The sequence below is a fragment of the Hordeum vulgare genome, chromosome 6H (genome assembly GCF_904849725.1).
Source record: "Hordeum vulgare subsp. vulgare chromosome 6H, MorexV3_pseudomolecules_assembly, whole genome shotgun sequence".
Taxonomy (NCBI): Eukaryota; Viridiplantae; Streptophyta; class Magnoliopsida; order Poales; family Poaceae; genus Hordeum; species Hordeum vulgare.
The window spans coordinates 542,220,236-542,292,324 of NC_058523.1; the positions used below are offsets into that span (position 1 = coordinate 542,220,236).

A 72,089-nucleotide genomic window follows, 5' to 3' on the forward strand; every position below is an offset into this window, starting at 1 on the left:
CAATTCCAAGATGATTTGGTAGATCATATGTGGGCTCACCTTGACAACCAATATATTTATTGGCTCTTTTTTCCTTTCAAATGTGTTTATGATTTTTTTTTTGTAAACTATGAAATTTTTATTTGGTGGTAAAAACTATGAAATTTTTATTTGGTTGTGATTTTTAACTTTGGGCAATGTTTGATATGTATGCAAAAGATATGACCATGTCGACCATGGGGATGAAAATGTGTTGATGCTGATCAGAAAAATACGGATAGGGCCGAAGCCCAAAACACCGACTCAAACACACAAAACGCTAAACAAAAGCGTGCCTATTTGCATTGGCGTGTTGAAGCTGCTCTAACAAAAAGATAACTCAATCTATCGAGGCTGGCATATGATGGAACCTTTCAACTCTGTGGTTGTGCTAAAACTGCACATCATTTACTCTTACAATGTTCGTGGCTAGATTGATCTGAAATATTCTGAAATGTGCTTTTAATTTAAAAACATCCCGGATATGTTCTTGTTCAGGCTCCCAACATTTACGAAGTAGGATAGTCGACAATTTTAGTAAGCGATCATAGCAAGTCCATTTTATTCTTTTTGCTAGAATCTTGTAAACGAAAAATGCCATCCTCACGACAATATAAATTGCCATTAAAACATTTGCAATTGGGATCCCTCACAACGAAGGTCAGCTGAATTGCATTGCCATAAATCTTTATGTTCATGACAATTTTCCTCGATGAGCATGGCAACTCCATTGCAGTTCTCTTTTCACAAGAAAAATACTGAGCTTGCAAACTAAAATTGGCATTCTTGTCATCCCCGCGACAACTAGAGCGCCACTAAAACATTCATAATTAACATCCCACCTAGTGAACCCTTGTTGATTATCATTACCAAAAATCTTCATTTGTGATTGGGATAGCTGCGAATTTCTAGACTATTTGGAAGATCAGAAATTGTGCATGCTTTGATAATAGGAAACTCAACGATCTATGTATGGTGGTGAATCTGCTAGTTGGATATTCGCTCATCTCTTGGTCAATTATGCTGACAAATAGACGAATCGTGAGGCATTGATCTACGAAGTAAGACTCATCGAACAAAATGGAAAGTGAGATCTTTTGCACAACTCATGACAAAGTTCGAAGAAGAGAAAGTTTGTTGTCGGTTCACATGCTTGGAACAGAGTTGATGATGTGACAAGTCAAAGTTTGTCTTTCCTCTCCTGTGCGACAGCGAAGGAGATGATGTGTATATGCCGGAGGAGGGTTTTTGGTCTCGTATAACAGTTTAGATGATTTCTAGTTGTTTCGTCCAGTTTACGATGTGTCATATAAGTTACATACCAAATTTACTTTCTGATTTTGTTAGGTGCCATACCAGTTTCACCTGATTTGTTATTTATTATGCTATGCTTTTATGTTTTTTGCTTTCATGACTTTAGTAGTTTAGGACTCGTTAAGAAAGACATCGGTTTCATTTTGAATGGAATCAGAGGGGGTGCTCTCTTTCCAAAACAAAGGAAAAACTATTTCCCTAAGTCGTCTCTTCACCGTGTATTCGTGTTGCATGCGCTCTAGTCCTTTCGTTTGTGGTTACCGTTGTTCACATCATTGTTGCTTGTTCGATACATACAATGCAATTACCGACTCATTGAATGCATTTGCCAATAATAAGGAACTAATGCTATTGAAAACACTCCCCTTGACGATATCCATGACACCCCGTTAATACAAAATGGTCAACATTTTCTACTCACTCTTATTTCATGTTCTTAACCTTTTTGCATGTAAACTTTTGATATAAGGACTCATCTATGCTTCATCACTGAACTTAAAATAGACCTCACCCTTCCCTTTGCGTCTTTTCTTCCTTGAGCCGCTTTCGCCCCCTTCACGTCCTCGCAAGTCGCACCGCCTCCGCTGATGCCTCCTTGCTACATCACATTCCTTTGGGTCTTCCACCCTTATTTTATTCCCAAAGTCTTACTCCACCACCGCCGCCATCAAACAGAGGAGTCAAATCGTGTCCTCGACAATCTAATTAGATACCCATCTAATCCCAAAGGGCGTCATACTACTACCGGTCCAATTGACCTCCAAGTATGGATGACCCTTTGTGGGCCGTCATTGCTATCTTGCTATGTTTACTTGTCATAACTGCTTGAAATCCACAAACCAACCACAGGGAACTGGCTTGGTAAAGGTTAACGGTCCTGTTCAAGCATTGCCGCATAACGGGAGGCTAGCTCGCTAGATTAGTTCTTCATTTTAGGAGTGAATGATTTGCTTTCTTTTCATCTACTCGTTCTTGAATTCCATCAAAATAGTAAATAGAAAGAACTTCAAATCATCGACATGCAATTCTTGTGAACGAAAAAGATATCCGATTTGAGAGTCACGACCTTAAAACTGTTTATGATGAATCCAGTGATAAGACTCGCAAAGCTCACTCCGGCCAATGGTCGGAACTTCTTTGAATAGACCCTTCTATTTATTCGAGCGTCACAGATCTCAAGCTCGATGAGCGACCGACATCACCTACCTCATGCGGCTCAGATCTGACGGTGGGGAACAGTTTGCATCTAGTATTAGGCGATTTTTCAGAAATTGAAAATTTAGGCCCAAAGATTTCAGGTTCGAAAACTGCCTTGCAACTTTCATTTGACCAGGTCAAACCCCGCAGCACCTCCACACGAAGAACCTCACCCAAAACCTCCACCGACTTCGGCTCGTCCAAATCAGCCGCCTCAAGCTCCAAAAAAAAAAAAAACAGCCGCCCTCGACCCCTCCACGCCTTTCCCTCACCAAATTCGAACACTCCCGACGTTTCCGGCCACCGCCGCCGCCCCTCCTCTCCGACGCGGCCGTCACTGGAGCCGCCCTCCACGCCTGCGCACGCACGTCGCCGCCCCCATGGTTCGCGGCTCCAAACCCTAAGCCCCCCTCCCCCTCGCGCCACCCGTTTCGCTCACCTCCCCCCCTCTTATCTCCCGCAGGATTCCTCCCCGGTCGCCACCACGCCGTCCGCGCCGACTGCGGCCTCCGCCCCGCCGCTCGAAGACTGCCTCCGCCTCCTCCGCGGCGAGCGCGACGAGCAGAAGCTGGCGGGCCTCCTCATCGCCGCCAACGTCTGCCGCGCCGGCGACGCCGCCGCCGTCGCCCAGGTCTACCGCGCAGTCGGGCCCCGGTTCCTCCGCCGCCTCCTCAACACCGGTAAGAAGCAATATTGGAACGCGTGGCTAGCTTGCGGTTCGTTTCGCCCGTGGGTTTGCGGCGCCCGTGTCGGTGTCTCATTGGGGATTTTTTGCTCCGTGCGCGCTGCAGGGCTGGGGAAGGTGGAGGGCGGGAAGGAGGAGGAGCGGGAGGCGTACCTGCGGCTCGCCGTGACCGTGCTTGCTGGGCTTGCGCGCGCCCCGGAGGTTGCGGCCGACGCCGGGGTCGTCTCTGCCGTGCCCCTCATCGCCGAGGTTGTTTCCAAATCGTAAGAACTTTTGCTCTCTGTCTCCTTCTAATACTGATGCAATTCAAGTGGTACGCGTTCAAACATTAATTTCTTAGTTTGGCGGTGCTCCCCACTCGAGCAGAGCAAACCTGTGCGATCCTCTCGAATCTAGATTAGGCCAGCTGTTTTACTGTCTGGATGCTCTGCTTTGCAAATCACATTTGCTTATGGACTGCCAAATCATCTGCAGGCCTGATCTTACAATCACTGAAGAATGTTTCGAACTTCTATCGCTGGTTGCCATAGCCTCTGAAGATGGAGCATATAAGTTTTGTGAGCCTGGAGTTATGGACATGCTCTTCAGTCAAATCTCCAACTTCCCAGAGGGTACTAAATTTTTCTGGCCAATCTCTTGTTTGCTTAATAATTCCATCTCCATCTTCCTTCATCCTGCCGAGGAATGTTAGCAGTGACACTTGGTCCAACGTTTCAAATTTGTGCGCCTGGATGTCTGATGGTTGATTGCGTACTCTGCTTTGCCTAGGACGATTTGCGTAGTATATTGAATCAGTGTCCAAATTAGAAGTATTTACATGGGTTGGTTGGTGGATTCCATTAGGTATTGCAGTCCAATAACACATTATATTTTCCATAGCTAGGTTGAATTCTTATACAATTGCTCGATTGTTTTATTTGTAGGTTCAAGGTGCTTAGAGCTTTCCACTCATCTATTGCAGTTACTTGTTCATAAGCTCAGAGCAGACAGCATGAGTGTGGAGAAATTGCAGGGCATGGCAAGCATGGTATGGCACACTGGACTGTTTTGCCGGAATATTTCTATGTTTCATCTGTCTGGTTGCTAATTTGATCTATAATTTCTATTATCATTCAGGTGACTTCTCTTGCTATGCTTTTCGGTGTACTTCATACGGCAGTTAAATTTGAATCGCTGCACATGCTTGCGACACTCCTTTCTCAAAAAGAATCTGTAAGAGTAACCCTTGCCCCAACCATTTGTTTAATTTGTACTTTGGGGATTTTAGTTTAACTACTTCTCTGTATTTTTGGAACACTAAAGCCACTTCATGATGCTTTGAGGTCAATGCCATCCACGATCTGGAAATCTCATATCCGTGGTGGGATTATAGACGTTCTCCAAAACCGTGTTGGTATGTCCATGCTTCATATTTTGAAATTACGTATTAATTGTTTCTGTTTCTACTGTCAAGTTGACAACATAGACCTTGCATTGAAGGTTTGACTGTTTGAGGATCGACTGTATTTGCCCAGGATGAAAGTGCTAATATGTGCAACTTTGATAAACTATTATTCTACCCAAATGCTAAGTGCCATACGTCAGGTGCGTGGCACTCCGGCGATGACGTTTTTCGGTGGCAAGTCCAGTCACGCAAGGATGGCAAATTCCATTGACACGGCAGTTTCTGTCAAAAATAAACTGAAGGACGAAAGTTGCCATGCTTGCCAACTAAAGTTGCCATCCTCGTGTAACTAAACTTGCCATCGAAAATGTTCGGAGTTGCCATGTGGTCATACCTGACGTTCGGCACTTAACAGGGTCCTTATTCTATACCAACGCAGTGATAGTCTATAAACTGAAATGTGCTTAGGTCTATCAGTAATTCAGTACCTTTTAAGTTTTCTTTCTATTCTAGTTGTCTCTTTTATCCTTGTACCCATAAGCCATAGATTTGGTTTAAATTTTCCTACAGCTGCAGGGCAGTTTGTGTAGATTGTACCCAACTACCCATAAGCCGTAGATTTGGTTTAAATTTTCCTACAGCTGCAGGGCAGTTTGTGTAGATTGTTTGGAGCAATAGAACTGTAGTATTTACTCACTAAAGGGAGGTACAATGTGTTGTAAGAAGGAATTTTGTAGGGCAGAAGAATGAATCCTAACTAGTGTTAGAATTCCCCTTCCTTTTTGACATGGTCATGACACTAACAGCGTGTTTGGCATCTTGAGGGATTGGGCATGGGAGTTTATGAGGGGGAGTTTGTGAAGAAATTAGACTTGGGAAGTAGATTATTAGTCCCAATCCCACGTTTGGTATGTGGTAGTATTTATCGGTGGGAATTCTAGAGGGAGTAATTTTCTGTTGTTTGGTTTATGGTCCTGCCTACAGAACTAAGAATTGTTGACGATACGGGAGTATGGATAAGAAAAATGAACGCTTCATCAGCCTTTAAACAACAGGACATGAGCGAACAATTTTATCTTGTTACACCAATTCCCACTCCCACGCTTAATTACCTGGTCCTTGCAGGGAAGAGATCGAAGGGAGTTGGACCTCTTAATTCCCCTTCCTCTTCCCATCTCAACTCCCATGTCCCTGAGACAATCGAAGGAATTTAACTCCCATATACCTTAAACTCCCATTCCCCATCTACAACTCCCCCCAAACAAACACGCTGTAAGTATTTTGCCTTTTTCAGTATCCTCTGAAAAGCTGCAAGCTCTTCTTTTGGCGGAGTGCATGATGTCCATACTGGGCGAGAATTGGTTGTCAGAAGATCATAAAATCCTGGATGACAAGAATGCGATCTCCGTTGACAAGTACGTTTCACACCATCTCTTGCATCTCTCCCTCTCCCTCCCTCCCTCCCTCTCTCTCAGAGATAAGCATCACTCTGGATGTACTTTTTTGTTTTGTTTTGTGTAACAATTTCTAATTTCTGTAGATTTGTCCTGCTAGTCCTACAATCTGCAAGAGTTGAAGTTGCTGTCCTTCTAAACGAACTTGCTTTTTCGAAATACGAGTCATCAAAAAGTTCTCAGACGGATGATGCCATCATCCAGAAACAGAGAAACCTGGCTATATTGTTTTCACTGATAGAAAGAATAATCAAAATGATATCAGATGCCAGTAGTGGTGAAGGTATGTATACCATTTGCTTCACTATTTTTGGTTCCACTGGCTACAACGTTCTGTAACATGTTGCCATTTCTTCTTTTATATTTTATAACTTTCAGTTCTCACCCTTTGTATCTTATGGAAGTTTGTCATCAGCTAATAGGAAGCTTTAACGAACTGATTAAAGTAGTCATCTTGCGTTCTCTTTTAAAATAAAATAAAACCATATGCAGGTGAACCAAGTCAGACCATCTGTGAAAGGACCATAATGCAGGTAATTACGGGACTAAATGAGACAATCGGTTTAGTGTTGGACTTCCTGCAGGATGCAAAGGTAAATATTCTGATGTTCTGAATTCTGATGATATGAAATTAGTACTGGAAGTTAATCTTACAGGATGAAATTTGACAGGACCATGGGCAAAGGAAAGGTGATGATCTTCTGGCAGCTGTGAGAATAGTAGGAAGGTGTGCTGCTCTTATTATTATTGTCTATTCTCTTTGCATTCTCCGTGCTAGTAGGAAGGTCCATTTTCTAATTACTAGTTCCACCTCATGCTTGTACTTATAGTGACGAACTGACTATTCAGTTTGATGGGAATGGTTATGTGAGTCACTACTTTTGACAATTACAAACAAATCATGTGTACTTTACCCACTTCATATTTTCCTATGCACATCATTCACATAATCTGTTAAACAAAATTATTGTACGAGTGAAGTGTTTCAAACATCCTGTAATCCCTCATAGAAGCTACATCTGTGTGTTACTCTGTTGCAGCTATCTGGCAGAGACACCATATGCCTGCCAGGAGAAGACTGGACATCTACTGGAGTTTATCTTTTCTATCGAAGGTCAAGATGAATCAAGGTAGTTTCTTGGCCATTTTGTGCTCAGAAGGTGTTGTGCATAACCGAGCATCTTCCTTTGTAATGCAATTTATTGATGATGGTACCACCTAACTTTCTTGCAAACAGCCCGTTCTATTCTGTTCGCTTCATGCTTCCAATGCTATCACAAATAACGACGACAGCTGATGGATGTAGAACTTTGGTGTCATTTGGAGGCTATAAAGCAGTAAGTAGGCATATTTTGTGTTAACTTTATAAGAACTGTGTCTTCCTTGCTTATTTTGTCCTCGGAATAATTTATAATGTTGATTATACTTGTTCGTTGCAACACCCATTTTCCAGTTTTAAAATTATAATGAAAACATTTACAATCTCTGGGTATCTCTCTGGTTTACTATTTTCTAGAAAAAAATTAGTTTACAAATATAAATGTATTTCTGAAGAATCTGTGGTGTCCAAAATTTCTAAATGGAATAATAGGTTCACCCCCCTCCCCTATGCACCCTGGCTTAGAGCTAGCAAGAGCTAATATTCAATGTTTATACAAATATTATTTTACCTTGGTGCAGGGGTGTTACATTATATAAGGTGTCGTGGCATAATTGTGGTAGTTCCTTCTAGATGTCAATCACATTAGATGCGAGGTTTACTATTTGAAGTGAATCCATGAAATGACTTCATTATGGTTCGCCAACTGTTAAAATAGAAATTTGGCATAACACAGTTGTCAAATTTTTGTTCAATTTTTTTCCTGTGCCTGTACAACTCATTTGGTTGTTCTGTGTTTACAGGTTATAGACTGCCTCATTAAAATGACCGAGGAGAATGGAATGATGATCGACGATGGTAGCATGTTTTTGGCATGTGATACTATCATAAACATTATGTCAAATGTGAGTAACTACATGGTTCAAATTCAAAACAATCTCTTACATAGCATGAGAAAATCTAATAGCATATTTGTACTTATGTAGGGGAAGAATTATCCTATTAAAATGGAGCCTTGTTTCATCCGCCTCTTGCAAGCACTTATTACATGGGCTGGTACATTCTGCTCCTAATTTCTTTACATTAGCTGAAAAGGATATATATACTTACATATTGTTTCTAGGGTGTCTCTCAGTTGTAGGCATTTCAAAATGTCTGATTCTTTCATTTATTTTACCTGAATTTAGTAAGCGTGACAAATCCTTGTGAAATCCTTGTGACCATGGGGTCACGGGTTTGAGTCCTGGAAACAGCCTCTTGCAGAAATGCAGGGAAAGGCTGCATACAAAAGACCCAAAGTGGTCGGAGCCTGTGCAAGTGGGAGCTACGTGCACCGGGCTGCCCCCTTAGTGAGCGTGACAAATTCTTTTACTAAAATCTGGGAAGAGACGATTGCCTCTGGATGTCTGCATCTTGTTATATACCCCCTCCGTCCCAAAATTCTTGTTTTAAATTTGTCTAGATATGAATGTATCTAGTCACGTTTTAGTATTTATATACATCCATTTCTAGACAAATGTAAGACGAGAATTTTGGGACGGAGGGAGTACTCAACATTGTAACTGGAATCAGACATACTTCAGAAATTACTTCCCTCTGTTGGTCTGTGCATAGTTGTCAAAGTGCACATTGGCTGTCCTGGCAAAGGTTCAAAAAACTCTTTTAATCTTAAAACTGCTGCTGGGTCAGTTTACGGCTGTTCTTTATTTTTCAAATTGTTACAGATGAGTTGTTGAAGTTTTGATGTCTAAGTAATACAAATACACATCACTGCAAACACTGACGGTCAAATGGTGTCATTAATGTCGTAAACCAGCACCCTTTTAGAAACACGTCAGATCATATATGGATCAATTTTGATTGAAACCTTGCACTGGTTTCTGAACCATGATCATGACAATAATTTCATAGCTGCTTGAATATCTGCCTGTTGTTATATCTGGCATATCTTACATGTAGTCCTATAGCAGGATACGAGGATCTATCATGCTAAATATTGATGCCCATTTTCCTGTTGATTCTCTTCACGAGCTGACCAGTAGCTCCTTTTTTTTTTCTTGAATGTGAGCTGATCATTAGGTATGAATGTGTGTGAGCTTATAGGAACAACAGATGCTTCATCAGTCATCATGACAGCCGCCAGCTTATGCACGATGGTGATGGAGTTGACATCAGAAGAGTTTCTCTTGAGCTGCTCAGGTTTTGACCCCAAGACCCTTGGGAGATTGTCTGACCTCATTGCCAGAAGCTTGCATCAGGTAATAATGACATCATCTCTTAAGTGAGATTTTTCTCCTGCCGCATGCATTTGCTTCCTTTTTCTAATTCTGGATGTGTTTGTTTGATGTTGGCTTTCTGAATTTGGCCTACAGGATATCCCTGACGACGATAGTGAACAGCTTAACCAAAAGCAAATCATTGCATCAGGTAAACACAGTAACCTGTCGAACTTACAAATGAAGAGGAAGAAAACACGGCACTCATTCGATGTGTGTGATCTGTGATGTGAAACATCATTATCTAACTTCCCTTTTGTACTGGTTGCAGGTTATAGGCGCTGGGCTGATCGATTCCCGAGTGTTAGAAATGTCGTACATGAGCATGTATCTGTCTGATCTTCTCTGCCCAAAGAGTTCTCTGTTGCGAATGTAGCCATACAGATGGGGAACCCAAAGTGCAAGCATCCTGTCGCATCAGGTGTAATCTCATGCGGGGTGCCGTAACCCGTTCCCCTCGCCGGCATCCACATGTAGCCGTCGGTGGATGACTCGTTATTCTGTGTAACGGCCGATGCCTTACATGAAGGTGCTGCTAGGGCAGGCAGGGTAGGGTTGCAAACATCACTTGAACCCTCAGTGGCTAGCTGGCATGGGTTTCTCACTACACTGGATTACATTAAGTGACAGGCTGGCTGAGATGTTAGACCACATCTGTTTTCTCTGCCATTTTGTGTAAAACTAACTATTTTAGTGTAACAATGACACATAAAACCACTAAATCTTACTGTAGGTTACACACGACAAAATCGAAATCAAACAGAACACCCAAAATTGGTGACCAATGTCCTTGCATGCATGTCTCACGAAATTTTATTACTGGACATCAATGTCCATTGTTTTCGCATGGTGCTAGAGTGCAGCTCTAGTGACAGACGACGCAAATGCAGTGACTGTGAAGAAGAGACTTGCCGGTGCAGTGGGCACTCCTGACGTTCTTCTTCCAAGTGCCCGAGCACCAGTACATGCATATAAAATCGTTGCAAAAAACGAAGTCCGGTACATCGTATGTTTTGCAATGCTCTGTAGACAACGCACACACACACACACACACACACACACATCAGTAAAGCAACCCCAAGTTGAAAGCGTCCGGAGAGATTCACGCGGTTGAGTTGACACAAATATTCATGGCGATTTTGTTCTACTTCAGTTGGAAGTTGGAAGGAAACGCATATATAAGAATAGGGAGATCGATTTTGTACGTACCAGCGTGAGTCGAATTTCCTAGCAGCACAAGCATCATAAGGCAAAGCAGAATAGTTTTCCTCTCCATGAGATCAGGCACAAACTTCTTTTTGTTCTCCTTTCTACTAGTATTTGGGCTTCAAGCAGCATACATGACGTGCTATATTTATATATAGGCTTATTGATAGAGAACATTTACTGCTAGTTCACTAATACGATCAACGAGATTTCTGACCGTACCATTGTCAGGGCAGTCCCAGTGCACTATGGCTTAACCTATATCTAATAGCATGGAATATATATTTGATATGCAGTAACATCTACATAAGAGGGGCCTAATAAACCCATGCAGAGGGAGCATATCTTAGTGTTGTCTCTCAAACAACTCTCATTTAATATCTTTTGTGAGAGAATTGAAGTCTTGGATTTTCTGCCAAGATCTATATGTGGATTAAGATATTGTTGCTCTATCTTTCCTCATCAAACGATGTGTCGCATTAGAGCATCTCTAGCAGACCCGTAAGACACCGACCCGCAAAACTCATTTACAGTTCGCGAAAAAACAGTTTTACGGGTCGAAGCAGGCGACACGTAGCCGACCCGTAAAACAACATATTCTACGATCGCTATGCGGGGTCTGCTTGGCCGCAGCCCGCTTCGGTTTGCGCCACCAGCAGTCGGTTCTCCAGCAGAGGCCACACCTCCAACACTGCCTGCAGTAGCTGCCCCTGGGACGGAGAGAGTACTGTATTGTAGTACTATTTAACATTGTAATTAGAATCAGGCATACTTGAGGAATTACTTTCATATGTTGGTCTGTGCATAGTTTGGAGGATACGGCGAGGTTACTTTTATCCAATATGGTTGGCGGGTTGATCTACGGATTGGTCCTCCGTAACCATAAGCGGTCTATAATCTCTTTATGATTACTACTTTTCGTGTTCTCCTGTTTTTTCCTTTTCCGAACCTGTTAGGGTTGTGCATTTTAATTATGTAAAAGTTAGGTGTAATGCTTAAATATATTAAATAATAAAAATGTGCTCTTTATCGAAAAAGCCTTGGAACCTTGCTGAGGAGTTGAAGTTAAAATTATGCAAAATAATAATGTGGGCATGCTTAATCGCAACTTGTTAATATATATTCTTGCTCTTGTGCAAAGCTTATACTCCCTCCGAAAAGAAGTACAAGAGTGTAGTGATCTAAACGTTTTTATATTTTTTTTAGAGAGGGAGTACGATAGAACCGGCCTAAACTATATCCAGTTGCAGTTTTGAAGATGCACTTTAATTAGGCAGGTTCAGAGCACAAGATTCTTGTAGCACCCAACGCGGATAGTGCACATCTTACGTGCAGACTGCAAAGGCTGATGGTGCCATCACGCACTTCAAAATTTTACTGTTAACACGAGTAGCAGCACTTTTTTGTTCAATAAAAAGAGGAGTATCATTTTGGTCCTAAGATCCATGGGTTGGAGTTAGTTTGAGCTAATTGAGGGTCAAATAGCCCTAAAGTATTCAAACATGAGGGTTAGATCGGAGCTAGTTACATCTTATCCATTCAAAAAAAAAAACTATCCCACCCAAAAGATGCTAATTGGAGCTAGTTCTCATGGGGACAATCAAAAAATCACTTTTCTCTCTATCCCACCAACAAGAGGTGCTAATTGGAGCTAGTTCTCGTGGGGTCCACTGAAAAATCACTTTTCTCTCTTCATCAAGTGCATCTATTATCAATCTAACCCTGTCATTCAAACATCTCTTTGGTTAGAGTTAGTTTAGGGTTAGTCATGAGCTAGCAACTAACTCTAACCTCTAGCTAATTATAGTATCCAAATAGGCCTTTGTTTGTGAAGAGGGGATTAGGCTCGTGTAATGAGAGTATCATACCTAGTATCATTCATGTCAATTAGACAATTTTAATGAGGTGTCATAGAATTAAATGATGAAAAAGAGGCTTGAGTATCATATCATGATACTAAAGTCATATATGATAATTAATAACATATAATTTTAATGAGTACCATGCATTATAAAGATATAGTATTATCTATTATGCACTATAAAGATAGTATTATCTATTAGTATCATATGCATGATGCTCTACTAAGTTATGATAGTACCCACTACGTGACATCATTATACGTGTAAGTAACATAATTTTAGGAGCAGCTGGAGTAGATAGTGTTTTCTATCTCAAATAGGCCACTAACGGAGTTTGAAGTAAATACCGATTTATATACCTCACCAATCTTACACTCCATACATTAATTTCGTCAGACAGTTAAAGGTGGCAAATTAATCAAAAAGAGATGTAGTCTTCTACCACCAGAGTTCACTTGACATGAGCATTACACATGCATGGCTGATCACCCTATATTAGCTAAATAACGTGCACACGCATTTAAAAAGAAAATCCTTGACAAATAAATAGTCAAAATAAATGAGGTGTATTTGACAAAAAGGAATGATATAATTAGAAAGTGTTTTTTTACCAAAAAATTCAAGTTATTGTTGTGCAATCTTTTTGTTAGATATTCATCTCGAGAGCATGTGTGCCTTAACATACGACAGGCAGGTAAGCCTTATTTTGATATTCTTATTCAGTAAGCACAGAGCAACCCCACGTCCACGAAAACGACACTGATCTCAAATAACAACAGTACACAAGTAAACTTAAAAAGAAGAACTACAACGAGGAGATCGATCGATGCGCAACGTCATGACCAACAGTATACTTTCAAACACGTACTTCTTCATCAGGGAACTGGCTTCATCGAATCATGAAGCACGAGTTAGAAATGCAGTTGCAGTTAGGGTTCGTGCATGGAGTCCACCTACATGACCCACAGTAGTACCGCTGCTGTTGCACTCCATCCTCGGTCACCATCACGATGGTGGTCTCGTTTGAAGCCCGCGGCAGGCGAGCCATGGCCGTCGGAGCTACCGCGAGCTGCAAGACCACCATTGCAGCCACCAGGGCGAGCACGGCGACCGCCTTGTTGCCAATCTTCATGCTATATGTATGATGTGCGAGCTACTAGACTGGAGTATTGTGATTTGGTAGGTTTGTTGGTGTCTGATCTGCTCAGCTCGTACCGTTCTCGGCCCTTTTATAGGCAGCAGCGGCGAGATAAGATCGGAGCCTGCTCTTGATCTTACTATATGCGAACCGGTTTACAGTAAAATAAAAGCCCCATAACAGAGATTGATGGCAGTACCAACGTCCAACGGATACAAAATATGGGAGTATGGGATGATGGGTGAGATTACCATGTGATTTTCTCTTGTCTTTTGACTCTTGGTATCATTGGGAAGGGTTACATGCACGTTAGAAGCACGTTTTGACCTGCCAGAGGCAGCGCCACCAACGATGCGCCGCAAGACGTGGATCTTGTGGCCCTGAACCGGGTAACAAATTAACGAATCTCAACGGGCACTAGTAAAAAAACTGACTCCACTTCACTCCAAATGAGCCAGACTAACATATTAACAACTGATGACTCCACTTCACTCCAAATGAGCCAGACTAACAGACTAACAACTGATGACTCCACTTCACTCCAAATGAGCCAGACTAACAACTGATGACTCCACTTCACTCCAAATGAGCCAGACTAACAACTGATGACTCCACTTCACTCCAAATGAGCTAGGCTAACATATTAACAACTGGCTCCACTTCACTCCACCGTCAGACAATTTGGCTTAGCCACTCATTTGGACTAATATCTAGTTATCAATAGATAACTTTATTACAACAAAAAAATCATCACACAATCACAATCAGCAATTTGACCCACTAGTACAGAAAAGCCTACTAATGACATGTCAAAAATGTTATTAGTAGCGTGGGGGCAAGACACTGATAACATGTTACTGCTGACACATGCCAGCCCCACGCCACTAGTCTAGTAAACAGACACGCCACTAATATTCCAAATAATAGTGGTGTGCCCTCAAATTGGCACGCCACATTATTCTAATTACTAGTGGCATGCCCCTTAAATTGACATGCCCCTAGTAACCATTTATGATTTTTTTAATGAATAGGGGGGGGGGGGCTACATGCACTGGGGACGGAACATGGATTGTGTGTGGTGATGATGATCACATCGTCGTTGGCGGAGCAGGGACAACCTTGATGTCATGGTCGTGATAGTGATGGTGGTCATGACGACGTGGCGGGGCTCAGGTCGGCAGTCGTCCTGGTCTGGTCGAGGGATTGTGGTGGTGCTAGCACTAGTGGAGAAACGGGCTATAGTCCCGATTCACCAACTGAGACTAATAAATAGAGACTAAAGGCCCCCCTTCTTTAGTCCCGATTGGTCATGAACTGGAACTAAAAGTCCCACCACGCAGCAGCTAACGTGAGATGATTGAGGCAACATGAAGTGGTCGAGATGGGTCGAAGTAGGAGGTGACCCGAGGACGCCAACCATGATTGAAAGGTGGCGTGTCATGATCTTGCTCGCCTGAATGAATCGACACTAGAAGGAGGCTGCGGAAGGTGTTGTGGTTGGCCGAGAACATCGCCAGGGAGAGAAGTGAGAAGAGTTAAGAGAGGTTGTCGGGGAGAGAAAAGAGAGAGGGAGAGAAGAGAAGAAGAGTGCCGTTAGTAGAATAGTCCTAAAGTTGAGAAGTGAGAAGAGTTAAGAAAGCGTCGTCGGGGACAAAAGGAGAGAGGGAGAGAAGAGAAGAAGAGTGTCGTTAGTAGAGTAGTCCTAAAGTTGAGAAGTAAGAAGAGTTATGGGAGCGTCGTCGGAGAGAGCAAAAAGAGAGGGAGAGAAGAGAAGAAGAGTGTCGTTAGGTGAATATATAGTCCTAAAGTTGAAACCCTTGGTGATATAAAGTCACTATTGGTGGAACCTTACTTGTGTCGGGCACTACTAACTGGTCCTTATTATTTACAGATTAAATTTAGTTTTTTCTAATAAACACAGAAATTTTTAGAAGTGCCAAAAAATACAATGCAATGTCCTTTATATGGATATTTCTTTGTAACTTCTCAAGAATTTTGACGCATACAAAATTAACTGTATTTAACCTTAAAGTTATAGCATAAATGAAGCATCTATTTATGTGAGGTAATATAACAATGTAAATTAATGAAGAAATAAAACTATTGCTTGAATAACATTTTAAAGCTATTTAAATTATTTTTTTTTAACTGAATCTAAATCATCTTAGGACTATTGGATGAACGACATATATAGTTGAAGTCATGTATTGAATGAGCTATAAATTACATTGTATTAATATGAGATATTTAAATTCTGTTAGAATATCATGAAATTCTTTATAGACTTTAAATAATATTACAAAACTTCCTTCCAAAAATATATATTACAAAACAACCATAATTACAGGAAATACTTCCCCTAAACCGATGGATAAGTTGGCTTCTTCTACCACCTCCTTTGCGCGACGTGTGTCCAATGAGGATCCCGCACCGCTGTCACATCAAACCTTGTCTCATAAGATGCGGCTGGCAAAGCTCGTGGTTGGCGACCGACTCAAAGTTCAGACATTCATGTGTGTATATATGCGAGGACCCTGATTAGCCTACTTATGTTCACATACATGACACAACAAAAACTTTATAAACCTAAAAACAAGTTCGAGACAAAGCCCCTAAACACATAAATCCCAAGTTCTAAACTGTAAACTAAATCCAAATAACATTCGAGAGTATAGATGGATTACGAGAAAACTTACTACCGGCGGGTGGCAAATAAGCATTAGTCTCTGACTACCAGTGCCAAACAAGCAACAATCAGTAGTTTGGCCGGTTAGTGATGTTCATCTTATTACAGACAAGCCGAAATCCAGCAAGAACACACATATGAATCTAGCCGGAATCCATAGCACAGCAATACAGAAATTTAGAGAAACAAACAAAATTAGGAGTGCAACACAACACGGATGCATCCTGCCGGCGGTAGCTGGCTTCCTCCCCGGCCGGCTAGCTGACCCTGACCTTGCCTGGCTGCATCGATCGATCTACTCGCTCGCACTACAGCTAGACGGCGAGTCCGGCGTGGTGTTGCACATGCTGACGCACTCGGTGTTGCAGGACTTCTTGGTCGCCTCCTTGCAGGACTGGCATGTCGGTCTCTCGGAGGAGACGCCGGCGGGGACGATGCAGAGGCCGTTGCACGCGGCCGACTCGAGGTAGGAGCACGCGGTCTCGCAGAGCGAGTCGCAGTCCTGCGGCGGCGCCGTTCGCCGCATGGACGACGCGGCGAGCACGGCGCAGAGGACGATGGCGCCCAGCTTAAACACGGATGAAGCCATCAAAGAAGAAGCCATGGGTGGAGCTAAGTTGAAGAAGGGCAAACAGCACTACTATATAGGTAGATTGATGATTTATAAGCCTTATAAACTGAAAAGAAGGTAGTATACCCACTCTGGTCTGATGGAACGTCCGATCTAACACTTTTTCCATCCCTGACCGTTCGACGCAACTTACTCTATGAAACTTGTTTCTCGTGCAACACATACTTGTCCATTAGTTGTTTTCTTTCCGCAAGTGGCATGTGAGGGTTTTTTCATCTTTACCCTTGTTTTCTTTCCGCAAGTGACATCGAGACTAGCGTTGCCAAGATCGAGGCAGTCATCGAGATAGTTTCTTAACTGAGGTAATTATCTTAGAGCAAGTACAATAGAGCTGAGTCAGCTGGCTATAAAAAATAAAATAATATATTTATACTTACTTGAAGGGAAGAGAAGGGGAGAAAGAAGGTAAGTGGGCTCTTAGTTAAAAGCCAGCTCTAGCACGTGCTCCTAGATACTTTATGAGAGTGAAAGGTGGGTCATATAGTAAAAAAATAGTACTACACTTTTGAAACCAACTATTGTACATGTTAGCTATAAGATGGGCTATATGTGACATGACAATGCCTTACATCCAACAGTTGGCTATGAGCTTGGACCGTTTGGTAACACAAGAAACTCAAAGATTTGCGCCTCACCTTTCTCTATTTTGGTCAAACAAAACAGTATGATTCGCGTGTTCTTGGTGTTCTCCTGCTGGCCCCAACACCCACAAACCCCGCTTGCAATGTCGCATATGTGCATACTTCTTTCCTCCGGTGAAGAATGTACCTTTAGCTTTAAAAGTTGTCCATAAAAGTAAAAAAAATCCTTTTTCCTCATCACACGATCATCAAAAGCAATAATATTTTACTCATAGTCTTCTTAATTTTTACATGCACTTAGCTCATTGGAGATTAGAGATGTCCGCTTGCACCTTTTCAATGCAATTTTTACTTCATTTCATAATTTATTATAAACTTTATATGTACAATTTTTCATCGGACGAAGGGAGTACATCCCTTTTCTAGTGATACCAATGGGTAATCGCATCTACAATGCGATTCGGTCGGTCCGTCTAGTCAGAAAAAAGCAATCCAACTAGATTTCTTCCTAAACATCCGGAATGATAACCGGCAGTGCTCAAACCAATAACAAGACGAGGTGTAGACATGCCCGGTCACCCCGCTCCACGTCATAGCCAGCCCACTCGGCCCACCTACAGCCACCCAATCCTCTTTCCCCTCTTATCACTCTATCGTTTAAAGGTGGCAATGGCGCGGGTGGAGGAGTTGGTGGCACATGGCGGCGATGGCATGGGAAGAGGAGCCGGCTGACGATGGCGTGGACTACGGTGTATACATAAGTGCGCGTTCGTAACATGTTTGCTTTGTTTCATATATGTGCGCATCAGCGCATGCATTGATAAGTTATGAAAATTCATGTCTAACGCAAAAACCACTGTACAGAAATGGTTAGCAGATCTAATCTCCGGACTTAATGTGCTCGATGATGCCTGAACCTTAAATGTTGCACAAGCAGCCAAGAGAACCTGATATTCGTTTGAAATCCAAACACAGAAGCTATATGAATAAAATGGTGCAATGCTTGTAGATCTCAATCAAAGATACAAGCAATGAAAAGAGATTACAAATCGAAGCTACTGCCATAACATACGCAAGAACTCTAGCAAATTCCTAACACAGATCTCGCATTATCAAAACAGGACTAGAACATTTGAAGCATATATTGGAACATTGTCGCAACGAAATGGTAGGTGCAACTGTCCACCAAATTTACTTTCACATTTTTGCGGTTTCCAACTTCTGCTGATATATAACAAACACGAATTAATAGCCAAAGACTGGACTTAGGGCAGCCGACCTCTTTTCCTGTTTCTGTTTTTGTTCGTTCCGTTTAGACTGTCGTGGCTTTGAATCTCTGATGAGAAGCAGACAGATCTGGCGGCTCCCTGCACACCTTCCTGAGAGATCAGACAGCAGCCTATAACGGTCAGTGACTCTAACTTCTGTGAACGTGCCAACGCAGCCATTCCCTCATCTCTCACTTTCTCACATTTGCGAAGCGTGAGACTACTCAAGCAAGGAGCCTGTATAATGAAATTTATACCAGCATCAGTTATAGAGTTGCAATCCACGAGCTCAAGATTCTCCAGAAACTGTGAGGATGAGAGGCCCTTCATCCCCTCGTCATAAAAAATGCTGGCACCATTTAGCACAAGAACACGAATCGGACATGATTGGATGAGTGTTACAATACCCTCTTGTGTGAAGCCTATTTGAGAAGGATATCTGGGCTCACAAAAATGCAAAGGTGAGCTCAACAACCTGAAGCATAGAGCAGCTGAGAGCTAGAGCCTTAAGGCTAACATCAGTCAATGGCGTCCTAAACTCATAATCTTCACAATAGAGAGGAATGAGTCGAAGTGAGATTGTTTTAAGGTTGCTGCACCTCTGGAATAATGCAATCATCTCATTCTCTTTTAGACCAATAACATACTCCAGGTAAAGTGTCTCCAATGCTTTGCACTTCCCAAGGAGAAAACGAAGTCCAGTTTCTGGCTTGGTTATAATATAAGCCAACCTAAGATCCTTCAAGCTATCACAGCAGATGTCATAAGTACATGTGTAGGCAGGCATGTAGGAAGGGTCAGTGGCCCCTGTCAGCCTTGAATTTCCATTAACCTCGAACTCAAACTTTTGGAGGTTCGACCATCCTGGGCCAAACATTAAGAGATCATACTGGCTGATTCCTGTTGGGAACGTCGCATGGGAAATAAAAAATTTCCTACGCGCACGAAGACCTATCATGGTGATGTCCATCTACGAGAGAGGATTTCCGATCTACGTACCCTTGTAGATCGCACAGTAGAAGCGTTAGTGAACGCGGTTGATGTAGTGGAACGTCCTCACGTCCCTCGATCCGCCCCGCGAACCGTCCCACGAACCGTCCCGCGATCCGTCCCACGATCCGCTCCGATCTAGTGCCGAACGGACGGCACCTCCGCGTTCAGCACACGTACAGCTCGACGATGATCTCGGCCTTCTTGATCCAGCAAGAGAGACGGAGAGGTAGATGAGTTCTCCGGCAGCGTGACGGCGCTCCGGAGGTTGGTGGTGATCTAATCTTAGCAGGGCTCCGCCCGAGCTCCGCAGAAACGCGATCTAGAGGAAAAACCGTGGAGGTATGTGGTCGGGCTGCCGTGGCAAAAGTTGTCTCAAATCAGCCCTAAAACCCCACTATATATAGGAGGGAGGGAGGGGAGGAGGCAGCCTCAAAACCTAAAGGTTTGGCCGAAATTGGAGGTGGAGGAGTCCTACTCCAATCCTACTTGGAGCAGGATTCCACCTTCTCACTTGGAAACTCTTTCCACCTTGTGTTTTTTCCTTCTCAAACCTTATGGGCCTTAGTGGGAACTTATTCCAGCCCACTAGGGGCTGGTTTATATCTTCCCATAGCCCATGAGATCCCTTTGGGGCGTGACACCCCTCCTGATGGTCCCCGGCACCCCTCCCGGCACTCCTAGTACACTACCGATGAGCCCGAAACTTTTCCGGTAATGCACGAAAACCTTCCGGTAACCAAATGAGGTCATCCTATATATCAATCTTCGTTTACGGACCATTCCAGAAACCCTCGTGACGTCCGTGATCTCATCCGGGACTCCGAACAACATTCGGTAACCAACCATATAACTCAAATACGCATAAAACAACGTCGAACCTTAAGTGTGCAGACCCTGCGGGTTCGAGAACTATGTAGACATGACCCGAGAGACTCCTCGGTCAATATCCAATAGCGGGACCTGGATGCCCATATTGGATCCTACATATTCTACGAAGATCTTATCGTTTGAACCTCAGTGCCAAGGATTCATATAATCCCGTATGTCATTTCCTTTGTCCTTCGGTATGTTACTTGCCCGAGATTCGATCGTCAGTATCCGCATACCTATTTCAATCTCGTTTACCGGCAAGTCTCTTTACTCGTTCTATAATACAAGATCCCGCTACTTACACTAAGTCACATTGCTTGCAAGGCTTGTGTGTGATGTTGCATTACCGAGTGGGCCCCGAGATACCTCTCCATCATACGGAGTGACAAATCCCAGTCTTGATCCATACTAACTCAACGAACACCATCGGAGATACCTGTAGAGCATCTTTATAGTCACCCAGTTACGTTGCGACATTTGATACACACAAAGCATTCCTCCGGTGTCAGTGAGTTATATGATCTCATGGTCATAGGAACAAATACTTGACACGCAGAAAACAGTAGCAACAAAATGACACGATCAACATGCTACGTCTATTAGTTTGGGTCTAGTCCATCACATGATTCTCCTAATGATGTGATCCCGTTATCAAGTGACAACACTTTCCTATGGTCAGGAAACCTTGACCATCTCTGATCAACGAGCTAGTCAACTACAGGCTTAGTAGGGACAATGTTTTGTCTATGTATCCACACATGCACTGTGTTTCCAATCAATACAATTATAGCATGGATAATAAACGATTATCATGAACAAAGAAATATAATAATAACTAATTTATTATTGCCTCTAGGGCATATTTCCAACAGTCTCCCACTTGCACTAGAGTCAATAATCTAGTTCACATCACCATGTGATTCCAACGAATCCAACACCCATATAGTTATGGGGTCTGATCACGTCTTGCTCGTGAGAGAGGTTTTAGTCAACGGTTCTGAAATTTTCAGATCCGTGTGTTCTTTACAAATCTTTATGTCATCTTATAGATGCTGCTACTATGTGCTATTCGGAAATACTCCAAATATCTACTCTACTATACGAATCCGTTTCACTACTCATAGTTATTCGGATTAGTGTCAAAGCTTGCATCGACGTAACCCTTTACGACGAACTCTTTAACCACCTCCATAATCGAGAAAAATTCCTTAGTCCATCAGTTACTAAGGATAAATTTTGACCGCTGCTAGTGATTCAATCATGGATCACTCTCTGTACCTCTCAACAGACTTTGAGTCAAGGCACACATCAGGTGCGGTACCCAGCATGGCATACTTCAGATTCTACGGCCAAGGCATAGAAGACGACCTTCGTCTATTCTCTTTATTCTGCCGGGGTCGGGTTTTGAGTCTTACTCAAATTCACACTTCACAACGCGACCAAGAACTCCTTCTTTGTTGATCTATTTTGAACTCCTTCAAAAACTTGTCAAGGCATGCATCTTGTTGAAACTCCCATTAAGCGCTTTCGATCTATCTCCATAGATCTTTGATGCTCAACGTTCAAGTAGCGCAATCCAGGTACTCCTTTGAAAACTTCTTTCAAACAACCTTGTATGCTTTACAGAAATTCTACATTACTTCTGATCCACAATATGTCAACCACATATACTTATCAGAAATTCTATAGTGCTCCCACTCACTTCTTTGGAAATACAAGTTTCTCATAAACCTTGTACAAACCCAAAATCTTTGATCATCTCATCAAAGTGTATATTCCAACTCCGAGATGCTTGCACCAGTCCATTGAAGGATCGCTGGAGCTTGCATACTTGCTAGTATCTTTAGGATCGACAAAACCTCCTGGTTGTATCACATACAATGTTTGCTCAAGGAAACCGTCGAGGAAACAATGTTTTGACATCCTATGTGCAATATTTCATAAACAATGCAACAACTACTAACATAATTCTAAGAGACTTTCAGCATCGCTACGAGTGAGAAAGTCTAATCATAGTCAACGGTTTGATCTTGTCAGAAACATCTTTGCGACAAGTCGAGCTTTTATTAGTAGTGACTTATCACCATCATCGTCTGTCTTCCTTTTAAAGATCCATCTTTACTTAATAGTCCTATGACCATCAAGTAGTTCTTCCGAAGTCTACACTTTGTTTTCATACATGGATCCTCTCTCGGATTTCATGGCTTCCAGCCATTTGTCGGAATCCGGGTCCACCATTGCTTTCTCCATAACTCGTAGGTTCACTGTTGCTCAACAACATGACCTCCAAGACAGGGTTACCTTACCACTCTGCAGTAGTACGCGACCTTGTCAACCTACGAGGTTTGTAGTAACTTGATCCGATGCTCAATGATCACCATCATCAGCTTTCACTTCAATTGGTGTAGGCGCCACAGGAACAACTTCCTGCGCCCTGCTACACACTGGTTGAAGTGATGGTTCAATAACCTCATCAAGTTCTACCACCCTCCCACTCAATTCTTTCGAGAGAAACCTTTCCTCGAGAAAGGATCCGTTTCTAGAAACAAACACTTTGCTTTCGGATCTGAGATAGGAGATGTACCCAACTGTTTTGGATATCCTATGAAGATGCATTTATCCGCTTTGGGTTTGAGCTTATGTTGGAAATATGCCCTAGAGGCAATAATAAATTAGTTATTATTATATTTCTTAGTTCATGATAATCGTTTATTATCCATGCTATAATTGTATTGATTGGAAACACAATACTTGTGTGGATACATAGACAAAACACTGTCCCTAGTAAGCCTCTAGTTGACTAGCTCGTTGATCAAAGATGGTCAAGGTTTCCTCGCCATAAGCAAGTGTTGTCACTTGATAACGGGATCACATCATTAGGAGAATCATGTGATGGACTAGACCCAAACTAATAGACGTAGCATGTTGATCGTGTCATTTTGTTGCTACTGTTTTCTGCGTGTCAAGTATTTGTTCCTATGACCATGAGATCATATAACTCACGGACACCGGAGGAATGCTTTGTGTGTATCAAATGTCACAACGTAACTGGGTGACTATAAAGATGCTCTACAGGTATCTCCGAAGGTGTTCGTTGAGTTAGTATGGATCGAGACTGGGATTTGTCACTCCGTGTGACGGAGAGCTATCTCGGGGCCCACTCGGTAATACAACATCACACACAAGCCTTGCAAGCAATGTGACTCAGTGTAAGTTGCGGGATCTTGTATTACGGAACGAGTAAAGAGACTTGCCGGTAAACGAGATTGAAGTAGGTATGCGGATACTGACGATCGAATCTCGGGCAAGTAACATACCGAAGGACAAAGGGAATGACATACGGGATTATATGAATCCTTGGCACTGAGGTTCAAACGATAAGATCTTCGTAGAATATGTAGGATCCAATATGGGCATCCAGGTCCCGCTATTGGATATTGACCGAGGAGTCTCTCGGGTCATGTCTACATAGTTCTCGAACCCGCAGGGTCTGCACACTTAAGGTTCGACGTTGTTTTATGTGTATTTGAGTTATATGGTTGGTTACCGAATGTTGTTCGGAGGCCCGGACGAGATCTCGGACGTCACGTGGGTTTCCGGAATGGTCCGGAAATAAAGATTTATATATAGGATGACCTCATTTGATTACCGAAAGGTTTTCGGAGTTACTGGGAATGTACCGGGAATGACGAATGGGTTCCGGGAGTTCACCGGGGGGGGCATCCCACCCCGGGGAAGCCCATAGGCCTTGGGGGAGACACACCAGCCCTTAGTGGGCTGGTGGGACAGCCCACAAGTGCCCTATGCGCCAAGGAGAAGAAAATCAAGAGAGAAAGAAAAAAAAAGGAGGAGGTGGGAAGGAAGGGGGACTCCCTCCCACCAAACCTAGTCCAACTCGGTTTGGGGGGGGAGAGTCCTCCCCCTTGGACTCGGCCGACCCCCTTGGGGCTCCTTGAGCCCCAAGGCAAGGCCCCCTCCCTCCCACCTATATATACGGAGGTTTTAGGGCTGATTTGAGACGATTTTTCCACGGCAGCCCGACCACATACCTCCACGGTTTTTCCTCTAGATCGCGTTTCTGCGGAGCTCGGGCGGAGCCCTGCTGAGACAAGGTCATCACCAACCTCCGGAGCGCCGTCATGCTGCCGGAGAACTCTTCTACTCCGTCTGTCTTGCTGGATCAAGAAGGGCGAGATCATCGTCGAGCTGTACGTGTGCTGAACGCGGAGGTGCCGTCTGTTCGGTACTAGATCGTGGGACTGATCGCGGGATTGTTCGCGGGGCGGATCGAGGGACGTGAGGACGTTCCACTACATCAACCGCGGTCTCTAACGCTTCTGTTGTACGGTCTACAAGGGTACGTAGATCACTCATCCCCTCTCGTAGATGGACATCACCATGATAGGTCTTCGTGCGCGTAGGAATTTTTTTGTTTCCCATGCGACGTTCCCCAACAGCTTATTCGACTGAAACTTTTTCACACAAGTGTCGAAGCCCCAAACTTTCAAGAAACGACAGTTTAGATTTCTCTAAACCTCAGTCTATACTGTGTCATCTCAACGGAAATACGCGGTGCCCTATTTAAAGTGAATGCGGTTGTCTCTAATGCATAACCCATAAACGATAGTGGTAATTCGATAAGAGACATCATAGCATGCACCATGCCAAATAGTGCGTGGCTATGATGTTCGAGGTGGCATGAACTGCGAAACAATTTCCATATTGTCTTAACTGCGTACCAAAACTCGTAACTCAGATATTCATTTCTATGATCATATCGTAGACAGTTTATCCTCTTGTTATGACGAACTTCACTCCTAAAACAGAATTGAACTTTTCAATATTTCAGACTTGTGATTCATTAAGTAAATACTCTTGTATCTACTCAAATCGTCATTGAAGTAAGAACATAATGATATCCACTGCGTGCCTCATTACCCATTGGACTGCATACATCAAAATGTATCACTTCCAACAAGTTACTATCTTGTTTCATCTCAATGAAAACAAGGCCTTGCTCATGTGGTATGATTTGCATGTCACTAGTGATTCAAAATCAAGTAAGTGTAAAGATCCATCAGCATGGAGCCTCTTCATGCAATTTACACCAACATGACTCAAGCGGCAGTGCCACAAGTAAGTGGTACTATCATCATTACCTCGTATCTTTTGGCACCAATATCATGAACATGTGTAACACTACGATCGAGATTTAATAAACCATTGAAGGTGATTATTCAAGAAAATAGAGTAACCATTATTCTCTTTAAATGAATAATCGTATTGCAATAAACACTATCCAATCATGTTCATGCTTAACGCAAGCACCAAATAACAATTATTTAGGTTTAACACCAATCCCGATGGTAGAGGGAGTGTGCGACGTTTGATCATATCAACCTTGGAAACACTTCCAACACGTATCGTCACCTCGCCTTTAGCTAGTCTCTGTTTATGCCGTAGCTTTCATTTCGTGTTACTAATCACTTAGCAACCGAACCGGTATCCAATACCCTCGTGCTACTAGGAGTACTAGTAAAGTACACATCAACATCATGTATATCAAATATACTTCTTTCGACTTTTGCCAGCCTTCTTATCTACCAAGTATCTAGAGTTGCTCCGCCTCAGTGATTGTTCCCCTCATTACAGAAGCACTTAGTCTCGGGTTTGGGTTTAATCTTGGGTCTCTTCATTAGTGTAGCAACTGTTTTGCCGTTTCACGAAGTATCCCTTCTAGCCCTTACCTTTCTTGAAACTTAGTGGTTTTACTAACCATCAACTATTGATGCTCCTTCTTGATTTCTACTTTCGCAGTGTCAAACATCGCGAATCCCTCAAGGATCATTGTATCTATCCTTGATATGTTATAGTTCATCACGAAGCTCTCACAGCTTGGTGGCAGTGACTTTGGAGAACCATCACTATCTCATCTGGAAGATTAACTCCCACTTGATTCAAGGGATTGTCGTACTCAGACAATCTGAGCACACGCTCAACGATTGAGCTTTTCTCCTTTACTTTGTGGACAAAGAATCTTGTCGGAGGTCTCGTACCTCTTAACAAGGGCACAAGCATGAAATCACAATTTCATCTCTTTAGAACATCACTTATGTTCCGTGACGTTTCAAAACGTCTTCGGCGCCTTGCTTCTAAGCCATTAAGTATGTTGTACTGAACTATCGTGTAGTCATCAGAAACGTGTATGTCGGATGTTCACAACATCTACAGACGACGCTCGAGGTGCAGCACACCGAGTGGTGCATTAAGGACATAAGCCTTCTGTGCAGCAACGAGGACAATCCTCTGCAAAGTTTGCTACTATCAACTTTCAACTAAATTTTCTCTAGGAACATATAAAAATAGTAGAGCTATAGCGCAAGCTACATCATAATTCGCAAAGACCATTAGACTATGTTCATGACAATTAGTTCAATTAATCATATTACTTAAGAACTCCCACTCAAAAAGTACATCTCTCTAGTCATTTGAGTGGTACATGATCCAAATCCGATCATCACGTGAGTCGAGAATAGTTTTAGTGATAGGAAACAAAAAATTTCTATCTCTCTAGTTGGGGAACGTCGCATGGGAAACAAAAATTTTCCTACGCGCACGAAGACCTATCATGGTGATGTCCATCTACGAGAGAGGATTTCCGATCTACGTACCCTTGTAGATCGCACAGTAGAAGCGTTAGTGAACGCGATTGATGTAGTGGAACTTCCTCACGTCCCTCGATCCGCCCCGCGAACCGTCCCACGAACCGTCCCGCGATCCGTCCCACGATCCGCTCCGATCTAGTGCCGAACGGACGGCACCTCCGCGTTCAGCACACGTACAGCTCGACGATGATCTCGGCCTTCTTGATCCAGCAAGAGAGACGGAGAGGTAGATGAGTTCTACGGCAGCGTGACGGCGCTCCGGAGGTTGGTGGTGATCTAATCTTAGCAGGGCTCCGCCCGAGCTCCGCAGAAACGCGATCTAGAGGAAAAACCGTGGAGGTATGTGGTCGGGCTGCCGTGGCAAAAGTTGTCTCAAATCAGCCCTAAAACCCCACTATATATAGGAGGGAGGGAGGGGAGGAGGCAGCCTCAAAACCTAAAGGTTTGGCCGAAATTGGAGGTGGAGGAGTCCTACTCCAATCCTACTTGGAGTAGGATTCCACCTTCTCACTTGGAAACTCTTTCCACCTTGTGTTTTTTCCTTCTCAAACCTTATGGGCCTTAGTGGGAACTTATTCCAGCCCACTAGGGGCTGGTTTATCTCTTCCCATAGCCCATGAGATCCCTTTGGGGCGTGACACCCCTCCTGATGGTCCCCGGCACCCCTCCCGGCACTCCTAGTACACTACCGATGAGCCCTAAACTTTTCCGGTAATGCACGAAAACCTTCCGGTAACCAAATGAGGTCATCCTATATATCAATCTTCGTTTACGGACCATTCCAGAAACCCTCGTGACGTCCGTGATCTCATCCGGGACTCCGAACAACATTCGGTAACCAACCATATAACTCAAATACGCATAAAACAACGTCGAACCTTAAGTGTGCAGACCCTGCGGGTTCGAGAACTATGTAGACATGACCCGAGAGACTCCTCGATCAATATCCAATAGCGGGACCTGGATGCCCATATTGGATCCTACATATTCTACGAAGATCTTATCGTTTGAACCTCAGTGCCAAGGATTCATATAATCCCGTATGTCATTCACTTTGTCCTTCGGTATGTTACTTGCCCGAGATTCGATCGTCAGTATCCGCATACCTACTTCAATCTCGTTTACCAGCAAGTCTCTTTACTCGTTCCGTAATACAAGATCCCGCAACTTACACTGAGTCACATTGCTTGCAAGGCTTGTGTGTGATGTTGTATTACCGAGTGGGCCCCGAGATACCTCTCCATCACACGGAGTGACAAATCCCAGTCTCGATCCATACTAACTCAACGAACACCTTTGGAGATACCTGTAGAGCATCTTTATAGTCACCCAGTTACGTTGCGACGTTTGATACACACAAAGCATTCCTCCGGTGTCCGTGAGTTATATGATCTCATGGTCATAGGAACAAATACTTGACACGCAGAAAACAGTAGCAACAAAATGACACGATCAACATGCTACGTCTATTAGTTCGGGTCTAGTCCATCACATGATTCTCCTAATGATGTGATCCCGTTATCAAGTGACAACACTTGCTTATGGCCAGGAAACCTTGACCATCTTTGATCAACGAGCTAGTCAACTAGAGGCTTACTAGGGACAGTGTTTTGTCTATGTATCCACACAAGTATTGTGTTTCCAATCAATACAATTATAGCATGGATAATAAACGATTATCATGAACTAAGAAATATAATAATAACTAATTTATTATTGCCTCTAGGGCATATTTCCAACATAAGCTCAAACCCAAAGCGGATAAATGCATCTTCATAGGATATCCAAAACAGTTGGGTACATCTCCTATCTCAGATCCGAAAGCAAAGTGTTTGTTTCTAGAAACGGATCCTTTCTCGAGGAAAGGTTTCTCTCGAAAGAATTGAGTGGGAGGGTGGTAGAACTTGATGAGGTTATTGAACCATCACTTCAACCAGTGTGTAGCAGGGCGCAGGAAGTTGTTCTTGTGGCGCCTACACCAATTGAAGTGAAAGCTGATGATGGTGATCATCGAGCATCGGATCAAGTTACTACAAGGTTGTTTGAAAGAAGTTTTCAAAGGAGTACCTGGATTGCGCTACTTGAACGTTGAGCATCAAAGATCTATGGAGATAGATCGAAAGCGCTTAATGGGAGTTTCAACAAGATGCATGCCTTGACAAGTTTTTGAAGGAGTTCAAAATAGATCAACAAAGAAGGAGTTCTTGGTCGCGTTGTGAAGTGTGAATTTGAGTAAGACTCAAAACCTGACCCCGGCAGAATAAAGAGAATAGACGAAGGTCGTCTTCTATGCCTTGGCCGTAGAATCTGAAGTATGCCATGCTGGGTACCGCACCTGATGTGTGCCTTGACTCAAAGTCTGTTGAGAGGTACAGAGAGTGATCCATGATTGAATCACTAGCAGCGGTCAAAATTTATCCTTAGTAACTGATGGACTAAGGAATTTTTCTCGATTATGGAGGTGGTTAAAGAGTTCGTCGTAAAGGGTTACGTCGATGCAAGCTTTGACACTAATCCGAATAACTATGAGTAGTGAAACGGATTCATATAGTAGAGTAGATATTTGGAGTATTTTCGAATAGCACATAGTAGCAGCATCTATAAGATGACATAAAGAGTTGTAAAGAACACACGGATCTGAAAATTTCAGAACCATTGACTAAAACCTCTCTCACGAGCAAGACGTGATCAGACCCCATAACTATATGGGTGTTGGATTCGTTGGAATCACATGGTGATGTGAACTAGATTATTGACTCTAGTGCAAGTGGGAGACTGTTGGAAATATGCCCTAGAGGCAATAATAAATTAGTTATTATTATATTTCTTTGTTCATGATAATCGTTTATTATCCATGCTATAATTGTATTGATTGGAAACAAGTGCATGTGTGGATACATAGACAAAACATTGTCCCTACTAAGCCTGTAGTTGACTAGCTCGTTGATCAGAGATGGTCAAGGTTTCCTGACCATAGGAAAGTGTTGTCACTTGATAACGGGATCACATCATTAGGAGAATCATGTGATGGACTAGACCCAAACTAATAGACGTAGCATGTTGATCGTGTCATTTTGTTGCTACTGTTTTCTGCGTGTCAAGTATTTGTTCCTATATATCAATCTTCGTTTCCGGACCATTCCAGAAACCCTCGTGACGTCCGTGATCTCATCCGGGACTCCGAACAACATTCGGTAACCAACCATATAACTGAAATACGCATAAAACAACGTCGAACCTTAAGTGTGCACACCCTGCGGGTTCAAGAACTATGTAGACATGACCCGAGAGACTCCTCGGTCAATATCCAATAGCGGGACCTGTATGCCCATATTGGATCCTACATATTCTACGAAGATCTTATCGTTTGAACCTCAGTGCCAAGGATTCATATAATCCCGTATGTCATTTCCTTTGTCCTTCGGTATGTTACTTGCCCGAGATTCGATCGTCAGTATTCGCATACCTATTTCAATCTCGTTTACCGGCAAGTCTCTTTACTCGTTCCGTAATACAAGATCCCGCTACTTACACTAAGTCACATTGCTTGCAAGGCTTGTGTGTGATGTTGCATTACCGAGTGGGCCCCGAGATACCTCTCCGTCATACGGAGTGCCAAATCCCAGTCTTGATCCATACTAACTCAACGAACACCTTCGGAGATACCTGTAGAGCATCTTTATAGTCACCCAGTTACGTTGCGACATTCGATACACACAAAGCATTCCTCCGGTGTCAGTGAGTTATATGATCTCATGGTCATAGGAACAAATACTTGACACGCAGAAAACAGTAGCAACAAAATGACACAATCAATATGCTACGTCTATTAGTTTGGGTCTAGTCCATCACATGATTCTCCTAATGATGTGATCCCGTTATCAAGTGACAACACTTGCCTATGGTCAGGAAACCTTGACCATCTCTGATCAACGAGCTAGTCAACTAGAGGCTTACTAGGGACAATGTTTTGTCTATGTATCCACACATGCACTGTGTTTCCAATCAATACAATTGTAGCATGGATAATAAACGATTATCATGAACAAAGAAATATAATAATAACTAATTTATTATTGCCTCTAGGGCATATTTCCAACAATTCCATCACAATCCTTTACAACAAGTTCTCCCAATGATCCATGCCTCCCAAGGTACTCCAGCCACTCGCCGTTATCTACTGCCATACAGTCAACAAGGTGGAGAATCGAAAGATACCTGCAACTAACCGCCATCAGAAAAATCCCAGTAGAAGTGACTGGTGGTGCATGGTTCAGCCTGAGGGACCTCAATTTTTTGCAGTCAGCTAGATAACCAAGACTAGTGTCATCGATGTATGAGCAGAAGCTTAAAGCAAGGTCGGATAGCAAGGGGCTGTGAGATGATAAAACAAGTACGCCTTGGTTGTTCAACTGCTCCCCATTACTAGATTCCCAATCCCACCCAGAGTAATTGATTTCTACTTTCACCAAATTGGGGAACCGGGAAAACAACGATGCCAAGGCTTCTGTTGAAGGGTTGAGTTCGTAGCCAACGCGGATAGCATCCCTGTGCTCCGCCTGGACGGTGAAGAGCTGCTTCAACACGAGGGAAAGAGAATTAAGATCACTTGTCTTGGTAATCCTCTTGACGATCTCTGCAAGCAGTGCCTCTGGGAGATCGTCCATTGAGTATATCAGATGCAGAACTTGGGGCAGTCTCAAAGCTCAGCAGGCACTGAAGTAAAGATTCTACTGTTAGAATGGAACACAACAAGATAACCCAATAACAGCCGTCCTCAAGACCTAATGTAAAAGGAAACATCAGTGAAACATCGAACTTTTTCGTAGCCGTTGAAAGGTTTATGTTTTTTTAGGGGATGTCGAAATATTTATGTGCTTATCTTGGATCAGTAACTTAATTACATGCTCATCTTGGAACAATCACCTAATGTAAAGCCCAATACTTGTATCCATATCATGAACAGACAAAAAGTTACAAGGAAAATCAAATTAATCTGACGCCCTAATTATAGTCTACAAATATACCAATTAGAACTACAACACCACAAGATAATCAAGCGTCCACCTGCTGAACTGAACTCATATTCAGAAGGGAAAATGCTAGGCACTAAAGAACATGTTTCACTAAAACTAAAGCAGGCCATTTCCTCTAGGATTTCACAGAAGATGTCACAGGCTCATCATACGTAGTGGGAAAAGTGCATCAACGGATCCAAGTACATGATGGAAGAGCAGAGTTCACGCAGACATCATTACAGAGCGAAATCAATAGAGGTCTAGTGGAAGAATCGAACCAATGTTGCGCGAGAAGGGAAGGGAACGAATGTCGTGCCTCGGAGGAGCCGACAACGATGCAGGGAGGGAAGAGCTGAGAACAAACGGCGGCGACAAGGTTTGGAACGGGTGGGGATGCCTTGGCGGCGAGGTCGAGGGCGTCGGCCTCGGCGGCGCTGCAGCAGCACCAAAGCGGGCCTGGGCTTGGCCTGACTTGATGATGAGGCCCATATCAGTTCATTGGGGAGTTAGTAGTGATCCAAAAAAAAAGCAAGTCAATTTGCTGAGAGCATCTATGTCTGTCTCGCATCTAACAAAATAGATGGACGACTAGCCTTAGGTGACGCTATTGTAGATCTTTTTTTTTAAGTCACCGAAAGTTTAAAAAAGTTTGTATAATTTCAAAAACTTTCATGCCATAAAAAATGTTTTTGTCGTGTAAAATTTTCACATGTTTAATATTTTTTCATGAAATTCTATAAAATGTTCATGATGTTTTAAAAAATATGGCATATTTATAAAAATAATACACACCATTCAAAAATGTTGACGCGTTTAAAAATGTGTTTCGTGAAATAAAAAAACTGAAATGAAAAAAATGTTCTCTCAATTTTAGAAAAATGTTCGTAGCATGTAAAAACGTTACTTTCATTTAGGAAAGAAATGTTCGAACCCTTAACAAAACTTTTGCACGTTCCAAAAATAGTTCATGCAATTGTTGAGTTCAACGGGTGTTTCAAAATGATCACTTTGTACCAAAAATTTCAATTTTTTTTAAAAAAATCAATGTACATTTTACAAATGTTTAATACATACTCGGATAAATATTCAACATGTATTTAAAAAAAGTTCGACGTCTATCTAAACAATGTTTAACCTGCATATAAAATGTTCAACATGTATTCAGTAAAAAGTCGGCATGTATTTGAAAAAAAAACATTCTCTTCACCGTCACTCACACGTGGCCATCGATACTCGTTATGTGTAATGCCTGATGTGTCAGGTTCAGAGTTAACTGAACGTTTCACAGTTGTTCCCTAGCGATCTTTAGACAGGAAAATGGTGACTCTGGCTAAGGGTTTGAAGGCTTCAGATACGCATAAGAGGGCCAGCTGAAACGTCCACCTCTGAACTGAACTCATATCTGGAAGGACAAGTTCTAGGCACTAAAGAACATGTTTCACCAAAACTATGCCAGGCCATTTCCTCTAGGATTTCACAGAAGATGTCACAGGCTCATCATACGTAGTGGGAAAAGTGCATCAACGGATCCAAGTACATGGTGGAAGAGCAGAGTTCACGCAGACACCATTACAGAACGAAATCAACAGAGGTCTAGTGGAAGAATCGAACCAATGTTGCACGAGAAGGGAAGGGAAGGGAAGGGAACGAATGCCGTGCCTCGGAGGAGCCGACGACGATCCAGGAAGGGCGGCGCCGGCCGGGAGGGAAGAGCTGAGAGAAAACGGCAGCGACAAGGGTTGGAACGGGTGGGGATGCCTCGGCGGCGAGGTCGAGGGCGTCGGCCTCGGCAGCGCTGCAGCAGCAACAAAGGGGCCTGGGCTTTGCCTGACCTGATGATGAGGCCCATATGAGTGCACTGGGGAGTTAGTAGTGTTCCATAAAAAAAAAGCAAGTCAATTTGTTGAGAGCATCTATGTCTCGCTTCTAACAAAACAGAAACAGATGGACGACTAGCCTCAGGTGACGCTATTGTAGATCTTTTATTAAATCACCGAACGTTTAAAAAAGTTCGTATAATTTCAAAAACTTCCATACCATACAAAAATGTTTTCGTCGTTTAAAATTTTCACACGTTTAATTTTTTTCATGAAATTCTATAAGGTGTTCATGACGTTTTCCAAAAAATGGCATGATTATTAAAAATATTAATACCGTTCAAAAATGTGTTTATGGCATTTAAAGAATGTTGGCACGTTTGAAAATGTGTTTCATGAAATTTTAAAAACCATAAAATGAAAAAAAAACTCACAATTTTAGAAACATATCCATAACATACAAGAATGTTCATTCCATTTAGGAAAGAAATGTCCTAACACTTAAAAAATGTTTGCACGTGTCAAAAATCGTTCATGAAATTGTTGAATTTTGTTCAACGGGTGTTTCAGAATGATCACTTTGTACCCAAAAAAAATCATCATTTATCATTAAAAAAAAATCAATGTGCATTTTCCACATGTTTAACATGTATTCAAATACGTATATAAAACATGTTCAACCTTTTTACAAAAATGTATAACACGCATTCAATAAAAAAATCGACATGTATTTGAGGGGAAAAAACATTCACACGTTTCAGTAAACCTTTCCCTTCACCATTGTTCACACGTAGCCGGCGCCTCACTGGTCCTGTTCAACGCCTGATGTGTCAGGTTCAGAGTTACCCGCAAAAAAATTAACGCACAATGCTCAGTCTTGGTTTTTAGGTCGTCACGCCCAAACTCCCATCCCAATCACGGCAAGGCCATTGCGTGTTTGCCTCCGATGCGGCGGCGACACTACGACGGAGGAGGAGCATCCAAATAGACTAGTCATCTGGATCTGGTAGGGATCAATTTGCTCCTTTTTTATTCAATCTTGTGGGTTATGAATTTTGGGGTTTCTTGATTTCGGCGGAAAAAATTATAGTTACAATGAGAGGATTTTTGTTTGGCATTTCAAAATTAGTAGCCATGCTGCTATTGCTCGGTTATGAAAATTGGGAATATGGGACGATGTCTACTGCAGCAGGATTATGATTAATCATTGAATCGTGTCAAGTTATTTATTAACTCGATAATCAATGTTATGGTTTTGTAGTGCAGCTGCAAAAGCATTATGTCCAAGGCATGTTGATGGTTCCTTCCGTATTGAAGATTCCAACTTAGATCTCCGGTATCAAAGTTTTGATAGAAAATGATGTTTTTGGATTTGAAGATGATATCAAATAGTATTGGATTTTCTGTCCGTTCAATGTGTGTCTCATATACTGTAGTTTGTAAAGTTTGACTGATTGACTCACTATACATGTGTTTTATCTCCAGGGCTTAGAAGATATTTCTAATGCTTCATAAAAAACAAAGATTCTTATCAAGAAGAACATGAACAAGGAGGCACTACATGAGTTGATGATGATCAAGGTATGATTGTTTTTGTTCTACTACAAGAAGCACTACATGCATCTTTCAAATAGCTATATATTGATGAAAAATAATAGAGAATAATGCGAGATACGTAAATGTCCAAGAGAGGTTAAAAGTTTTGCAACTTAGTATATCAAGAATAAATTGTTGAATAAGAATGATATCAATACCACCATCCCTGTGATTGCATCTGGGAATATTAGACTCAAATTTTGAGGTACATATATAGAAATTATGTGATTTTAAATGCATTTTAAGCGTTACACGACAACATTTTTTAGATTTATGACTTTATGTTAAAGGGCCCCGGGTTCTAGTTTCGTCCCGGGCCCCCGAAATCTGAGGACCGGCCCTGCTGATTCTCATACATTATTGTATATCAGGCAAGCCAATGCTGCTGTTGACATTGATCTGTCATCGGATGGCTGAAACTACTCAACGGAGTCGCTATTTGAATTTCCTTTACAGCTAGTTTTCTGCTTTTATTATTGATGTTTACAAGAGCCAAGACTTCGGGTTGCTAGAGGCATCCGGTCTTGTACGGGGCCTTAGCCGCCATATTTCAGCTGGCCCTCTTATGCGTATCTGAAGCCTTAAAACCCTTGGCCAGAGTCACTATTTTCCTGTCTAAAGATCGCTAGGGAACAACTGTGAAACGTTCAGTTAACTCTGAACCTGAGACATCAGGCGTTACACATAACAAGTGATCCGATGGCTACATGTGAGTGATCGATGAAGGGAATGTTTTTTTTTCTCAAATACATGCCGACTTTTTACCGAATACATGTTGAACATTTTTTAGATAGACGTTGAACTTTTTAAAAATACATGTTGAATATTTATCCAAATACATATTAAAGATTTCTAAAATGCGCATTGATTTTTTTTAATAAATTTTTATTTTTTTGGTACAAAGTGATCATTTTGAAACACCCGTTGAACTCAACAATTGCGTGAAGTATCTTTGAAATGTGCGAAAAATTGTTAAGGGTTCGAACATTTCTATTAAAGTAACGTTTTATATGTTATGAACATTTTTTTCCATTTCATGTTTTTTATTTCACGAAACGCATTTTTAAACGTGTCAACATTTTTGAATGGTATGAATATTTTCTATAAATATTTTTTGGACATATCGTCGAAGGGCCTATAAATATGCCGTCTTTTTAAAAACATAATGAACATTTTATAGAATTTCATGAAAACAATATTAAACGTGTGAAATTTCTTAAATGACAAAATCATTTTTATTTGGTATGAAAGTTTTTGAAATTGCACGAACTTTTTTTAATGTGCCGTGATTTTTTAAAAGAAACTACAATATCCACCTGAGGCTAGTCGTCCATCCATTTTGTTAGATGCGAGACATCACTACTAACTCCCCAATGAACTGATATGGGCCTCGTCATCAAGTCAGGCCAATTGATTTGTTTTTTTTCATCAAATTGACTTGTTGTGTTTTTTTGGATCACTACTAACTCCCCAATGGACTGATATGGGCCTCATCATCAAGTCAGGCCTAGTCCAGGCCCCCTTTGGTGCTGTTGCAGCGCTGCCGAGGCCGACGCCCTCGACCTCGCCGCCGAGGCATCCCCAGCCAGAAACTGACTCGGTTTTCTCCTGGGAAAGTGCAAAGCATTGGAGACACTTTAGCTGGAGTATGTTATTGGTGTAAAAGAGAATGAGATGATTGCACTATTTCATAGGTGCAACAACCTTAAAATAATCTCACTTGGCCTCATGCCTCTGGATTGTGAAGGTTACGAGTATAGGACGCCATTGACTGATGTTAGCCTTAAGGCTCTAGCTCTCAGTTGCCCTATGCTTCAGGTTCAGGTTGTTGAGCTCACCTATGCATTCTGCGAACCCGATTGGCCTAGTGAAATACTCGGTGTTTGTCCAATTTTTGTTCTTATGTGCATGAATTCATTTGATAATAAGAAAGCATTTAAAGTACTACTCCTAGTATGGTTCATCAGCGAGTACACAGCGTCCTTGACTGTGTGGGGGCACTGTTGACTGTCATTCTCTTCCCAGCGTTTACTAAAAGGTAGTACTCCACACGCACAAAGCAGAAAAGGAAGGACGTGGCTTGCCTGCAATCGGCAGCCTGCAGAATGCATTCGGCGCAAGGGCACATTGGTCACCAAACGTGAGAGCCCCTATCCTGGGTGTGCAGCCACCAAATCGTCCTTGATTAACGTCCAGAATCTTTTGAGAAACTTTCCTATAAACTATCCGGCCCTGGAGCTTTCTCATCATGCAAGTCGAAGACAGCCACCTTAATTTCCTCCTCCGAAAGGCAACTCCAAGTTTGTCCCCATGCGCTCTACGCTTCTCTTGCTTTTTCTACCGACCAGAGAGGAGACGTGCATGCTGCTCGTGGTTTGGACCTCAAGTAAGTGCGCGGACGACCATCCGTGCTTCGGCAGGAAGTGGTGAGGTTAGAGGCTTGAGATCGAGCTTGCATTGAGTTCGGACCGAAGAAGGAAAGGAACGTGGATATATAGGACTGTATCGATACAGAGGGCAATTGGTATTAGGCTATGGAGATGTATATTCTCTATTTTTTAGACAAAATCGGGAGCGGGAGGACGTGGAGTTACAACGGCCGTTGGATGGGAGCGAGTACATCGGACGAGGGCCATGCATGCAGGCCGTGCATGCATGCAGGGAGGAGCGAGCACGACCAGGGGCTGCAGGTGGAGTGGCCCCGAAGGAACTGGCTGCACATGCCCTACCCCTGGTGGGGCCCTCACGTTTGTGGACGATTGTTTTTATAGTTGAGTAGTTCACAGTCCTATTATTAATTTGTGCTTTTCCTTATTCAATTCATGCGTCTTTTGTTTTTTTGCTCGGACGCGGGGGCGCCGTGTGGGGTCACCGTTGACTCTCATTATCTTCCCCAGATTGACGTTAACAAAAGGTTCACACGCCCAAAGCTATTAAGGGAAACCATTTTTCTGTTCCACATTAATTCTCATGGAGGGGCCGACAAGTGATTACATCCAATATAATCAATCTAAATACGAGGCAGATACAAAGATGTGCGCATGCTCTCAAAAACGTCGGAAATCCGCTCACGCCGCCGTTGGAGAGCGGGGCGCCGATGGTGAGCCGGAGGCAGGGTCGTCCGTCCACGAGGCAGGGGCGAGGCCAGACGACTCAGCACACAGTACTGCAACTGGACAATTGTACTCAAGGGATACACGTTCCAACACACAACTGCAAAGAGGACGGTGAGCCGGTATACAGCAACAAGCACACAACAACGAGAAACAAGACTGAGCACAAGTTCAAGTAGATGCAAGAACCTCTCGTAGCACCCTCCACGCCTTTCCCCCGCGCTAGGGGCCATCAAGCCGCTTGACGGTCATGTTGACCATGCCGTTCTTGTTTCCCGTCGCAGGGCCAGTGTCGAACAGCCGGTAGCTGAGACGATGAAGTCCGCCCGGTGGAAGGACCAAGAAATCGCGGACGGGGATGCGCGTCGCCGCCACGGGCTCGTGCCGGCCGTCGAGATTCTCGCAGTAGATTTCCAGATAAATGGCGTTGCATCCAGCCGGGGCCGTCATGCGCAGCGCCTCGTCCCAGTAGATGTTCCCGTTGCCGGCACCATTCTCGCTGCCCACGCCCGTGCGGACGGCGGAATTTTCAGCGTGGACGGCGGCGTAGGCCGGCCGGTCGAGCATGCGGCGGAAGAATTCGCCGACGGCGACCTTGCCGGCAGACAGCTCGGTCACCTCCAGCACGGTAGCCTGCGTTAGCAGCCCCTCCGATGACATGGACCACCACTCGCCGGCGAACCGATGGGCCTTCGATGGGATGGGGGTACCAAACGCCATAGCTGCTTGGCTTGCGAGGTCTGGATGGAGCCGGTAGCTCTGGTGGACTCAAGAGGGCGGTTGTTTGACGAAGAAGATACAGTTGGTTGCGGAACCCTCCGGAGAAGCGCTCTATTTATACCCACCCAGCACGGTAGCTTGCATTGGGCCTCCCCAAACGTGAGGGCCCCACCAGGGGTAGGGGCATGTGCAGCCAACTTAACAGTAGGCTTAATAAAAACCAGGAATAGCCCAATCGGTGCTGCTATACGTACAACGAAATGCGTCCGTGGCTGCTGCCGTTCCGCACGCCAGTCGCGGTCTCGTTTGAGTTTACTATATCTAAGCTCACAATTATTTGTAACAAGGCAACATGCTTAGAATTAGGCCATTCATGCTTCAATCTTGTGAGTGTTGGATCTGGCCATTGGTTTGTGATCTATCAATATCGAGTCACTGATCCATATGAGATTTCAGAAAATATGTTGGTCATACATAGTTGATATTGAAGTAGAGAAGTCGCGATAAGAGCATCTCCAACAGGCGCGCTTCGCGCCGCGCCTAAAAAACGAGTTTGTCGCGCGCTGGTCGCTTGGTTTTGCGCGTCGCGCAGCGCTGGCTCCAACAGCCGCGCTATAATGCAGCGCGCGCGCCGCTCCAGCAGTGCCCAAAAATGCAGCGCGCATAATTTTTTTTAATAAATAGATTGCATTTAAATAAAAAAGATACAAAGTTATTTTACATAGATAGCAACTAGATAGGTAGTTTGAAAACATAGATAGATAGTTCGGTGCTAGATAGTTCGATAAAAAAAATACTAATCCTAGTCGCTCCAGTCATCTGCACCACCATCGTCGTCGGTGTCGTCGGAGGTTGACAGCCAAATGTCAAACCAACGTTCATCTTCTTCAGTGAAGAAGGAACTCCCGCCTGCATTGACGAGGTCGGCCTGCGCACACGCCAAAGCCTTCCGACGACGTCTATCCAACCGCTCCTCGCGGCGCCGGCGCGTGTCCTCCTCGCGGCGCTGGCGCGTGTCCTCCTCGCGGCGCCGTTCCCAGTACTCCTGCTCGTAGGCGACGTCCTACAGAGTGTGGTCCTTATCAACGGATTAGGTTTAAATGAGTTCTTTGATGAGTACGTGAAGCAATTCCGTAGCCCAATATACATGGGGTTATGAAGTGCAGCATAGCTTTCACGGAGAGGGCCCTACATGTCTGCATGTGGAATGAAATACGAGTTGTCCAAAACTAATAATTATTACATACTACTTTAGTTTTTCAATTCGCGGGCGGCTGTCGAGTTCCCTTGCATCCCTATTTAAATATCTTGCTTCGGCAATAACTTTCTTTGGTAATCCTCACAAGATCAACGGAAATCAATAGTAAAGCAACGTATGATACCACTAGTAGTATGGAATTCATGATTGTTCGAAGCATGGAAGTAATTAAAGTTATCTCGTCCATTTGTCCCGTGTTAAATATTAACCGCAATTCGAACAGAACTGCTCTATATTTTAGTTACATAGTTTCGTATTATAGAGTTTTCATACAATTCAGTGCACTTTTTTAAAACTATTTTTCATCAAGAAAGGCCTCCCCATCATTAGCCTGCCTTGACTCCTTTTTTTCCAGGCGTCCACCATCGAGCGCCTAGCCGCTGCCTAGGCTACTCACGAGCGAAAATGACCAATAGAGGACCTGCCGTTCAAAAGCTTTTGGGATTTGTGCGTGCCCTGTACTTGCGGCACTCGGTATCCATGTAAAGCAGATGTGGTGCCAACTGGTATTTTATCCCGTCCAGGTGCATTCCCTCCTTCCTGTTATCAAATATAGTAAAAGAATTGCAAATTGTGTTCATGTGGTTAAATTTCCGCATAGAAGCTTATGATTTGCTATTAGTACAATAAATTGGGAAAACATACTTAATGCATCATTAACGTTATGGGCAAGCAGATTTAAATAATTCAGTTATTACAATCCATTGAAAAAAAACACTTCATGCGTTGTAAATAGGGCTGCAAACGAGTCAAGTTCGGGCGGGTTGCCTCGACTCAGCTCAACTCGTACTAAAAATCGAGTGAGCTCAAAATATGCGAAGCTCAAGGTTGTGTTGTAAAAAGTGGCTCGTGCTCGGTTTGTAACGATCTCGAGCTAGTTTCGAGCTAAATAAGATTATTTTAAATCATTTTAAGGCCAAGTTTAAAGTAAGATAGGCTGCAACAACAACAAAAATCACTATAAAATTTGGCTTGTTCTTTCTCAACTTAAGACTAGTATTTAATAACAAGGGATCATGGATAAAAGACAACAAAGGTGCATGTGCTCTCAGACTTTGGCCAACATAACAAGATATTGAACACGCGGTTGGTCATATGTCATATTGAGGTTAAATTTTCATCATGCTTAATTTCCATGATTGCTAGTAGGTAATATGAAGAAAAAATCATACATAACATGTAAAACAATAGATGATCCTAATTTTTTCTATAGACATTAAGATTATTTAATATACTTATATGATATCGAGCTATCGAGCTAAAATCGAGCAAGCCAATGCTAGCCCAAGATCGGCTTGTTTTCCATCGAGTTACATAAGGTTCTTACACTCAACTCATTTCCTTTCGAGTTGATTTCGAGTCGAGCTAAAAGACGAGTCGATCTTGAGCTGCTCACGAGCCTCAAGCTTTTCTTGCAGCCCTAGTTGTAAATGGTCTGACAAGAAAAATTATTGGCAATCAAATTTAAGTGATTAAGTTTCTACAATAAATTGAAAATACTTCATGCGTCGTTAACCACAATGATCTGATGGGCTAAATTATCATCAATAAAAATAAGTGATCTTGTTAATATAGTAAATAAAATAAGATATTGTCTATCGTTAACAATCTGATTTCTTTTAGTAATTCATTAACAATCTAATGGTTTCCGCTGAAGAAAAATTATTGGCGATCAAATTTAAGTGGGCTTGTCAATTATTAATTTTGCATGTATGCTAACCTTTGGCTCATTTTTTCTTTTCTTTTTGCGAAATAGTTAATCGGACAGCAGAACCACAATCTTCTCTCTAATAAGATTGAAAATGTCAATGATGATTAAAAAAATGTTATTTTTAACCTTCCATAGGGATAATTAAATATAGTCAATATGTACCACTTAAGATTGACCAATAATTAAATAGGAAAGATTTTAAAATAGTCAATCAGTACTCCCTTCATCCAGGTGTATACGGCATGCGTGTTGTTTTACGTCGTTAATTTAACTACTTAAATATGTATCATATGTAATAAATAATATACCATTAGATTCATGTAGAGATGTAGTTTTTGAATATGTAATTTTTATCACATATAATATATATTTAGCTAGTTAAATTGATAACCTAGAACTACGCGCATGCCCTATATACTTGGACGGAGGTAGTACTATTTTCTGCGGCGAGACGTATAAGTCCCCGTGTTTTTTCATCAAAACTAGCCATAGATTTTACTAACAAAATATAAGTTACAGGACAGCATAAAATTTATATCAATGGATTCGTATTGGAAAGGAGTTCCAAATTGTATATTTTAATACAAAGTATGATCATCAAGTCTGACTGGATCCCACTGGAAGGTAACAGATACTAACGCGCGCATCCGCTGAACAACGTGGTCCATCGTCGTCGTTCCATGAGTCAGCCTAACAATACCAGACCGGAAACCCTACGGACTCTAAGAATTATATGTAAGCAAATGAAATTACTGGAACAATAAGAGCGAGGGGCCTGTTGGCAATAGAGAGAGAGAGAGGAGACACGATTGTTCGGGGTTGGACATATCCCTTGGCTAATTAATGTACTAATTAATTTCTAACACTCCCCCTTGTACAACACCACTCCTTGAATATTTCATCGTTGAAAGCTTCTTGCATATAGATCTTCCATCTTGAAAAATCTTTCAGATAATCTTGAAAGTCTCCCCCAAAAATTCTGTGGGAAAAATCTTGAAAGGGCGCCTGCAACATGGGTCCGGAGTTGTACCTCCACACCGTGCCCCACGACCGGTCCATCTTAGTCCAGCCGGCGCCGTTGCCGCCGTTCTGCATGAGATCGGAAGGGTGTGTAGGTGGGGAGTCTGGCGGCGCGATGAACCTCGTACGGTGCGCCCCGGCCCTCACCACTTTATTTATAGCGTAGGTCACAGGGGCCCACCAACCATAACGGGTTGGGCGCCCCAGATCAGGGCGCATAGATCAAGGGCCCGGTGGGCCGTTGGGCCCACGCGGAAGAGATCAACCTGACATTCTCCCCCTTGATCTCAACTTTCACTTTGACTTTATACTTTTATTTGTTCCATCACATATAGGCATGTAGAGCATGTCTCATCGTCACAGCTTGGTTGCCGATAGAATCATACAGCCACAACACACCTTTTGTTTTGAAACAAATTCATTTACTTGTGGGCCTCTTATTATCCACGAATCATAGGCTTTCCATCAAACCCATGCCGGCTAAGTGTTCCTTGAACACACTCGGTGGTAAGCCTTTCGTTAGCGGATCCGCAAGCATATACTTCGTACTTATATGCTCGAGACTTATAGTTTGATCCTGGATTTTATCTTTCACAACATAATACTTTATATCTATTGCCTTGGCAGCATTGCTGGACTTGTTGTTGTGAGCATAGAATACTGCGGGCTGGTTGTCGCAGTATATCTTTAGTGGCTTGTGGATACAATCTACCACTTTCAAGTCGGGTATAAATTTCTTTAGCCATATCACCTGCCCGGTGGCTTCAAAACATGCTATGAACTCTGCTTGCATCATAGACGATGCAACTATGGTCTGTTTAGAGCTTTTCCATGAAATAGCTCCCCCTGCGAGAGTGAACACGTACCCAGACGTGGATTTTCTATCATCTCCATCTCCTGCAAAATCGGCGTCTGAGTACCCTTTTATCTCTAGGGAATCAGATCGCCTATATGTCAGCATGATTTCCTTTGTGCCTTGCACATAACACAAAGCTTTCTTTGCCATCTTCCAGTGCTCTTGGCCTGGATTTGCTTGATATCTACCGAGTACTCCGGTGATAAAAGCTAAGTCAGGGCGTGTGCACACTTGTCCATACTGTAAACTTCCAACAACCGAAGTATACGGTATTGTTTTCATTTCATTGAGCTCGTACTGATTCTTGGGACATTGATATTTCCCAAAACTATCGCCCTTGACTATGGGAGCAGGTGTGGCTTAGCTCTTATGCATATTATACTTTTGGAGAACTTTCCCTAAATATGCTTTCTGTGAGAGTCCTAAGACTCCATTTTTCCTGTCTCGGTGAATTTCAATGCCCAAAACATATGAAGCTTCACCAAGGTCTTTCATGTCGAAGTGTGAGGATAAAAACTTCTTTGTCTCTTGTAGTAAACCAATATCATTGCTTACAAGAAAGATATCATCCACATACAAGATTAGGAAAATATATTTCTCATGTTTAAACTTAGCATAAATGCAATTATCCTCAACATTTTCTTGGAATCTAAATCTTTTAATGGTATCATTGAACTTGATGTACCACTGCCTAGAGGCTTGCCTTAGCCCATAAATGGATTTCTTTAGACGGCAACCTAGATCTTCCTTGCCTTCCATGAAAAAACCCTTGGGTTGTTTCATGTAGACATCTTCTTCTAAATCACCGTTTAGAAACGTCGTCTTTACATCCATTTGATGCAGCTCTAAATCAAAATGAGCAAGTAGTGCCATTATGATTTTGAAGGAATCCTTACAAGAGACCGGAGAAAAGGTCTCATTGTAATCTATCCCTTCTCTTTGTGTAAATCCTTTTGCCACAAGTCGGGCTTTATACTTGTCTACATTCCCATTAGAGTCATACTTTGTTTTGTAGACCCATTTGCAGCCTATTGTCTTTGCTCCTTTAGGAATAATCTCTAAGTCCCAAACATGACTGGAACTCATCGATTTCATCTCATCTTCCATTGCCTCTATCCATTTTGATGAGTGAGGGCTTTTAATGGCCTCCTCATATGTGGTGGGATCACCTTCCATATGGGCCATTTCCGTGTTGTATACTTTATAATCAGTAGAAATAGCAGGTCTTCTTGTTCTATTAGACCTTCTAAGTGCCTCATTGTCGGGCACACTTTCTACTATGTCTTGCTGTACTTCCAATTCATGATCAATAACGGGTTCAGTCGGCTCCTGAAGGACAGGTTCCGGGTCTTCTCCCGCAGTTGTCATGGTTGGAGTTACAGCGGGTAGTGAGAAAAATGGCTCTTGAATCATCGGAATCGGTGCATGCACCCTTTTCTCCTCAAGATCAATTTTCCGAGCTACCCGGCTCCCCCTCATCATCTCGTCCTCTAAGAAGACAACATGTCTTGTTTCCACAAACTTTGTGTATCTGTCTGGACAGTAGAAACGAAAACCTTTTGACCTATCAGGGAAGCCAATGAAATGGCAACTCACTGTCTTCGGGTCTAACTTTCCAAGATTTGGATTAAACATTTTGGCCTCAGCAGGGCATCCCCACACTCTTAAGTGTTGTAGGGATGGCACTCTTCCTGTCCAGAGCTCGTGCGATGTTTTGGGCACCGACTTGCTTGGAACTCTGTTGAGAATGTGAATGGCGGTTTTAAGCGCCTCTATCCACAATCCCAATGGAAGGTCTGAGTAGCTCATCATGCCGCGTACCATATCCATGAGAGTACGGTTACGCCTTTCAGCTACTCCATTTTGCTGAGGCTCGCCCGACATGGAAGACTGGGCAACAATGCCAGTCTCTTGCAAGAATTTTGCAAAAGTTCCAGGGACTTGGCCATATGGAGTGTGTCGACCGTAGTACTCCCCCCACGGTCAGACCTCACTATCTTAATCTTTTTATCAAGCTGATTTTCAACTTCAGCTTTGAATATTTTGAATTTATCCAATGATTCATGTCGGTCTTTGATTGGGTAAATGTAACCGAAGCGGGAGTAATCGTCTGTGAACGTTATGAATGAATCATAACCATCCACAATTTTCACCGGAAACGGTCCACAAATATCAGTGTGGATAATTTCCAGTGTTCCTGTGCTTCGGTTTGCTCCTTTCTTTATTTGTTTTACATATTTTCCTTTAATGCAATCCACGCATTGTTCTAAGTCAGAGAACTCCAACTTTGGAAGAATTTCATTTTTGATTAATCTTTCTATTCTCCCCCTGGAAATATGGCCCAATCGACAGTGCCATAGTTTCGAGGAGTCGTGAGTTCTTTTTCTTTTCTTTTGATCGTTGTTCGACGAAGTACTTTGTTCATTCACATTCAACACATAGGGCGCTTTTTCACATAGCGATAATAAATAAAGCTCATCATGTAGAAATGCATTCCCAACATAATCATGATGAGACCAAATGGCACATTTGCCATGTCCAAAGAAACATTGATAATCGTCTTTGTCTAAACACGAAACACTTATTAAGTTCCTATTACATGAAGGTACGAAAAGCACATCCCTAAGCAGAAGTTTGAAACCACCGGCTAGCTCCAAGGAGACGTCACCCACAGCTTCAACTTCGGCTTGGACACCGTTCGCAACTTCAAATCTTCTTGAATTTCTTGGCATAGTTATCGTCGAACTGAATCCCTGTAAAGAATTTGCAACATGAACAGTTGCTCCTGAGTCAATCCACCAAGTAGATTTCATAAAATTTGTATACAAGGATTCATTAACAAAAGAAACTATATCTTTACCTCTCTTAGCCATGAAGGTCTTTAGAAAAACAGGGCAATCCTTCTTGTAGTGTCATTTATCCTTAGAGTGGACGCAGCTTTCCCTGTCTACTAGAATGTACCTATGCTGATAATGGACAGGAGCTTTGCCATTGCCATTACCATTGCCCTGTGGCTTGGAGGGAGAACCTTTGTTAGGCGGAAAGCCCTTCTTTTTTTCCTTCACATAGTTAAGAGAGCCACCATGTGAAGCCTTAATCCTCTCCTCCTCTTGTGTGCACATTGTGATGACCTTTTCAATATCCCAAGTCTCGGGATGCATGTTGTAGTTGACTACAAAGGTCTCGAATTCCTTAGGCAACGAAGCCATAACCAGGTGGACAAGGAGAGCTGGTTTTATCTCCAGATCCGCATCCATAGGTTTGAGCTTAGCCGCCGTGTGGCTCATCCTAAGGATGTGCTTCCTTATGCCATGGCCACCATGGTGGTAGCTCTCTGTCACCAGTTGTCTGATCAACTGGGTGGCATACGTCTTAGAAGAGCCAGTAAACTGACTCTTTATCTTGTTCAACATTTCTTGTGTCGTAGGGCATTCAGCAATTGATCCCACGATGGTGGTCTCAATGGTGTTCTTTATAAACGCCAAACATTTCTTGTTGGCATTTAACCATAGCCTATTGCTGATCGAGTGGGACATCACCTCTTTTTCATAACTTGCTTGCTTTTTGTCCCACCTCTCATCATCCTCATCAGCCTCTCTGACTGGGTCTGCAGGTGCAGCTGGCTGTGGTTCCTCCAGAGCCCAATGCAGAGAGCCGTGTCCACCTTCTTCCTCCACTCAGAGTAGTTGTCCTCCCTGAGTGTCGGAATTTCCTTGAGGCAACTCATCAGATGGAAACCTCCTGAAATCATCAAATAAGCGAAGTCAGTACGACAATCATATGCATTAAATAACGTTGGTTCAAATAATCATATAATTGCCTATGCATATTAATCTACATTACCGTTGGGCAAATGATAGAAATAAATGCATCATTTTGCAATATGCAACATGACCGTGTCATTAAACAACGTCGGTCAGAATAACAACATGATCATATTCCATATTGCTTTTAGCAGCGGAAATCGTGAAATAAAATTTCATGTGCCTCTTAAATTTACAGAAAATAATTCTGACATTTAAAATAAAATTCATGAACTTTATTGATGCTTTTATAAAATTCATGAACTTTTCCTTTTCTGAGAAAGCTATTTTATTCTCAAAAATCCTTCTACTTTGCTTTACAGAAAAATAACATAACAAATCTGTAAATATTCACAGAAACTTTGAACATTTTTCATTTCTATTTTTCTAAACATATTTTCATAGAAAAAATGCATAGAAAATCATTTTTAGATCTGTCTAAAATAGACAGAAAGCTTAAAATTCATTTAATACGGAAAAATGGCCGGCTGGGCCGGCCTGTGGCCTCGGCTCACCACCAGCCATCCTGCCAGGCAGGCACCAGCGCCTCCCTGCGGCCTCATGGGCTGCGGCCTCGAGTGGGCCGGCCTGGCGCAGCGGCCTGCGGCCCGAAGGCCCGCCGTAGCCTAGGGTTTCCTGTGGGGCGATCCCAGCCGCCCGCGTCGATCCGACGGCGCACCGCTCGTTTCGTGGGATCAAAAAGGTGAGCACCGGTGGGGAGGGGAAACCCTACCCCTTCATTCTCCCCCCACGCCGCTCGCACCCTTTCCCCTCTGCTCCTGTCTGTCTCGAGAGAGCACGGGTCAGTCCCCGTCGGTGTGGGCCGAGCGGTGGCCTGAGACTTCCCTCGCGCACTGGCCTGAGCCTTCCCTCGCGCGGTGGCATGTATGCCCCGCCGAGGAGGCTTCTTGTGCCTCGTCGCCCCTCTCGGGAGCCGGCCAGTTCTCGCGCGGCGGCCACCATGCCCCGCTGAGGTCTGTGCCTCTCTTCCTTCGCGCAGCGGCGGCCTCCTCCGTTCCTCTTGCCGGTGCGCGCCCTCTCCCGAGGGAGAGTGCGCCGCCGTCAAGGGGGGTGTTCGAGTGCCAACTACGCTGTCGTTCTTTCCGTTTTCTCAAGAGAGAGACATAATCATGGCGCCGTGGCCTCCCCTTTCGCCGGTGGCGCGTTCCCTTGCGGGAGCGCGTTGCCGTCGAGTAGGTTGGCCGTGGTGCCTCGTTGTCATTGGATCCGCAGGGCGAATCTTTCTTTTTTCTTTGCATGTTCCTCTCCCCTTTTTTTTCTTTCCTTTTGCGGATCAAATCCGTATACTTTTCTTGGTTTTTCCCGCAAAAAAAAGTAGTGATGTCCCGCATCTAACAAAATGGATGGACGACTAGCCTCAGGTGGATATTGTAGTTTCTTTTAGAAAATCACGGCACATTAAAAAAATAAAAATGATTTTGTCATTTAAGAAATTTCACACGTTTAATATTGTTTTCATGAAATTCTATAAAATGTTCATTATGTTTTTAAAAAGATGGCATATTTATAGGCCCTTCGACGATATGTCTAAAAAAATATTTATAGAAAATATTCATACCATTCAAAAATGTTGACACGTTTAAAATTTTTGTTTCGTGAAATAAAAAACATGAAATGGAAAAAAAAAATTCTCTCAATTTTAGAAAAATGTTCATAACATATAAAACGTTACTTTAATAGAAATGTTCGAACCCTTAACAAATTTTCGCACATTTCAAAGATAGTTCACGCAATTGTTGAGTTCAACGGGTGTTTCAAAATGATCACTTTGTACCAAAAAATTAAAATTTATTAAAAAAATCAATGCGCATTGTAGAAATCTTTAATATGTATTCGGATAAATATTCAACATGTATTTTAAAAAAGTTCAACGTCTATCTAAAAAATGTTCAACCTGCATATAAAATGTTCAACATGTATTCGGTAAAAAGTCGGCATGTATTTGAGAAAAAAAACATTCCCTTCACCGATCACCCACATGTAGCCATCGGATCACTCGTTATGTGTAACGCCTGATGTGTCAGGTTCAGAGTTAACTGAACGTTTCACAGTTGTTCGCTGGTGATTTTTAGACAGGAAAATGGTGACCCTTGCTAAGGGTTTTAAGGCTTCAGATACGCATAAGAGGGCCAGTTGAAATACGGCGGCTAGGGCCCGTACAAGACTGGATGCCTCTAGCAACCCCAAGTCTTGGCTCTAGTATAAACATCAGTAATAAAGCAGAAAACTAGCTGTAAAGGAAATTCAAATAGTGACTCCGTTGAGTAGTTTCAGCCATCCGATGACAGATCAATGTCAACAGCAGCATTGGCTTGGCTGATATACAATAATGTATGACAATCAGTATGGATCGGAGGGAGTACATGTTTTCTCTGCCATTTTGCATAGATCTTTCCTTCTTTAGTGCAACGACGGTATATCACAAATGCATGTTCAGTGTAGTAAAAGGGTATTTCTTTCATGTGTGCACATGTGTTGAGTTGATAAGTTCAGAACATTCCTATCTGTAGCATAAACTGCTTTAAAACAATGGTTAGCAGATCTCATCCCCAGGTTTATTGTGCCCGAACCTTAAATGCTGCAACAAGCAGCCAAAAAAAAACCTGGTAATTCTTTTGAAATTTAAAACACCGAGGATATAAAAATAACCTTTGTTAGGCGGAAAGCCCTTCTTTTTTTCCTTCACATAGTTAACAGAGCCACCATGTGAAGCCTTAATCCTCTCCTCCTCTTGTGTGCACATTGCGATGACCTTTTCAATATCCCTAGTCTCGGGCTGCATGTTGTAGTTGACTACAAAGGTCTCGAATTCCTTAGGCAACGAAGCCATAACCAGGTGGACAAGGAGAGCTGATTTTATCTCCAGATCCGCATTCATAGGTTTGAGCTTAGCCGCCGTGTGGCTCATCCTAAGGATGTGCTTCCTTATGCCATGGACACCATCATGGTAGCTCTCTGTCACCAGTTGTCTGATCAACTGGGTGGCATACGTCTTAGAAGAGCCAGTAAACTGACTCTTTATCTTGTTCAACATTTCTTGTGCCGTAGGGCATTCAGCAATTGATCCCACGATGGTGGTCTCAATGGTGTTCTTTATGAACGCCAAACATTTCTTGTTGGCATTTAACCATAGCCTGTTGCTGATGGAGTGGGACATCACCTCTTTTTCATAACTTGCTTGCTTTTTGTCCCAGCTCTCATCATCCTCATCAGCCTCTCTGACTTGGTCTGCAGGTGCAACTGGCTGTGGTTCCTCCAGAACCCAGTCCACCTCTGTAATGCAGAGAGCCGTGTCCACCTTCTTCCTCCACTCAGAGTAGTTGTCCCCCCTGAGTGTCGGAATTTCCTTGAGGCAGCTCATGATATGGAAACCTCCTGAAATCACCAAATAAGCGAAGTCAGTACGACAATCATATGCATTAAATAACGTTGGTTAAAATAATCATATAATTGCCTATGCATATTAATCTACATTACCGTTGGGAAAATGATAGAAATAAATGCATCATTTGGCAATATGCAACATGACCGTGTGATTAAACAACGTCGGTCAGAATAACAACATGATCATATTCCATATTGCTTTTAGCAGTGGAAAACGTGAAATAAAATTTCATGTGCCTCTTAACTTTACAGAAAATTTTTCTGACATTTTAAAAAATTCATGAACTTTATTGATGTTTTATAAAATTCATGAACTTTTCCTTTTCTGAGAAAGCTATTTTATTCTCAAAAATCCTTCTACTTTGCTTTACAGAAAAATAACATAACAATTCTGTAAATATTCACAGAAACTTTGAATATTTTTAATTTCTATTTTTCTAAACATATTTTCATAGAAAAAATGCATGGAAAATCATTTTTAGATCTGTCTAAAATAGACAGAAAGCTTAAAATTCATTTAATACGGAAAAATAGCCGGCTGGGCCAGCCTGTGGCCTCGGCCCGCCACCAGCCATCCTGCCAGGCAGGCACCAGCGCCTCCCTGCGGCCTCGTGGGCTGCGGCCTCGAGTGGGTCGGCCTGGCGCAGCGGCCTGCGGCCCGAAGGCCCGCCGTAGCCTAGGGTTTCCTCTGGGGCGATCCCAGCCGCCCGCGTCGATCCGACGGCGCACCGCTCATTTCGTGGGATCAAAAAGGTGAGCACCGGTGGGGAGGGGAAACCCTACCCCTTCATTCTCCCCCCGCGCCGCTCGCACCCTTTCCCCTCTGCTCCTGTCTCTCTCGAGAGAGCACGGGTCAGTCCCCGTCGGTGTGGGCCGAGCGGTGGCCTGAGCCTTCCCTCGCGCGGTGGCATGTATGCCCCGCAGAGGAGGCTTCTTGTGCCTCGTCGCCCCTCTTGGGAGCCGGCCAGTTCTCGCGCGGCGGCCACCATGCCCCGCTGAGGTCTGTGCCTCTCTTCCTTCGCGCAGCGGCGGCCTCCTCCGTTCCTCTTGCCGGTGCGCGCCCTCTCCCGAGGGAGAGTGCGCCGCCGTCAAGGGGGGTGTTCGAGTGCCAACTACGCTGTCGTTCTTTTCGTTTTCTCAAGAGAGAGACAGAATCATGGCGCCGTGGCCTCCCCTTTCGCCGGTGGCGCGTTCCCTTGCGGGAGCGCGTTGCCGTCAAGTTGGTAGGCCGTGGTGCCTCGTTGTCATTGGATCCGCAGGGTGAATCTTTCTTTTTCTTTGCACGTTCCTCTCCTCTTTTTTTTCTTTCCTTTTGCGGATCGGATCCGTATACTTTTCTTGGTTTTTCCCGCAAAAAAAAAGTAGTGATGCCATGGACGAGGTCTTCGCCAAGATCCGCCACGGCGACCCCGCAGTCGACGTGGGCGCCGCCGTCGCGTAATGGAGGGCGAACCACTCCTCTCGCGCAGCCGCTCGCCGCAGCACACGCCCCCGCGCCGCTCGCACCCGCCCCCCGCGTCGCTCGGCACTGCCGCTGCCCCGCGCCGCTCGGTATCGCCGCCACCCCTGCACCGCCATCGCGCCCTCTCCCTTCCAGCCGGCCCTCCCCCTCCCCGCCGGCCCTCCGCGAGTGGGCAGCCACTGCCGCCCCCTGCGCTGCCCAACCCCGCCGACAGACCCCGAGCCAGTTCCCCTTAGCCCTCCGCACACGTTTGCTACGACGAGGCCCACGAATCCATGGTGGAGAAGATGACAGGAACTAACGGGAGAATCTGGTAATCATCCATCATCCCATGTTGCAGTTTACTTTTATCAAGTCAAATAGAAAACAGAAGGAAAACTGAATATATCACTGCTTCCCCTTTCCATCCTTCCTCTCCTTCCCGTGCAACGTAGCCTCTTGCCGCCGCTAGCCATTTTTGTCGTTAGTTCAGCACAGCATGCACACCGGACATCAGCTACCCAGGTAAGTGAATGCCTCACTGGCGCCACCAGGTAGAACCGGGGCACGATGTCGCTGTGCAGCCAGTTCAGAAACGTGAGTGAATACTGACAGTTCAGAAAATTCAGTTTCTCATGTTCAGAAAACTCAGTTCGTTAGTTTCGTCAAAGTTTCCCCTGTCAATTGATTCAGGGCTCGATCTAGCACGTAGCCCACCTCCCGTGTGTGTTGATTCATGGCTCAACCTAAACTGCAGCTAAATAGGAACTAAACAGCAACTGAAAGTAGTTATGGAATCGGTCCCCACGGTCCTCCCAGGCTTGATCGAGCCGGCTCCCTTTCGGTCCGGTCCTCGAAAACGAGCTCGCTGGACAGCTCGGTCTGGTCCCGGTTCGAGCTGCTGATTGTGAAAATACTTTGGTTGGAAGATGCATTCTGTGTTTTGTTCTCTTTGTAGGCTCTTGATTGCAGAGCTGTAGTCCTCCTGGTGTAATCTTGCAATAACTGTCAACAAGTCCATTTTATAGTACTGTGACTGATGTTGGTATTCTGACAATTAACTATACACTTCTACCTATGGTTAGTTGACAATTATCTCATCTGATTATAGCTGCAACACATGGAAATAAATCGTTTGGCTTGATTTCTGCTACTGATGCTCTATTGGGTTCATCTTCAACCAAGTACAGTGCGCTAGATTGTCAAAGGCCAGAACTCTTAAATAAGAGGAAAGTTCAGGGGAAAATTCTGTTGTGTGTCTATTCTTTTAATTATATTTCTGGGACAGCTTCAATCAAGAAAGTGTCTCAAACAGCCAGGAGTCTAGGTGCAGCTGGCTTTGTTGTTGCTGTAGAAGATAGTTACCCAGGGACAAAGTTTGATCCTGTGCCTGTCAATATTCCTGGGATTCTCATCACAGATGTCAGCAAAACAAAGGTATTTTATCTCCAATGACCTGTACTACAAGCGTGAAGTAGATCAGCCTGCTTATTTGTTTTCTCAATAAGCGACTTAGAAGCCAGAATAAAAAAAGTTAACATACAACAGAATTGTTATCAAATATCAAAACTAACTTGCACGTACTTCCAGAGCAGTAATGTGGACCGTACCATGTATGCACTGCTGCTATTGTAGGATGACATTGCAAATGAGAAAATTTGTTTAAAGTACCCATGCATGTTAAGTTCTATAATGATTTTTCTGATACAACACATTGACATTAATTTTGGCCATGTAGGATCTTATAGACTACTACAACTCTTCTACAACAAGAGACTCGGCTGGACGGGCTACAACGTTCCAAGCAACAGACGGTATCACAGATGGTTTGGCACCAACATTGTTCAATTCAGCTCCCCAGGTCGTGTTGTTCTCTTCCCGAGGGCCTGATGTAAAAGATTTTAGCTTTCAAGATGCTGATGCTCGCTGACTTGCACACCATCATTTATTTATGCAGGCCCATTCCATACAAGAGCTAGCAAGAAAGGAGTTTCAAAAAGATAAAGAAGGTTCCTCGGGGATTCGATTCAATTTGATATGGCAACTGATATGGTAGTGATTTCGTGTGTTCTGTATGATATTACTGCTCTATCTTGCTATAATTATTTGCTGAAGCTAGAGTAAATGACTTTTTTTGCAGGTAATTCAAAGTTGTATTCGGTCTTTATAAACTCGACTTTCAGTTTTGCTCCATTGCCAGCTTATTTGCCCTACTTATGTATTCTTGGAAGAGTGAATAAAAGATACTTGCATGATGAAATACAGGTAGCTAAGTTCGTGGAAATTGGTCTTCCAAAACCCATTCTAATGGTCTTGAATGAGGTGATGTTGTACTAAACTACTAATCATATTTTTTTCATGGACAATATTTGCATCATGTGTTGCGTTTCTGGAAAGGTTGTCTTTGGCCGGTTTTCTGTTCTTTCACTGTTTCGATCTTGTGACTCTATACATGTATCCTCACAATTAATGGCTCCTACAAGAATGTCAGGCCTATCTGTAGCTTTCCTTATGTAGTTAAATAAAACAACCCAGAATCTCATGCTTTTCTTCTTTCTAATATAATAAGGCTGCTATTGCCTGACAATACTTAACATTGGTGATGAGCTTTACACCAGTTATAGTTCATCGATTATCTTCTGCCTTTTGGATAAACATAATTATATTTTAATTTTCTCTATTGTTTTCTTATTTTTTCTATCAAACTGCCATATATGATACACGAAGAAGCATTTACCTGAAGACATTAATAGAGTTTTCACATATAATTTGTTCTTTTTTTGCTCCCTTAAATTAGACGATCAAGAAACATGATAAGCGTCACGCTGGTTCAGGCTTTGTGCTAGATAGTTGGCCCCTATTTATCCTCGACAAGTATTGTATTCTCAAATTTATATGGTTAGTTGTATTTTTGTGTGTGTTGGAGCTACAGATGCATCTTGGTCATTTAGTGAAACTGAAATCTACATCTTCAACTCATAGTTTGCCAATTTGGATTATTTGTGAGAATAATCCTACCTGGTTATATGTGTAATGGCCGTTGACTAGGGGCAGGGAGAAGATGACAGGAACTTTTTGGGATGAGAAAATTTGAGAGAGAGGAGATGCTACTGCTCCTGATTGTTGCTGCTAATGTCTACGGGAGAGAGATTGGGGACGTGATTTATCATATGCACATCCATGTACAGCTACTGACGGATTACTCTGAATTTCTGGTAAGTATCGAAGGTTAAAGGATTATTAAGTGATTGAACCACCCAACTGTTTCTTTCTATCCGACTTGCTAAGTGTTTAGGTGCACACGTCCGATGTAAAACTGGAATTAAGAGCTGATAATAATATACTATGTGCACAACAAGAGATAATAATATACTGTGTGCCCTGCCTCCAACGTTGTAGCAGCATGTCCGGGTCTTCCAACCAAAGTATTTTCACAATCAGCAGCTCGGACCGGGACCGGACCTGACTGAGCTGTCCAGCGAGCTCGTTTTCGAGGACCGGACCGAAAGGGAGCCGGCTCGATCAAGCCTGGGAGGACTGTGGGGACCGATTCCATAACGACTTTCAGCTGCTGTTTAGTTCCTATTTAGCTGCAGTTTAGGTTGAGCCATGAATCAACACACACGGGAGGCAGCTCCTGCAAATGGTGCTAACAGGCACAGTACCAATGCAACGGAAACCTTGTCAGATGAGGATGGAGTTCTGGAGAATACAAAGAGCAGCATTAGGCTTTCTGGTGGGATGGACTTTGTATTCTGTAGCAGCTTGCACTCAGGTCCCAGCGAAAGCTTCATTACCATGTAGACATATGGAGCTTGGGCATCCTATGTTATGAATTCCTTTATGGTCTCCCAACTTTTAAAGCCAAAGAACACTCTGAGACATATCGAAGGTAACTCAGCAGTGATACTACATTTGCAGCATTGCACCATAAGTTATTCCGATTGAATCACATGTTTAAATCTTCATGATTGAGAGATTACAGTTAGTTTAAAATCCATGCAACTCTACTTCGCTCCCTTCGCACCCTTATAAGCATCTGATGTCTCTGAAACTGCCTTGTTCAAAATACAGGAGAGTAAAAGTGGATCTGAAGTTCCCGTCGAAACCGTTTGTATCTCCTGCTGCGAAGGACCTCATATCACAGGTAACTGACTTCTGATCATGATTACAACAAGAAAATAGTTAATGTGACATGTCCTGTGTTGAAAATGTGTCTGTCTTACAAATGGTCTGTTTGTTCTGGTCTTGTTGCATATGCTTGTAAAGAACTCAGCTCACGGCCTACCCCTCCACAAGGTTCTCGAGCACCCCTGGATCGTCCAAAACGCCGACCCCTCTGGCGTTTACAGAGGATAGAACTTTGCTATATATTGGAGGTTCCTGAAGTTGTTTGACGGCTCATTTCACCCTCTACCCCTCCTACTCTGTGTATCTCTTGTTTGACGACTCAATTATTTGGTCCATATATTGGATGTTCCTGAAGTTCGTATCCGGTGCCTTTTGTAATTGTTATTATTCAGGTGATCGGAATGATAGCCTAGGTTCTGATTAAGAAATCTCCTTTGTGGAGACTTTTTGTTCAACCTGTAGAACATCTCTGCTATTAAACTGTACATGGAAGCATAGTCACACAGATCATCTCTAGCTTACTAGGATATAATTAGTTTTTTTTATTTGCATACAATGTCGTAGTATAGCTTTTCTTGGAACACATCTGAATTTGAAGTGGTATATTATTTTTTGGGAATAGTATACATGTGAATTTTTTATGTGATACAAGTCTAATCTACATTATTTTTCATCAATTGTCATGATGTTTTAATCAAGAAGTTCCTTGCTTCCCCGGTAACTATTAATATAAGCGCATGTGAACTATAAGCGCATGTTTTAATCAAGAAATGCAAGTTTACAGATTCAGAGAACGTGCAACCTCGTAGATGAATCAGAAACCTGTGTAATGATGACGTCTTGGATGCAGTGGTACTAATTGCATATATTCTGGACATTACTTATGTGCAGAAGCCAGGAAGTTGACCCCTGTGTAACCTCATATATGAATCGGAAACATGTGTAATAATGATGACTTCGGAGGTTGACCCCTGCGGGGAAACCTGTGTAATGATGACGACTTGGATGCAGTGGTACTAATTGCATATATTCTGGACATTACTTATGTGCAGAAGCCAGGAAGTTGACCCCTGTGTAACCTCATATATGAATCGGAAACATGTGTAATAATGATGACTTCGGAGGTTGACCCCTGTGGGGAAGCTGACAGGAGCTCGCGTCCATCCAGAAGCGAGGAAGTTACTTAGGGCATGACCAACGCGTCGCCTGAACCAGATGCCTCGCAGGCCAGCTCGGCTCGGGTGTCAGGTATGGGTGCCTCACAGTGTACTACTGTGGCCTGCAGAAGAGGCGGATGTTCAGAAAAAGCCCGAGAAAAAGGAAAAAAGGAAGATCAACGGCAAGTCATTATTTGCCTCTCGTTAATGCATGAGGAGGGGAAAGTGAAATAGGTGGGGAAAGTAAGAGAGGGGAAGAAACATGGGACCCACATGCTGCTGATGCTTCCGTTGGGTGAAAGTTGTGCAAAACGATGACTTCACGGATACAAGCCTACGTGGGGGAACCACCGAGTGGTGATGCTTCCGTAGTTTATGCCCTTATGTGCAGGTTTCAGATAAATGTAGTGCTGAAATAAGTTGTTGTGAGCAGCATCTCGCCTTAGGCACATCTTCTGTGAGCAACATATTACATAGCTCTACACCATTACAGGTAACATCATAAAATCATAATGGTGCTCTACTCAACATAAAAGTAAAAATATAATTTGTTACACGTCGATTTTTTTAAAATGCATCAGTAATTGTTATTTTTCCGTGGCAATGCACGGGCAACGAACTAGTATACAATAATGTATGACAATCAGTATGGATCGGTGGGAGTACATGTTTTCTCTGCCATTTTGCATAGATCTTTCCTTCTTTAGCGCAAAGACGGTATATCACAAATGCATGTTCAGTGTAGTAAAAGGGTATTTCTTTCATGTGTGCACATGTGTTGAGTTGATAAGTTCAGAACATTCCTATCTGTAGCATAAACTGCTTTAAAACAATGGTTAGCAGATCTCATCCCCAGGTTTATTGTGCCCGAACCTTAAATATTGCAACAAGCAGCCAAAAAAAAAACCTGGTAATTCTTTTGAAATTTAAAACACCGAGGATATAAAAATAAAAAAAGGGTACCATGTTTGGAGATCTCAAACAGATGAAGGACACCTTTCAAATAGCTACAATAAAAGGATAATCAAAAAGTCTTCCTCGGTGGATGTGATGAATAAGGCATGACACCAGGATCCTAAGCTGAGGTGTACGAAGAAAAACAACATGAAATGCTCATGTGAGTGCCCCAAATGCCAACTGATTAGTGATTACTGTCAGCAAGAATCACTACACTGTACTCACATAGACCATACACACTATTGCTGCGGCATGAATCACATATAAGGCGCTGCACATGGAGAATCAATGGAGAAGGTGCAGTGCAACGAACACACAGAAGACCAGAGCCGGCACAAACGACTGTTATAATACGCACGAATTCTGGCAAATTTCTAAAACGAATCTCACATTAACAAAACAAATCTAGAACATCTGAAGCTAATTGGAACCTGCCAGAAAAAATGGCAGGTGCAACTGTCCTCCAAGTTACTTTCATACTGTTGCGGTTTCGAAGTTCTGCCAATATATAGCAACACAAATTAACAGCCAAGACTGAATTTAGGGTGACTGGCGTATTTTCCTGTACACGTTCATTCCTTTTAGGTTATCGTGGCTTTCAGTCTCCGATGAGTAGCAAACTGATTTGGCAGCACCCTGCACACCCTCCTGAGAGATCCAGCGGCAGCCTATAACGGTCAGTGACTCCAACTTCTGTGAATGTGCCAATGCAGCCAACCCATTATTTGTCACGCTGCTACATTTCCGGAGTGTGAGGTGATTCAAACAAGGAGCCTGAGCAATGAGGTACATCCCAGCATCGGATACAGAGCAGCAATCCACGAGATCGAGCTTCTCCAGGAACTGTGTGCATGACAGGCCCTTCATCCCCTCGTCATCAAATATGCTGGCACCATTTAGCACAAGAGCACGAATCGGACATGATTGGATAAGCGTCACAATACCCTTCTGTGTGAAGCCTATTTCAGTAGGATACGTGGGTTCGCAAAATGTGAAAGTGAGCTCAACAACCTCAAGCATAGGGCAGCTGAGAGCTAGGACCTTCAGGCTGTCATCAGTCAATGGCGTCCTAAACCGGTGATCTTCGCAGCGTAGAGGCATGAGCCGAAGTGAGATGGTTTTAAGGTTGCAGCACCTCTGGAATAGTGCAATCATCTCATTCTCATTTAGACCAATAACATACTCCAGGTATAGTGTCTCCAATGCTTTGCACTTCCCCAGGAGAAAACGGAGTCCAATTTCCGGCTTAGTTACAATATGAGCCAACCTAAGATCCTTCAAATTATCACAGCAGATGTCATAGCTATATGGGTAGCCAACCACGTATGAGGGATCAGGGCGCTCACTCAGCCAGTAAGTTCCATTAATCTCAAACTCAAACCTTTGAAGCTTCCTCCATCCTGGACCAAATTTTAGGAGGTCATACTGACTGATTCCATCACAATCCTTTAGAACAAGTTCCCGTAATGATCCGTACCTCCCAAGATACTCCAGCCACTCCACGCTCTCTATCGCTATACAGTCAACGAGGTGGAGAACAGAGAGATAGCAGCAACTAACGGCCACTCGGAATATCCCAGTAGAAGTTATTGCTGGTGCGAAGTTCAGCTTGAGAGACCTCAACTTCTTGCAGTAAGGTAGATAACTAAGACCAGCATCATCAATGTGTGCACAGAAGCTTAAGGTGAGATCAGACAGCAAGGGGCAATGATGCGACAGAAGAAGGATTGCTTGGTTATTCACCTGGTCCCCATGACTGGGAGTCCAACCAAAGTAACTGATCTCCACTTTCCACAAATTGGAGAACCGGGAGAACAGTGATGTGAAGGCTTCCGTTGTAGGGTCAATACCACAGCCAACACGGATAGCACCCCTATGCTCTGCCTCGGCGGCGCAGAGGCGCTTTGACACGAGGCAAAGAGAATTGAGATCACTGGATACCGTAATCCTCTTGATGATATCTGCAAGCAGTGGCTCCGGGAGATCCTCCATCGGGTACCACAGCTAACAACTTGGGCAACCTCGAGGCTCTGCAGGCGCTGGACTAAAAAAAAATTCATGATCAGGGTGGAACATACAAGATAACCAGAGAACAGCTGTAACAAATAATGTACTGTAGAAGGAAACAGGGATGAAACTTTGAAATTCCTTTTTATACGTGTCGAAAGCTTTATGCGCTTATCTTCACAACAAAACGGTAAATTAATGCAGCAGCATCCTATTCTCACCCATTCCGTAGAACAAATAAGTGATATAAAGAATGTCAAATTAAAATGACACCCTAACTGTATAAATCTCTGCTGGGTGGGGGGATAATCTAGAAACATAATACCAATTTGAACAACAAGCCCACATGATATCTGAACATTCCCCTGCCGAACTGAACTCGTACATGGAAATACAAACCAACAAATCAGACGAGTATGAACATTTCTGCACACTCCAGAACAGATTTTACTGACTAAACCAACCTATTCCCTCTAGCATTTCACAGAGGTTGCATTTACAGGTCCATACACAGCAGCGGCCTAATTCCCTTAACAGGGCCAAGCGCGACAACGAAGCCGACCTAGGCAGTACGTGGGGGAGCTAACAGAGTAGGTGCAGAACCGAGGCTACGCAGAAATACAGAGCGGAATCGACATCGGCATCGGCTGCCTCACCAAGGTTGCTCGAGAAGGAAAAGGAATGGACTAAAGTCCGTACCTTGGAGGATCCGACGACCCAGGAAGGTCGGCGCCGGCCGGGGAGGGGAGAGCTGGGAGGAAACGGCGGTGATTAAGGGGGGTGGATTGGGCGGAGAGACCGCCGCGGCGAGGTCGACGGCGAAACCCTCGCCTTCTTCGTGGCTTCGCACTAGTACGCAGCAGCAGCAGCAAAGCTGGCTTGGGCTTTGGGCCTGACTCGATGATGCAGCCCATATTCGACCGGAGGGCCGGGCCCCATAACCAACCAGGCCTAATGTAAATAGTTAGACTCGTTTATGAACAAATTGACTCTTCTCCCGATTTTGTTTTTGAATAAATAACCGCAGAAAAAGTTCATGGATAATTGTTACGACTATTATTGACTTCAGAAACACAATATTTTTTTTCTTTTTCTGCGAGCATAATAACTTTAATATCTCGACATTCATGATTATTTTTTATTAGGAATCAGAGAAAAAATGATAGGGCCACCACATGTACAGTTCATACATTAGATGCATCTCCTAGGTACCAAATTAGTCCCACCGTGTTGACAGATTCGACTGCTCTCGTCGATATCTAACTTGTGAGATGGTTTGGTTCGAGGTAATTAGAGAGAGATAGAAAGAATGAGAATTTGGAGTTTTTGAGATATAACATCATATGTCTGGTTGGAGTGAACTCATTTACATAAAACACTTGGATGGAGAGGGGATTCATGGAGCCCAATTTTTTTTTAAAAAAAATCACATTTGGAAGTTTTTTTAAATTACACGTGTACATAGGGATGTTGGCTACAAGTGTGTACATTTTCACGATGAAATACGTTTATGATGTGAGCTACACAAATTAAAATATTTTTATACTTGTAGAGTACATCCCAATGCACTACATGTGTCTTTCTTTCTGAAATTTTTGAACTTTAAAAATTGAGTTTTTTTTTTCTTTCGAGCACCATGAAGCTCGAGCTCCATTAGCAATTTCTGACTTGGACCTTACCCATCAGAACGCGTGTTCTTTTCCTCAACCGTTCCGCTTTAAACACTAGGAGAGGTGATATTACGCAATGTGCTGCCAAATATCCTTCTATGGTAGGTTACCCCTCATGTTCCTCCTCCGTTGGATCTGCCGGTGTGGGAGTGCAAGGAGGTCGCGCTCTAGTGGATGGAGTTATAACTTTCCTGATTTGGAGCTTCTAGGTAGGTTTTCGCTCTTCTTCATTTTGACACTTTCAATTGTTATAGCGGCGACGTTTAATAAAGTATTCTCCAATGGTGCATTATTGGTGGTGGCGGCGGGGGCGGTGACGGTATAGCGAATAAGATTTTCCTTAATTCGGCCAATCTCAACAATGTCGTACGATAGTGTCATCAATGACTCAATGCCGTATTTTCCTATTGGGCATTTAACCAATGAGGTGATAGAACTAAGGGTTTGTTGGTGTGGTAGCGAGCGAAAGGAGCCACGGGCGTGCTGGTGCCATGGCCCCCATACTTTTTTTTCCTAAAATCACACCTACATTTCGTACATTATGAATAGACAATGCTCTTAGTTCATGTGTTTGTCCCCCTCCAACAGTTGATATTTTTCATTGCCCCCCATATGTGGGATTCCCGACTCCGTCCCTGATGGTAGCTGTGGGGGCTGTCCTTTGCACCCTCTATCACACCGGTGCGACATCCAATGCTGGTGTGAGGCATATAAGAAATAATGGAGGGTTGGCTCGTTGATCCGTGGCTCTTTGAACGGTACTGTTTCTTTCCCCATGATCCTAGCCTAGCAGGACCGTATCCTTAATTATTTTTCATCCAGAGTCAACAACGACAACATGCTGGTTCCGATGATGGAGTGTGGCATGTGGCAACCCACCATAAGACAGTTTGGGAGGATGAAGACGGTCGGCCCTAGGGACTTGAATGTCACTTTTTAAAACTTGTAGGGCTGTTTGTGATATTGGATTGGTTATCAGATCCAAGTGCTTTTCCAAAAGTAGAAAATTTGGATCATCCTATGTTGTCATCTCTTTTAGCTAATTTTGTTGAACTTTTACTGACCAAACAGACAAAGAGAACACAAATCTCGATTTTCTAGGACTAATACCCACCGAGACCAATAAATCTACTTCAGGCAGATCTTTGTAAGACGGATATATTTGTTGCTTTATCAATATACTTATTTTGCACCAAAAGTCGAGGCCAAGCAAAGGACTGAGACTAAAACCAAAACGTACTCTCTCTATTTTAAAATATATTAAGTTCTATGTTTCTTCTAAATCAAACTTATATAGATCTCACAGGTTTACAACAAAATCTACTATTACCTCCGTCACGGTTTAGAAGGCACGGTTAAGTTTGCGTGCATTTTCACAACACACAAGATTTAAGGCGCATTGCATTTACTCCTAGCAGCTAATTAATACTCTGTTATACTATTTTTATATGCATGCGTAGTGTGAATGCTATTTTTCAACTCATTTTACAGTCAACCAATAATCACCTAGGTTTTAGAGAATTTTCATGCACGTCTTCTAAACCGTGACGGAGGGAGTAATATTCTCAACATCAAATATTGTACAGTATGAAATATATTTCATGGTGAATATAATGAAACCAGTTTTTGTGTTGATGTTGGTATATTTTTATAGTTCAAAATTTAACTTACAACAAATCTGAGTTAATGGCAGAAAACCACTAAATTGAAGCGAATGATTGCAGAAAACACTCTTCTACACATTCGTTGCAGAAAACACACCAAAGTTACACAATTTTTTTTGCAAAAAAAACACCGATCCGTCTGTTGAAACGTTTTAAGCACGATTATGACCTGTAGGGCCCATTTTTGATGACATGGCGTCATGGACCCGTCAGTAACACCAAGATCTGGAGAGCCGGGCGCCGGCAACCACGGGCCGCAGCACCCAACGCATGCCCGCACGCAGCCAACCCCAGCTCTGCCGCCTGACATCGTCCCGCACTACCCCAGGCCGCCCCTGCAGGAGTGACGCCGCACGCCGCGAACGGGAGCCGCCAACCCGCCAGATCTGGCCGAGCCCAGACCAGGCAGCCACCGCAGTCCCGGGCGTGAGCCCGCCCTGTGAAGCCCACCGCACCGACACCAAGCTCCTGCGACCCCGTCACCGGAGCCCGCCACCACGCCACTGCTCCCCCCACTAGCACGATGCGCCGTCAAAAGCCGTTGCCCCGCGCCAACCTCCCCCGCATGCGAGCTAAAGGAGCCTCGCCGCCACCGGCACCGACGGGCTTTGCAACGTTAGACGGCGTTAGTGACGGGTCCATGACGCCACACCATCAAAAATGGGTCATACATGTCATAATCGTGCTTAAAACGCTCCAACAAACGGGTCATTGCTTTTTGCAAAAAAATAGGCAACTTTGATGTGTTTCCTGCAACGAATGTATAGAAGAGTGTTTTCTGCAATCCTTCGCTTCAATGTGGTGGTTTTCTGCAATTAACTCCAACAAATCTAAAAGTTTTAAAAAAATTGAAACAAAGGGAGTGATGTCTCTGAAGTTATTTTAAAAATTATTATGTGAAGTTGCCAACGCGCCTGCAGTTCACGTTTCTGAACTAGGAAGCCAGATTTTTTTGTTTGTACTTAGGGCCCGTTCGGTAATCCACCGCTCCTAGGATCTGCGGAGCTGCTGTTTGCTCGGGTGTGTGTTGTAATTCCTAGCCGGTTGATGGCTTTGCTAATTCAAAGCCGGGCTCACCGTGAGCCTTCGTTCCAAAAAGTGACACTAACTTGTAACCCCCACTTATTGTGATGACACAAGCCCACAAGAGAACTTCACAAAGTGGTCGTTCAGAGCAATTACAGCCTTGGCATCAAAAGATGCTAGACCTGTGACTCAAAGCGAAAGTATTGGATTCACAGTGTAAGGTAAGCAAACACATGGATGAACATACCATCAAAATATTAGAAGTGGAGAACAGATAGTGTGATGGTTTGAAAGTTTGGAACCGATTGAAACCGCCTCCATTTGTAGGGATACACGGCAGACAGTCAATACGACATGCATCGGTTCTTATATATATAAAAAAGTTGTTATGTAATCTCTATAATTTTGATGTGATTCAAGGATGAAAGTCATATTCTGGAGGTGCCATTAACATGTATGCCCATTAACATGACTGTAAAGTGGAGGTGGATACTAAGTCTAGGTGTCGGATCTTTAACACCAAGACTCTAGATAATCTACATGTTCTACAAAAATACCTTTCTTATTGTGAAAGTATAAAGAAATGCCTTCTCTCACCTTATAAGTCAGTGGAAACAAGGTTCACCTTAGAGAGAATTGTTGAAAATAGTGATGGAGTTAGTGGTAGTAGACCTGTAGATGATAATAAACTTACTGAAAATCTTATAGTCAGGAACCTGATAAAAGAAGTGATTTACAATTATTGGTACAGGCTTTAATTGTGCAATAACAAGGAAATGGCGTAAAGCAAGTTGTAAGCCTTTAAGTTTTTCGTGGTGGGGTTGACCTAGCTAGTAATGCTTGGGGTACCGCAGGGCGGATTTCGCAGGACGAGAAAAACTGGCTTAGAGTGTCGTTTTCTCAACAAGAGTTAGAGCAGGCCCTTGCCTCAACTCGCACCAATACGCCTCGGACCGAATGGTTTCTCGGTTTCGTGCAACAAGAAATTTTAGCCCATAGTGGGTCCACAAATGTTTGAGCTGCTAGACGATTTTACGAAAGGAAAGATTAACATAAAGTAGTTGAATTACGCTATTATAACATTGCTTCCTAAGGTACCAGGGGCGGACCTTGTTAAGCAATTTCGCCCTACTGCCCTAATTAATGTTAGCTTTAGACTCCTGGTTAAGGGCTTTGCTACACGGCTGTCCCCGATGGCTAATAGAGTCATCAACGAGTGTCAGTTCGTGTTCATCAAATGGTGGAGCATCCTTGAAGGTATCTCGGTGCTTCATCAAATCCTTCATTCGGCATCCCGATCGAATGAGAGCTATTTTATTCTTATGCTTGACTTCGAGAAAGCGTATGACCGAGTTAATTGGGACTTTCTCGAGGGAGTTTTGCGACGTAAAGGTTTCTTTCCACTATGGATTAGCTTGATTATGCAGATGGTTCGGGGAGGGCAAATGATTATTAATATTAATGGGGAACTTGGACCTTTCTTTCAAAACTCTAGTGGGGTCACACAAGGAGACCCCGTATCCCCTCTATTATCCCCTCTATTATTTAATTTTGTAGTTGATGCCCTAGCAGTCATCTTAGAGGGTGCTAAGAGGGCTGGACACATCCAGGTATCTTTCTAGAGATCCATGCAGGTGGCATTACGCACCTCCAATATGCGGGTGATACCCTGATCATTATTAAGAATGATCTGGTTAGTCTGATGAACCTCAAGTTCCTACTGATGTGTTTTGAATCCATGTGGAGCTTGAAAATAAACTTTGACAAGAGCGAAGCTTTTGTCACTAAGGGTGGTTTGGAAGAGCATCTAAGGGCGGCTCACATCATGAATTGCCGCCTGGGAACCTTACCTCGCAGGTATCTTGGCATGCCGCTTACACAGAAGCACCTTACTATTGAGGACTTTCTATTGCTTACGGACATGGTAGCTGGGAGAGTTGACCCGTGCATAGTCCGATACTAGCCTAGCGCTGGTCGCTTGACTTTGGTGAACTCGTGTCTATCGAGTCTACCCATGTTTATTATGGGCTTATTTATCCATCAAGACGACGTGCATGCCAAATTTGATATTGTCCGGTCTCACTTCCTTTGGGGTAAAGAAGGAGGAAAGCAGAAGTGCCATATGGTTCATTGGAGCTCAATCTGTGCCCCTATCGAGGTGGGGGCCTTGGAATTTTGAACGCAAAACACATGACTTGGTGTCTCATGGCCTAAGTGGGCATGGAAAATCTTAACAGGAGAAGGAGGGTTGTGGCTAGATGCCATTAGAATGAAATACATGCAAACCACCACCTTGTCCACGACCAGCGGCCGCAATGGCTCAAAATTCTGGAAATCAATTACGAAGATCAAACACTTGCTCCGAGTTGGTGCAGTTCACGCAATTGGTGATGGTCGAGCAATTGTGTTCTGGTGCGATGTGTGGTTGAGGCTAGTCCCGCTAGCGGAAGAGTTTTCACGGTTGTTTGTCATTGCTAGGGAAGCAAATGCGTTGGTCGCTACCTACTCGATAAACGGACAGTGGTGTCCTCAGTTTCGGAGAACTCTGGTCCCTATGGACACCTTAGAATGGAACCGATTGGTGGATCTTCTTCGGAATGCTACTCCATCCGAAAATCCCGACTCCTTTCAATGGAAATTAGAACCATTGGGCCAGTTTTTACCAAGTCCTTGTACAAGGCCCTTCATGCAGGTGCAACTCCATTTCAAGCAATGGATATCTAGAAATCACGTATCCCCACTAAAATTAAAATCTTCTTGTGGCAGTTAGTTCTGGTAGGAATATGCAACTTGTATTCTCATGAGGCCATAGGCCGGTATATATACATGTACAGGTGGTGGACTATATGCAGGAAACCCCTTATATATTGGGATAAATACAAAAGGGTACATGACTTATATTATAACTCTAACGCCCCCCTCAAACTCATGGTGGATGAACAACACTGAGTTTGGAGAGATAAAAGCCATGTTGTGCTCTAGTCTGGGCCTTCGTCAGGAAATCCGCCAACTATAACTCGCAAGGCACATACTGAAGAGCAATAACCTGATCCTGCACAGCAGCGCACACATAGAAAGCATCAACACCAATATGCTTGGTGAGCTCATGCTTCACAGGATCACGCGCAATGCTAATGGCACATGTACTGTCAGATAAGAGTAGAGTCGGTGTAGTGACAGAAACACCAAAATCCTGAAGTAACCACCGTAACCAAGTCACCTCTGCCGTCAAAAGAGCCATCGCTCGCAACTCAGCCTCTGCACTCGAATGGGAAACTGCAATCTGTTTCTTCGTCTTCCAGGCAATGAGAGAACCACCAAGAAAAACACAGTAAGCAGAAAGTGAACGACTATCTGAAGGATCACTAGCCCACGTAGCATCCGAATAGGCCTGAAGCTGTAAAGAACTGGAGCGAGGAAAGAATAGACGGTGAGAGATCGTGCCCCGAAGATACCGGAGAACACGAAGGAGATGACTATAGTGAATCGATGTGGGAGCAGAGACGAACTGACTCAGAATATGAACCGGATAAGAGATATCCGGACGAGTGACAGCTAGATAAACAAGATTGCCAACAAGATGACGATAACGCGTCGGGTCAGGCACGGGATCACCATCAGTAGCAGAGAGGTGAACATTGAGCTCCATAGGAGTCTCAACAATGCGTTCATCAGTAAGAGCAGCACAAGCAAGAAGATCCTGGGTATACTTTTCTTGGGATATAAAAAAGGCATCAGAGGTAGAAGAGACTTCAATCCCAAGAAAGTAGCTAAGAGGTCCAAGATCAGACATAAGGAACTGCTCACTAAGGCGGGCCTTGACAAAGGCAATATACTCGGGGTCATCCCCAGTGATGACCATGTCATCAACATAGAGAAGAAGAAGAGTCCGACCACGAGGAGAAATGTGAATAAACAATGCTGGATCATGAACACTGGCTGAAAAACCAGCGGCAGTGACCACAGAGGCAAAACTCTCAAACCAGGCGCGAAGGGCTTGCTTAAGGCCATAGAGAGAGCGACAAAGACAACATACCATGCCATCAGGAACAGAATACCTAGGTGGTGGCTGCATGTATACCTCCTGACGCAGCTCACCATTAAGAAAAGCATTCTTAACATCAAGCTGAGAGATAGACCAGTGGCGTGTAGAGGCCACGACAAGAAGTGTACGGACAGTGGTCATATGAGCCACAGGAGCAAAAGTCTCGTCATAATCACGACCATGTTCCTGCTGAAAACCACGAGCCACAAGACGAGCTTTGTGACGCTCAAGAGAACCATCGGAGCGAGTCTTAACTTTGTAGACCCACTTACAAGTGATGGGACGGACTCCGGGAGGAAGGGAAACAAGATCCCACGTACCCGTGCGTTCAAGAGCAGCAATCTCCTCTGCCATCGCAAACTGCCATTCAGGATGAACAACGGCCCGATGATAGGTAGTCGGCTCAAGAACAGCAGCACCAGCGGTGGAAAATCCAAAGCGATCAACAGGCGAACGAGGACGAGAACGCAAGCCATAAGTAGGCTGAGACGAGGATGATAACACATCGACCGAACGTGAACGACGAGTGTAACAGTGAGGAAAAGATGGAACAATGGAAGGAGGAATCGCCAAGGTAGAATCAGGGAGTGGCGACGAAGAAGTCACCGGAGATGAAGGTGTAGAATCTGGTGACATGCTAGGCGAGGAGACCGTGGAAGATGATGGTGACAAATCGACTGAAGGTGGAGAAGCAGAGGGAATGGAACGAATGGGCAAAGGCTCGACGGGTGTGATAGGTGTGTCAGGAAAAGTGAGGAAAGAGATATCCTCCACTGAAAAGGTCGAGGAAGATGGGCGTGGGTAGAAGGGACGAGACTCATCGAAAGTCACGTCCCGAGAGATACGCATCCGTTGACCGATAGGATCCTAACAACGATAGCCTTTATGCTCATCACTATAGCCTAATAAGACACACTCAACAGACTGAGCGGTCAGTTTGGTGCGTTCGCGGGGGGCAAGAAGAACATAGCAAACACAACCAAACAAGCGAAGCATCGAATAATCGGGAGAACAATCAAAAAGACGCTCGAAAGGAACACCGCCATGTAGAGCAGCGGAAGGCTGGAGATTGATGAGATAGGTGGAGGTGGAGACGGCCTCAGCCCAAAAATGAGGCGGGAGAGAGGCAACAATCAGCAATGCACGAGCCGTCTCAAGAAGATGATGATGCTTGCGCTCAACCACACCATTCTAAACGTGAGCACCAGGACAAGAGAATTGAGAGAGAGAGTCCATTGCTCAGCAAGAACACCACGCAACATCTTAGAGATATACTCGCCAGCGGAGTCAGCACGAAACACACGAATGGGAGAAGAGAACTGAGTATGAACCATGGCAGCAAAACGCTTATAAATGGACAACACCTCACTACGAGAAGTCATGAAATAAAGCCATGTGTAACGAGAGAAGTCATCTATGAAAATAATATAGTATTTATGACCCCCTTTCGAAGTGAAGGGAGTCGGGCCCCATACATCGGAATGAACTAAATCAAAAGGACGCTTAGACACTGACTCACTATGTGGATATGGTAACTGAATCTGCTTACCAAGACGACAACCCTGACACTCTAAAGAGGCATCTCCTGAGACAGACCCCAGAAGACCTCGACGAACTAACGACAACAAACGAGAACCACACAGATGACCAAGTCGATGATGCCACTGCTGGAAGGAACCAGTAGCCGAGGCGACCAAAGCGGAAGAACTGGCGATTGAGTGGGCAGCGGAAGGAACATGAAGCCAACCCAACTCCCAAAGACCCTCAGAATCATGGCGGCGAGGACCAGGCCCAACCAGTGTGTGCGTTCGACGGTCCTGGACAGAACAAGAGTCAAGGTCAAGGATGACACGACAACCAGAATCAACAAGTTGACCAGCGGAAAACAGATTCATGGTAAGTCGAGGAACATGAGCAACATCAGGAACAGAATAAGAAGTAGTGGTAAGATTGCCTCTACTAACAACAGAAAGGGGAGTACCATCAGCGGTGAGGACATGAACAGGAGAATCAAGCGATCGAAGAGAGGACAGAGTGGAAGAATTAGAAGACATATGAAAGGAAGCTCCAGAGTCCAGAACCCATGGGGATGCACCTGACTGTGTAGAAGGTGGTTGCTTAGTGCGGGAAGCCTCAGTCACAGAACCAGCAGTACCCGTCGAGGAAGAACCCGAAGCAGCGAGCAGACGCTTGAGTCTAAGAATATCCTGCTCAGTCAAAGCAATGGCTGAAGCTTTCGATGTAGATGACGAGGTCTGTGTAGATGATGATCGCGCCTTGCGCAAGTGTTTCTTCTTCGTGTAACAGTTGGACTCAATATGACCATCATTATTGCAGTAGCCACAAT

At 43.5% G+C, this 72,089-nt stretch overlaps 2 protein-coding genes and 1 pseudogene across 3 annotated transcripts; 1 reads left to right on the plus strand and 2 right to left on the minus strand.

The window, feature by feature from the left end:
- The first annotated feature begins 2,774 nt into the window (after positions 1-2,774).
- Positions 2,775-10,212, plus strand: LOC123403108. The gene is made up of 18 exons (XM_045097075.1): positions 2,775-2,912; positions 2,993-3,209; positions 3,321-3,477; positions 3,689-3,825; positions 4,138-4,241; positions 4,331-4,426; positions 4,517-4,607; positions 5,893-6,013; positions 6,139-6,335; positions 6,545-6,645; positions 6,724-6,779; positions 7,093-7,182; positions 7,290-7,389; positions 7,955-8,056; positions 8,138-8,207; positions 9,255-9,409; positions 9,524-9,578; positions 9,699-10,212. Exons 1-18 carry the CDS (start codon positions 2,910-2,912, stop codon positions 9,764-9,766), a joined length of 1,920 nt encoding a protein of 639 aa, XP_044953010.1. The 5' UTR covers positions 2,775-2,909; the 3' UTR covers positions 9,767-10,212.
- An 8,326-nt stretch (positions 10,213-18,538) lies between these two features.
- On the minus strand, positions 18,539-32,540 carry LOC123403541 (annotated as a pseudogene).
- A 26,955-nt stretch (positions 32,541-59,495) lies between these two features.
- LOC123401723 (F-box/LRR-repeat protein 14-like) lies at positions 59,496-62,178 on the minus strand. 2 transcript variants are annotated; one of them, XM_045095578.1, is made up of 2 exons: positions 62,037-62,178; positions 59,496-61,374 (listed from the first exon to the last, which is right to left on the minus strand). In XM_045095578.1, the coding sequence occupies exon 2, from the start codon at positions 61,320-61,322 to the stop codon at positions 59,871-59,873; it is 1,452 nt and encodes a 483-aa protein (XP_044951513.1). In that variant the 5' UTR covers positions 61,323-61,374; positions 62,037-62,178; the 3' UTR covers positions 59,496-59,870. The 2 variants fall into 2 exon arrangements, with proteins under 2 accessions (XP_044951513.1, XP_044951514.1); XM_045095579.1 differs by having other exon boundaries at positions 59,496-61,369; positions 62,037-62,172.
- Positions 62,179-72,089: the final 9,911 nt, after the last annotated feature.

Excerpts from the sequence above, each read along its gene's own strand:
- LOC123403108 (XM_045097075.1), top strand. Across the intron at positions 6,336-6,544 it reads AGATGCCAGTAGTGGTGAAG|GTGAACCAAGTCAGACCATC; the intron begins GTATGTATACCA and ends AACCATATGCAG. Across the intron at positions 7,390-7,954 it reads CATTTGGAGGCTATAAAGCA|GTTATAGACTGCCTCATTAA; the intron begins GTAAGTAGGCAT and ends CTGTGTTTACAG.
- LOC123401723 (XM_045095578.1), bottom strand. The coding sequence starts at position 61,322 with ATGGAGGATCTCCCGGAGCCACTGCTTGCAGATATCATCAAGAGGATT.